General features: G+C 37.4%; 6 protein-coding genes across 9 annotated transcripts; 5 read left to right on the forward strand and 1 right to left on the reverse strand.

Moving 5' to 3' along the window:
• Nucleotides 1-14402: 14402 nt before the first annotated feature.
• Nucleotides 14403-18765, forward strand: LOC104114706 (uncharacterized). 2 transcript variants are annotated; one of them, XM_009625217.4, is made up of 7 exons: nucleotides 14405-14622; nucleotides 15264-15331; nucleotides 15423-15563; nucleotides 16203-16244; nucleotides 17364-17503; nucleotides 18123-18224; nucleotides 18358-18765. In XM_009625217.4, the coding sequence occupies exons 1-7, from the start codon at nucleotides 14546-14548 to the stop codon at nucleotides 18487-18489; spliced, it is 702 nt and encodes a 233-aa protein (XP_009623512.1). In that variant the 5' UTR covers nucleotides 14405-14545; the 3' UTR covers nucleotides 18490-18765. The 2 variants fall into 2 exon arrangements, with proteins under 2 accessions (XP_018632684.1, XP_009623512.1); XM_018777168.3 differs by lacking the exon at nucleotides 16203-16244 and having other exon boundaries at nucleotides 14403-14622.
• Nucleotides 18766-21118: 2353 nt separating this feature from the next.
• On the forward strand, nucleotides 21119-24432 carry LOC104114705 (protein CHUP1, chloroplastic). The gene is made up of 2 exons (XM_009625215.4): nucleotides 21119-22075; nucleotides 23886-24432. Exons 1-2 carry the CDS (start codon nucleotides 21236-21238, stop codon nucleotides 24366-24368), a joined length of 1323 nt encoding a protein of 440 aa, XP_009623510.1. The 5' UTR covers nucleotides 21119-21235; the 3' UTR covers nucleotides 24369-24432.
• A 2819-nt stretch (nucleotides 24433-27251) lies between these two features.
• LOC104114704 (peptidyl-prolyl cis-trans isomerase FKBP16-4, chloroplastic) lies at nucleotides 27252-33599 on the forward strand. The gene is made up of 10 exons (XM_009625214.4): nucleotides 27252-27461; nucleotides 27564-27710; nucleotides 28329-28384; nucleotides 28472-28527; nucleotides 28904-28961; nucleotides 29498-29572; nucleotides 30385-30474; nucleotides 31327-31404; nucleotides 33104-33144; nucleotides 33277-33599. The coding sequence occupies exons 1-10, from the start codon at nucleotides 27389-27391 to the stop codon at nucleotides 33302-33304; spliced, it is 702 nt and encodes a 233-aa protein (XP_009623509.1). The 5' UTR covers nucleotides 27252-27388; the 3' UTR covers nucleotides 33305-33599.
• Nucleotides 33600-34158: 559 nt separating this feature from the next.
• Nucleotides 34159-36709, forward strand: LOC104114703 (wall-associated receptor kinase-like 20). 2 transcript variants are annotated; one of them, XM_018777167.3, is made up of 2 exons: nucleotides 34159-35033; nucleotides 35196-36709. In XM_018777167.3, exons 1-2 carry the CDS (start codon nucleotides 34304-34306, stop codon nucleotides 36173-36175), a joined length of 1710 nt encoding a protein of 569 aa, XP_018632683.1. In that variant the 5' UTR covers nucleotides 34159-34303; the 3' UTR covers nucleotides 36176-36709. The 2 variants fall into 2 exon arrangements, with proteins under 2 accessions (XP_018632683.1, XP_070035831.1); XM_070179730.1 differs by having other exon boundaries at nucleotides 34159-36709.
• A 2729-nt stretch (nucleotides 36710-39438) lies between these two features.
• Nucleotides 39439-44729, forward strand: LOC104114702 (uncharacterized). Of its 2 annotated transcripts, none has more exons than XM_009625211.4 (7): nucleotides 39439-39599; nucleotides 39680-39804; nucleotides 40558-40625; nucleotides 42580-42792; nucleotides 42898-43060; nucleotides 44168-44314; nucleotides 44401-44729. In XM_009625211.4, exons 2-7 carry the CDS (start codon nucleotides 39730-39732, stop codon nucleotides 44425-44427), a joined length of 693 nt encoding a protein of 230 aa, XP_009623506.1. In that variant the 5' UTR covers nucleotides 39439-39599; nucleotides 39680-39729; the 3' UTR covers nucleotides 44428-44729. The 2 variants fall into 2 exon arrangements, with proteins under 2 accessions (XP_009623506.1, XP_009623507.1); XM_009625212.4 differs by having other exon boundaries at nucleotides 39690-39804.
• Nucleotides 44730-45096: 367 nt separating this feature from the next.
• Nucleotides 45097-52006, reverse strand: LOC104114701 (polyadenylate-binding protein 7). The gene is made up of 10 exons (XM_009625209.4): nucleotides 51708-52006; nucleotides 50156-50274; nucleotides 49850-50043; nucleotides 49448-49707; nucleotides 49247-49353; nucleotides 48979-49168; nucleotides 47421-47698; nucleotides 47111-47239; nucleotides 45951-46154; nucleotides 45097-45613 (listed from the first exon to the last, which is right to left on the reverse strand). The coding sequence occupies exons 1-10, from the start codon at nucleotides 51892-51894 to the stop codon at nucleotides 45434-45436; spliced, it is 1848 nt and encodes a 615-aa protein (XP_009623504.1). The 5' UTR covers nucleotides 51895-52006; the 3' UTR covers nucleotides 45097-45433.
• Between the last annotated feature and the right edge of the window lie 19183 nt (nucleotides 52007-71189).

Raw genomic sequence — 71189 nt, forward strand, 5'->3', positions numbered from 1 at the left:
AATTTGGCAAGTATGCACAGAGAATTTCATACAAGAATTTTCAATTAGGCCTAACAGGCATGACTCCCTATTACTGCTATAGTACGACTTTAATTTCACAAGGGAGAACTTAAACACAAGAATTTTGCTCACAAGAATCTCATCCTTATATAACTTCCACCGCAGCTCGTAGCCCGATTTAAACATATCAATTTATATTAAAGTGTGAGGATCTCATCCTCAGTTCCGAATCACAAGTAATATGCACATCGTTCCAATCAAAAAATCCATTTTCTTCTTTAAAAAAATTTTTGGTTACACCAAATCACAACGCATAATGAACCCCATGCCGGTAGGGCACATAATTCACGATTTGTAATTAATTATCCGAAAATTACATCAAAACTTACCGAAATGGGTAACAGAAAGCCACCTTTAGCCTCACAACTCTTATTAGTGACCAACATGGAATGATAGGCATAGTTATCTCCATAGAATCTCCCAACAGGAGTAAACACATACGTAGATTATAAAATCAAGAAGCTCACTCATAAGTGGACCACAATAGGAGGACTCGTTTTGATACTCAGAACCAAATTAAGTTAAGGAAATTATTCCTTTATATTAAATCGAAGTCGTACCTATAACGACACCATCTGATGTAGCGACCTCCGCCATACCATAAAACAAATATAGCAATGGCTGGGTCTCCACCTCTAAGATGCCTTCTACCCGCCTGTTCTCCACCCTTAATTGATCGTGTGGGTGGTGTAGTAACTGCAATGGGGCACGTAGCCTGAGTGCTTTGATGAAATATATCTCTCCCAAGTTTGGGATAATTTTCTCACGATGTGCCTGGTATCGCCGTATTCATAACAACCCCTTTGCGGGTTTGGCTGCTCATTTGAGTTTGAGCCGGATAATTGGAATAACCATTTGTAGGAACTCATGTCGGTGGTGCATTAAAAGAACTTACTGGAGCACCTTGGGTAATCTGGTGTGCGTACTGGCTGGCGGACTGCCGGAGTCCCCCGCCATAATGATTTATACCTACAGAGTATAATCCCCTAAATCCCCCAGAACTTCGAGACGTCTTGGTCTCCTTATCTTGGCAATTTCTACCACTAGCGGAAATGAAGTATTAGCCTGTAGCTCCCGAGTCATACAAAATTGTACGATTATAATTCGGTCCTTCAATGAGTCTGAGGACTCGCTCTCTGGTTGTAGAAAGCAAAGTAGGAATATGACGGGCTAACTTGTTGAACTTGATGGCATATTATGACACTATCATGGTGACCTGACTAAACCGTTCAAACACTATGCGCCACGCATTACGGAGAGTCTGTGAACAAAGTTTTTCAAAAGCATTTTTGAGAACTGAGCCAAGTGGGCGATGTTGCATTGGCTGGTCTGCCCTCTTCATAGGCTTGCCGCGGACACCTGTGGAGAATTATCTCTCTCATGGCCAATTTCTTCTTTTGTTATGCTGACTTAACACTGTTGAGCTGACTCATTTCTTAACATACTCTTCGATTCTTCTCAGAGGTAACCCTTACCCCTATTTATACACAACGATCATAAAAGTAGAGCTCCATACAGACAAATCTTGGCACAAACCACATAGTCCAGAATCTCGTCAACTACTGTACTTCCTCCGAAGCACCCCAAAATCCGCAACCATGGCGTCCACGCTGAGTAGACCTTCTGTAAATTTAAAGTTGTTTCTCTAACTCGTTGGGTACTGAAGTATAGGATTATTAAGTAGGTGGGCATACTGCAAGTCCCAACCTTATCCTCTACAAAATTTCTGGCCTTAAACATATGTATATTTTTGGGGGAACCTTTCAGTACCACATATATACATTTCAGGCCAAAACTAATATAACACAAGACCCCGCGATCCATCCATTGATAGTGGACACCCCCACTCGATGCGAAGTCATAGTTCACCACGCCCGATGATCCATAATATTAACCTTCACAACTCGTATAAATCAACCAGATGCCAAGGTCCGTTGCGCCCCCCCTTCCCCTCCCCCCTCCCCCCCCCCCCCCCCACATGATTCACTGGGTGGTCTCTCAATGCGCCTACATCTTCAGTGGGAAACTCACGTTGAGGCAATGTTTGAGCATCTATGGCTTTCTCGTAGTCCATCTACGGCATTACGAACCGTTGACGCACAACTGATACCGAGTGCGCAATGTCATACACGAGTGGATACAAAGGAATTACGAGATATATGTTTCAAGCTAAATCAATGCCACACGATAAGGAATGAAAGAAGTGATATTGTTCCTAAACTTCATAGCCTATGAGAGATAAGTACAGACGTCTCCGTACCCATCCTTCAGACTCTACTAAGCTTGCTCGTGACTCGTGAGACCTATGTAACCTAGTGCTCTGATACCAACTTGTCACGACCCCCGAATTCCCACCGCCGGGACCGTGATGGCGCCTAACAATTCATTTGCAAGGCAAGCCAACATTAGAGAATCATTTAAACCAATTCTTATTTCATTCAGTAAATAACAGCAATTAGCTAAGATGAATTATAGTGAGTGCAGAATAATATAATGAAACTGCATTAATTACTACCACCTGGATCTGGAGTCACAATTCACGAGCATTCTAGAATTCACTACAAGAAATAGTCTAAATAAAAACAACTGTTTGGATGAAAGAAACAGTAAAGCAAAAAGGATAGACAAGGATTTCAAGGTCTGTGAACGCGGACAGATCTACCTTGAGTCTCCGGATAGCGGGTCCAATAGCTAAAATCCCGATCAACCCAAGCCGGTACCAAAATCTGCATAGAAAGTGCAGAGTGCAGCATCAGTACAACCGACCTCATGTACTGGTAAGTGTCGAGCCTAACCTCGACAAAGTAGTGACGAGGCTAGGACAAGACACCCACATATAACCTGAACAGTATAATCATGCTAATGGAAATAACAGTAAATAAAGAAATAAAATAGAAAATAATGGGAAGGGGGCATACAGTGGGGGATTTCAATATAAGGAGTGAGAATAACGAAAAGACAAAATTAAACAGTAATCCATAAACAAATTAGGCAATTAAAACAGTAAGGAAAACTGCACGGCATCACCCTTCGTGCTTTTACTCTCAACCTCACCAAATAATAAATAAAACTGCACGGCATCACCCTTCGTGCATTAAACCTCTCATATTATGCACGGCATCACCCTTCGTGCTTTATCACTCATAAATCGTGGCACGACATCACCCTTCGTGCATTAACACTCACATATCATGGCACGGCATCACCCTTCGTGCTTTACACTCTTCCTCACAATATAAATAATGCATGCACGGCATCACCCTTCGTGTTTTACACTCCTCCTCACAAATCACAGAATCAATAAGAACGGATAAACAGAAGTTTCACAAAGAAGCCAGTATTTTACCAATGTGTAATATCATAATGTAAACTTCAACCTTGAACCAATATTCAAAAATTACCAAATCTCGATGAAACCAGGCATAAGTCACCCAACATTTTAAATAACAATGCTAAGCATGGATAGTAGGATTAAAGGCTACAAAATTTACAAAGAATAGGATTTCACTCGCATGCTATGACTCGACATAAAAGCATACATGCTCGTCACCTCACCTACACATCGTATTTATCAACCAAACACGTAGCAAATAAACACATATTACTTACTCCCTCAAGCCAAAGTTAGACACGGCACTTACCTTGCTCCGAAAGCCACTTAATTCTCAATCACAGCGTTTCCTCTAGAATTCACCTCCAAACCACTCGTATCTATTCAAAAATGACTCAATAATATCAAATATTGCTAAAGGAATCAATTATATTGCATAAATTAAATTTTGCAAATTTTCCTCTAAAAAGTCAAAAATCGACCCCGGACCTGCTTGGTCAAAATCCGAGGTTCGGACCAAAATCCATTTAGCCATTCACCCCCGAGCCTGAATATGTAAATGGTTTTGGAATCCGACCTCAAATTGAGGTCTAAATCCCCAAATTCCCGAAATTCCTAGTTTCTACCCTAACCCCTAATTCTACCATGAAAACTCTAGATTTTAGGTTGATAATTTCATAAAATGTAATGGGTAATTAAAAGAAAATGGTTTAGAATCACTTACCAACACTTTGGGGAAGAAGATGATTCTTGAAAATCGCCTCTCACCGTTTGGTTTTTGAGAAAAATGAAATTTTGGCTATATCCTGTGTTTGGATTCTGTTAAGTGCTAGGGGACGGTGTTCATCGCGTTCGCGAGAGCACTGTCACATTCGCGAAGAGTATGGGCTGCCAAGCCTTCGTGTTCACGAGACCGTGTTCACGTTCACGTAGGCTACCACCCCCCTGGACTTCGTGTTCACCAGACATTGCTCGCGTTCGTGATGAAGGAACGATCGACTCTTCCCCAGGTGTGCCTAACACTACGCGTTCGCGAGGAGCTGGTCGCGTTCGCAAAAGGTAACGCCTCCATTGCTTTGCGTTCGGGACCAAACCTTCGCGTTCGCGAAGAAGAAAACTCCAGCTGCCCAGTTTACTCTTTGCGTTCGCGAGAGTACCTTCGCGAACGCAAAGAAGGACATGCCATAACACATGCTGCAGCAAAATACCAGATTTTCTAAGTCCAAAACATCCTGTGGCCTATCCGAAACTCACCCGATCCCTCGGGGCTCCAAACCAAACATGAACACAAGTCTAAAAACATCATACGAACTTGCTGAACCGATCAAATCGCCAAAATAACACCTAGAACTATGAACTTAGTACCAAATCAAATAAAATTCTTAAGAACACTTTAAAATTTTTATTTTCTCAACTGGACGTCTGAATCACGTCAAATCAACTCCGTTTCTCACCAAATTTCACAGACAAGTCTTAAATATCATAATGAACTTATACCGAGCTCCGTAACCAAAATACAGACCCGGTAATCACAATGCCAAACATCAATCATTTCTTAGAAATAATTAATTTTCAGACTTTTAACTTTCATCAAAAATTCATAACTTGAGCTAGGGACCTCCGAATTTGATTCCGGACATACGCCCAGGTTTCATAATGCGATACGGACCCACCGAGATCGTTAAAATATAGATTCTGGCCCGTTTACCAAAAACATTGAATGAAATCAACTAAAATCAAGTTTTAAGGCAAAATTTCTTATTTTTATTAGTTTTCAACATAAAAGCTTTTCGGAAATATGCCTGGACTACGCATGCAAATCGAGGAGGGTAAAAATGAGATTGTTAAGGCTTAATAGTGCAGATTCGAGTTCTAAAACATAAGATGACCCTTTGGGTCATCACAGTTTTGAAGTCCCCTTCTACTTTATTTTAGCTGTGTGCTTTCTTTCAGACAGCTTAATTTTATTCAGACCCTTGTTTTCATTATTCTAGTAGCTCGTGCACTTGTGACACCAGTTTCGAGTATGTATTTGGATGGTTCATTTGTTATGGTCTTCCGCACTTTATTTCTGTAATAAACTTCTGTTTAATTTAATTTGTTTTTAAAAAAATAGTAAAAATTATTCTAACATTGGCTTGCCTAGCAAGTGAAATGTTAGGCGCCACCACGGTCCTGAAGGTGGGAATTTTGGGTCGTGACAAGTTGGTATCAGAGCCCTAGGTTACTTAGGTCTCACGAGTCACTAGCAAACTTAGTAGAGTCTGAAGGATCGGTACGGAGACGCCTGTACTTATCTTTCAAATGCTATGAAGTTTAGGAAAAATATCACCTCTTTCTTATTCTGCCATGTGATTTTATTCTATCATTGATGATTGAACCATTCTATCCTAATTCTCTCGCAAATGGCAAAAACGCATAATACATCTACCGACGGACAAGGTCCAGAGCCCCCGGTGGCAACTATGGCCAGGGGTAGAGGTCGAGGCCGAGATCGCATTAGAGGCCGAGGTAGAGGCAGAGGTAGAGCTTAGTATAGAGCTCGAGCAGCAGCACCTGTTGTAGAACCTCAGGTGGATCTTCAGGAGGAGATTCCAATTTAGACTGTACCTATTGGACCAGTTCAGGTTCCGGAAGGATTCATAGCTACTCTAGTGCTTCAGGACGCTCTAGTTCGTTTGGTGAGTTTTATGGAGGGCGTGGCCCAAAATGGTACATTTCCAGTGGCACCAGCTATCTCACAGGCGGGGGAGGAGCACAAACTCCCACTACTCCCGCTACGGAACAGATGGCCCCCCAGTATCAGGCTCCAGCAGCCCCGCCAGTTGGGGTAGTTCTGCCAGTTGTTGCGACGCAGGTCGATGATAGGCCCGCCATGTCTTCTGAGGCTTTATTGAGGTTGGACAAGTTTACTAAGCTCTTTCCAGTTCACTTCAGTGGTACAACTTCTGAGGACCCATAGGATTATTTTGACCGCTGCCATGAGGTATTGTGGAACATGGGTATAATTGAGACCAATGGGGTTGATTTTGCTGTATTTCAGATGACGGATTCTGCCAAGAGGTGATGGAGAGATTATATATTAACCAGACTAGTTGGATCGCCTGCATTGACCTGGGAGCAGTTCTTAGGACTATTTATAGAGAAGTTCCTCCCTATCACATTGAGAGAGGATTACTGCAGGCAATTTGAGCGTCTACAGCAGGGCAGTATGACTGTTACTCAGTATGAGGCCCGTTTTGTGGATTTAGCCCGGCATGCTCTCCTTTTACTACATACTGAGGGAGAGAGAGTGAGGAGGTTTATTGATGGACTCACTCACCCTATCAAGCTTCAGATGGCCAAGGAGACCGGAAGTGAGATTTCCTTTCAGGCGGCTGCTAATGTTGCTAGGAGGATCGAGATAGTTCTTGCACATGAGAGATGGCAGGGGTCCGATAAGAGGCCTCATCAGTTCGGATGGTTCAGTGGTGCCTCGTCTGGAGGCAAGGGTAATTTTGGTAGGGGTCATCCTCCCAGACCATTTCATTCAGCACTTCAGGCATCTCACGGTGCTTCAGAGAGTCACGGTCCTATTATGCCTTACTCTGGCAGCCAGCATTAAGTGCACATTCAGCTCCTATCAGCGCACATTTACTCCAGAGTCACTACAGCAGTTATCCGGCCTGTTCGGGTCAGCTTCAGCAGCCACACCAGCAGGATGGGTGTTATGAGTGCGGGAACATTTGTCACATCAGGAGGTATTGCCCTAGGTTGTCGAGTAACATATCTCGGCAGGATTCTCGTGCCATCATACCGGTACCGGTTGCTTCACCGCCTGCTCAGCCAGCTAGAGGCAGGGGTCAGGCAGCTAGAGGTGAAGGTCGCGCCATTAGAGGTGGAGGTCAGGCAGTTAGAGGTAGAGGCTAGCCAGTTAGAGGCCGTCCCAGAGACGCAGTTCAGAGTGGTGGGGTTCAGCCCCGATTTTATGCTTGTCCAGCTAGGCCTGAGGCCGAGTTATCTGATGCCGTGATCATATGTATTATTCCAGTTTTCCATAGAGATGCTTCAGTTCTATTTGATCCATGATCTACTTATTCCTATGTGTCCTCCTATTTGGCTTCATATTTGGTTGTGCCTCGTGATTCTCTGAGTGCTTCTGTGTATGTGTCCACACCGATGGGAGATTCTATTGTCATAAATCATGTCTATCATTCATCTGTGGTTACTATAGGGAGTCTTGAGACTAGCGTGGATCTTCTACTTCTTGACATGGTAGATTTTGATGTTATCTTGGGTATGGATTGGTTGTCACCTTATCATGCAATATTGGATTGTCACGCCAAAACGGTGATAGTAGCCATACCAGGTTTACCTCACTAGAGTGGAAAGGGACTCTTGGCCATTCTATCAGCAAGGTTATCTCTTATGTGAAAGCTCAGCGTATGATCGATAAGGGTTGTCTAGCTTATTTGGCTTATATTCGCGATCCCATCGCAGAAGTTCCTTCTATGGATTCAGTTCCAGTTGTCCATGAATTTCTAAATGTATTTCCTACAGATCTATCGGGGATGCCACACGACAGAGATATTGACTTCTGTATCGATTTGGCTTCGAGCACCCAGCCCATTTCTATTCCACCATACCTTATGGCCCCGCTAAAGTTGAAGGAATTAAAAGAACAATTACAAGAACTACTTGATAAGGGCTTCATTAGACCTAGTGTCTTGCCCTGGGGTGCGCCCGTGTTGTTCGTGAAGAAGAAAGATGTGTCGATGAGAATGTGTATAGATTATCGGCAGTTAAACAAGGTCACTATCAAGAACTAGTATCCGTTGCCAAGAATTGATGACTTATTCAATCAGCTTCAGGGTGCCAAGGTGTTTTCAAAGATCGATTTGAGGTCTGGTTACCATCAGTTGAAGATTAGGGCATCTGATGTCCCTAAGATAGCTTTTCAGACTCGGTATGGGCATTACGAATTCCTAGTGATATCATTTGGGCTGACAAATGCCCCAGCGACATTTATAGATTTGATGAACCAGGTATTCAAGCCCTATTTGGATTCGTTTGTGGTGGTATTCATTGATAATATCTTGATTTACTCCAGCAGTCGAGATGAACATGAGCATCATCTTTGGATTGTGATTCAGACTTTAAAGAATAACCAGTTATATTCCAAATTTTCAAAATACGAATTTTGGTTGGACTCAGTTGCCTTTTTGGGGCATGTTGTATCGGCAGAAGGCATAAAAGTGGATCCTAAGAAGATTGAGGCAGTTCAGAATTGGCCTAGACCTACTTCAGCTACAGAGCTCCGGAGTTTCCTGGGTCTGGCAGGTTATTATCGTCGGTTTGTGGAGGGATTTTCATCTATAGCATCTCCATTGACCAAATTAACCCAGAAGGGTGCCCCATTCAGATGGTCAGACGAGTGTGAGTTGAGCTTTCAGAAGCTCAAGACTGCTTTGACTACGACGCCAGTATTGGTATTACCCACAGGTTCAAGATCTTATACGGTGTATTGTGATACATCTCGCATTAGGCTTGGTGCAGTATTGATGCAGGATGGCAGGGTGATTGCATATGTGTCGCGGCAGTTGAAAGTTCACGAGAAGAATTATCATGTTCATGACTTAGAATTGGCAGTCATTGTTCACGCACTGAAGATTTTGAGGCATTACCTTTACGGTGTCTCATGTGAGATATTTACTGATCATCATAGCCTTCAGTATCTATTCAAACAAAAAGATCTCAATTTGAGGCAGAGAAGATGGTTGGAGCTGTTGAAAGACTATGATATCACCATTTTGTATCACCCCGGAAAGGCTAATGTGGTGGCCGATACTTTGAGTAGGAAGGTTGTGAGTATGAGTAGCCTTGCGTATATTTCGATTGGTGAGAAACTGTTAGCTGCAGATGTTCAGACTTTGGCTAATCAGTTCGTGAGATTAGATGTTTCAGAACCCAGTCGGGTTCTAGCTTGCATAGTCGCTCGGTCTTCTTTATATAAGTGTATCAGAGAGCGACAATATGATGATCCTAATTTACTTGTCCTTAAGGACACGGTAGGGCACGGTGGTGCCAAACAGGTTGTTGTGGGTAAAGATGGAGTTCTGTGGATGCAGGGTCATATTTGTGTACCTAATGTGGATGGGTTTCGTGAATTAATTCTTGAAGAAACCCACAGTTCCCGGTATTTTATTCATCCAGGTGCCGCCAAAATGTATCAAAATTTGCGGCAACATTATTGGTGGAGGAGAATGAAAAAGGATATAGTGCCATATGTAGATCGGTGTCTAAATTGTCAACAAGTCAAGTATGAGCTTCAGAGACCTGGTGGTTTGCTTCAGAAGTTAGAAATTCTTGAGTGGAAGTGGGAGAGTATCACTATGGATTTTGTTGTTGGGCTCCCACGGACTCAGAGAAAATTCGACACAGTTTGGGTCATTGTGGACAGGTTGACCAAGTCAGCACATTTCATTCCAGTAGCAGTTACCTATTCTTCAGAACGGTTAGCGGAGATTTACCTCCGCGAGATTGTCCGCCTTCACGGTGTGCCCGTGTCTATCATTTCTGATCGAGGTACGCAGTTCACTTCGCAATTCTGGAGGGTTGTACAACGTGAGTTAGGGATGCGAGTTGAGTTGAGTACATCATTTCATCCTTAGACAGACATACAGTCAGAGCGCACTATTCAAATATTGGAAGATATGCTTCGCGCTTATGTTATAGACTTTGGAGGTTCTTGGGATCAGTTCTTGCCACTTGCGGAGTTTGCATATAATAACAGCTATCAGTCTAGCATTTAGATGACTCCATATGAAGCATTATACGGGAGATGGTGTTGTTTGCCCGTTGGCTGGTTTGAACTCGGAGAGGCTCGGTTGTTGGGTACCGATTTGGTACAGGATGCCTTGGATAAGGTCAAAATTATTCAGGATCGACTTCGCACAGCTCGGTCTAGGCAAAAGAGTTATGCCGACCGTAAATTTTGTGATATTGTATTCATGGTTGGAGAAAGAGTATTGCTCCGGGTTTCACCTATGAAAGGTATAATGAGGTTCGGAAAGAAGGGCAAGTTGAGCCCTAGATATATAGGACCCTTCAAAATTTTTGAAAGGGTAGGCGAAATAGCCTACAGGCTTGCATTACCGCCTAGTTTATCAGCGGTTCATCCGGTGTTCCATGTGTCTATGCTCCGAAAATATCATGGTGATCCGTCCCATGTGTTAGATTTCAGCTCAGTCTAATTGGACAAGGAATTGACTTATGAAGAGGAGCCGGTAGCTATTCTAGCCCGGCAGGTCCGGCAGGTCCAACAGTTGAGGACTAAGAGTTATCCTTCAGTTCGGGTGCAATGGAGAGGTCAATCAATTAAGACAACTACCTAGGAGTATGAGTCGGACATGCGGAGTAAATATCCATACCTTTTCACCAGCTCAGGTACTTTTCTAATTCCGTTCGAGGACGAACGTTTGTTTTAGAGGTGGAGAATGTGATGACCCAAAAGGTCATCTTTAAATTTAATAATTATTTCTGTGTTCTGAAACCTCAAATAGAACTATTCATCATTTCTCGACTTACGTGCGCAGTCCGTATAATTTTTCGAAAATTTTTTATGTGAAAAATGGATTAAAATGTGAAATAGAATTTTAAAACTCAAGTGAGTTGACTTTAGTCAACACTTTGAGCAAACGGACCCGGATCAGTATTTTGATAGTGTTGGTAGGTCTGTATCGTGATTTGGGACTTGGGCATATGCCCGAAATTTAAATTTGAGGTCCCTAGCTTGAGTTATCGCCATTTATTGGAAATTTGAAGTTTGAAAAGCTAAAGGTTTCCAAAGTTTGACCACGGATTTGACTTTATTGATATCAGACTCAGATTGAGATTCCAAAAATTGGAATAGCTCCATTATGTCATTTATGACTTGTGTGCCAAATCTGAAGTCATTCCAAATTCGTTTAATATGTTTTGGTACGAGTTTTGCAAATTGAAGAGTTTGAAACTCAAACGTCCGAATCGAGTTGTGAATTGCAATTTTGACGTTGTTTGACGTGATTTGATACCTCGAGTAAGTCCGTATTATGTTACGGGACTTGTTGGTATATTCGGACAGGGTTCTGAGTACCCCGAGTGTGATTCGGATCGAAATTGGATAAAAAATTGGACTTAAGCAAAATCTGGAATTTTGCTGCTTCTGGTGCCTTCGCTTCTGCGAAGCCTTGGCCGCAGAAGCCGCGCCGCAGAAGCATGAAGTCCATCGCAGAAGCAGAGGAGCTGGGCAAGAAGCCGCAGAAGCGGAAAGCTGGACGCCTCTGCGAGTCCGCAGAAGCTGACATTTCATTCGCAGAAGCGGAAAGCAGCGCACATGCGCATCTGTCATTGCAAAAGCGACGCTGCAGAAGAGAAAATTGACAGAAACATAAGGGATCGAAAATCAGTCATTTCGCCATTTTTGTTTGAGTTTTAAAACCTCGGGTTTTTAGCGATTTGAAGGAATTTTTCACGACTTCGGACTGGGTAAGTGTTCCTTATTATATATTGATAATATCTCATAAATCCATGTCTATATTCATCATTTATTTTGGATTTAGATGGAAGAAATTGGATTTTTTGTACAACTATTCAAAAAGAAAATTTAGGATTTGAAGGTCCATTTGACATCGGAATTCGATAATTTTTGTATGGTTGAACTTGTATCGGAACGGGTGTTCGAATTTCTTGAATTTTTTCGGGATTCGATACGTGGGTCCGGAAAATTAGTAAATTCATATGGAATCAATTCCTACGATTTGTATTGAGTATATTGAATTGTATATGACTAGATTTGAAGATTTCGGATACGAATTCGCTAGGCAAAGGTTTATTGAAATCTTGAATTTTGTTGCAAAGCGAGGTAAGTATCGTGGTTAACCTTGACTTGAGAGAATAGAACCCTTAAATTATTTGTTAAGTGAATTTCATGTGTAATGACGTATAGGCGAGGTGACGAGTGTCTATACGTCGTCAAATTAATTGTTTGCATAATTATTAAAAAATCATAAATTATTTTAAGACACGAATTAATTGTTATAATAATTGTTTCTCTCATATTCATTGTCAAATATTAATTCTTGAATTCATGCAATAATTGTTACGTACTTATTTGATTTATTTGTCTTAATTGCTACTTGACATTTAGCATATTAAATATGAAATTGCCTATTTTCTCCTTGATTTTTATAATTAATTGCTACTTGCCATTACTTGTTTCCTAAATAATTTATAAATATTGTGTGCCTTGTTGCCTAATAATTTCTTACTGAATGTGGTATTTATGGGAGTATTTTTATTATATTTAAGAGTTATTAAATTATATTATTGGAGCGGGTTGCACACCGCAACAGAAATAAAAAGGAATATATTGAGGGATCGGGTTGCACACCGCAATATATTATATTTTAAATTTATATTGTTGGAGCGAATTGCATGCCGCAACGAAAATTTATTGAAGAATTATATTTGTTGGAGCGGGTTGCACGCCGCAACGGAAATTGATTGAAATAATAATTGGTTATGACTGCCGAGTTGGCTTCAACTGTTGAAATGAGTTACCTGTTTTATTTCTATTATTATTGTTATTACTATTATTGCGTACAAGTTAATGTAAGTGGCATACCTTAGCCTCGTCAATACTTCGTCGAGGTTAGGCTCGGCACTTACATAGTACATGGGGTCGGTTGTACTCATACTACACTCTGCACTTCTTGTGCAGATTTTGGAGTTGGTCCCAGCGGCGTACCATAGACTTGCTCGGATTTCAGCTACCCAGAGGAGACTTGAGGTATAACTGCACAACGTCCGCAGTTCTAAAGTCCCCTTCTACTTTATTTTAACTGTGTGCTTTCTTTCAGACAGCTTTATTTTATTTAGAGCCTTGTTTGCATTATTCTAGTAGCTCGTGCACTTGTGACACCAGATTCGGGGATGTATTTGGATGGTTCATTTGTTATGGTCTTCCGCACTTTATTTCAGTAATGAACTACTGTTTAATTTAATTTGTTTTAAAAAAATGGTAAAAATTATTCTAACATTGGCTTGCCTAGCAAGTGAAATGTTAGGCACCATCACGATCCTGAAGGTGGGAATTTCGGGTCATGACAATACACCAAAGAAGAGAAAGATATGGAACAAGTGTACCGGGATTTCGGATGCCGCACTAAATTTGATATCACACTTCAGTTGATATTTGATGATATTGAAATATTGAATATTGATACCACACTTTACTTGAATACTTGATATTTGATAATTATAATTTTGTAGTGACTAAAGTAAATATTTGATGAAACTTAAAATAATAAGTAATTGAGAATTTAAGAGCAATAAGCAATATTATCAAGAGAGAATTGAGAGAGAATTAGAGTAGTAAGAGAGCAAATTGTGAGAAAAAATGAAGAAGAAGAGGGGCTATTTATAATTTTTAAAAGGTTAAAATTGTAATTTATCAATTATTAAGGGTGGAGGGCTATTTTCTTAAGGGATAGGCAAAAATGGCCAAATTTGTAAAAAAAATGGTTGTTGCCCAACTGTCATTTTTGTCTTTGACCGTTGGCAACGGTCAAAAAATTTTAAAATAAAAATAAAAAATTTTAACGGCAATCGGGCTGGATCGGGTTGTAGCCCAGTAAAAACCCTGTAGTGGGTAACCGGGCTAACTGGGTTCCGGGGCACTGGTTACCAAAATATGTTCGTTCCCGTCCGGCTCCCCCCAAACCCTCCCCAACCCGTCCCACCCCCTAGTGTACCGGGCTGACCCGAACTGACCGGGCTGTCATTGGGCTGGCTCGGCCCGATTAACATGTACAGTTGAAACATATTAAACCCTTTTGACGTGTCTCCCAATGGGTTGATGTCAGTATCCACCTCGGATAAAATATGCAACGTCATTTTTTTATTTTTTCTGTACTAAAACGTTTATATATATATATATATATATATATATATATATATAATGAACTCCTCGTTCCTCAATTTACCTTCTTGGCCCTCATTAGCAACAATACGAACGCCACCCTATTTGTTCTCTTCTTCACTCATTGATCCTCCCTGTGTAAATTGGATTTTGCTCCTCTATAATTGTTAGGCATCTTGAATTAGAAGAACAAAAGGTTTTTCGTTTCTCCTAGCATGGAAATACAAGACAATGGTTCGTTGGATAAAGCTAAAGAGAAGATCTTCCAAACTTTCTCAGAGTTTATGATTAGGTTTATTCCCAACTCTGCCTACCTTGAAAAACTTATGCTTTCTCATAGTTGTCCTTACATTTCCCTCTTCATTTAAATTTATTTTACAAGCAAACAAGAATTACTGTATTTCATTGTACACCCTTTAAAAAGTAAATATAGTTCGTTAATCAATAGATGGCCAAATAGAAATTTCTGTATAAAAAAATAACTGATATTTCTGGAGAATTTTCTTGAAGTTAAGCCATAGTTTTTTTTTCTTTTCCTTTTTACTGAGATTAAGAAAGTGGTTAAAAAGTTTGTGAAATGTATATTTTTTGTTGCTCCTAAATAATAGCCGACAAAATATATATTTTTTGTATCTATGTATGTTATACATATTTTATATACTTTTTGGCTAGCGGGATGTAATTATTTTTGGCCGACCAGCCAATTTTGTATTTTGTCCAAAAAAATTTCACATTTTTTTAAATAAAATTGCAAACGTTTTTTGCAAAATAAATTTTTTGTAACTTTTTAGGACAAGCACTAGTACTATTATGTTCATCAAAGTTTAGGCATATAGTAAGAATTCACCTAGTGTTGAAACTTTGGTTCCCATTGCTGATTATCGAGCTATTTCTGCTTTGTTGTGCAACTTAGGTTCGTTTTCTCTATTTCAGGATTACAAAAATTGATGAATTAGCGGAAGTGGGAAGTAGATTGCTAGTTGGTTTTCAGCAAGGACTCGGTAAGTGTTGTAGCATCCATTTGTGTGAATCTACTGTAAGAATACATAAATGCTCTTTAGTGAACCTTGCTTGTTTGCCTGCTTTTGTCAGAGTATATGCGACGTCCACCAATTGAAAAGAATTCCGGATTGGTTGAGCGCATTATTAGAGAGAATGAAACCAAGAGGCTTTCCTCCTACGTAGAAGCTGGATGTTTGAATGCTCATGACACTCTACAAAATATGTCCAAGTGTAAGTGTTTTACATATCTGGAATCTATACCTGCAGCCGAAAAAAGAAATAGTTAATGTGAAGGAATTATATGAGGTCGTTCATTTTCTCTCTTGTTTTTACAATGATTGAGTTTTTTTGCATTGATACATATTGTGTATACAGTCAAACCTCTCTATAACAACCATCCTCTATAACATCATTTCACTATCACGGCCAAATTTTCTTTGGAACCAATCTTTCATGTTATGTTATAAAATATGTTATCTATAGTAACACTTACTATGACTGCCAAAAATGTCATTTCTTTGTCGCTGTTATAGAGAGGTTTGACTGTACGTGCTACTTATGTATGATGATATTGTCATTTCTTTGTCGCTGAGGGAGTTTAGGTTGTATAATTCTGTTCCGCTAATAACCTTTCTATATAGTAGGCTATTGAAATATCTTGTTACTAATTTTTGATATATCTATAAATTAAAAAGAGGAGTGACAAATTGATCTTTTTTTGATTTTGATTTTTGTTGTTGTTGCTGCCTTCCCTTAATTTTCTTGTGTACATCTTGACCAGTCGAATATCTCCTTTTTGTTTCCAAATTTTTTACTAGATTTTTTGGTGTTATTTACCTTCATAACATGGATTGTGCTTCTGCACAGAAGTACATACATGCCATCTTGGACTTCAGGATCACGTAAACAAAGGTATTTCATGTGCCCTGAATTAATAATTTTTTGCATATCATCTTTAAGTATGTTAAGTGACACCTTCTTCATTGCCACACACCACACACGTCTATGTTGCACGCACTCTTCATTTTAGCCGCCTCACCCGTGTCGATACGACACTAGTACTGGTAAGGGTGGGGGATTCGTACCTGGTGTGGTCAATTTAGATCGGGTACTTTGACCACAATCCATGGACAAATTTGAGGAAAAATGAAAAATGAAAGATTGAATTTTAGTTGTCACCCGTATCGATACGACACTAGTACTGGTAAGGGTGGGGGATTCGTACCTGGTGTGGTCAATCTAGATCGGGTACTTTGACCACAATCCATGGACAAATTTAAGGAAAAATGAAAAATGAAAGATTGAATTTTAGTTGTTGCTTGTTAGTGCCTAGTGCCTACAACTTAAGAAATTCCCAAAATGAAAGATTGAATTATTGGCTTCACTCCACAACCTATAAATTTTCCACAGAATATTTCTCATAATTTAGGATATTTTTATTGATTTATTTTTAGAATTTTGAATTATTATTAGCTAAATCTCCGCACCCGTATCCGTACCTGGAACTGTATCCCCGAATCTTAAATGAAGGATCCGATCTCTAGATATGCCCCAGGATTTGATATCCCCTCCTAGTTTGAGCAACATAGACACACGTTGGTTCGAGTTAAGATTAACAACACCGTAGGGGTAAAAAGGTACAGTTTGAGCAACATAGACACACGTTGGTTCGAGTTAAGATTAACAATACCGTAGGGGTGAAAAGGTTAATTCAACTTAGAAAATTTAATTAAGTCTCTTGATCTGGAACACATATGGTGCAATGTACGATTTTATATCCAGAACTGTATATAAGAGTGTGAACAGAGTAACACTACTTGAATAACCAAGATGTGCTACATTCAGAATGAGTGTTAATTGAAGTTTTACTTGAGCTTATTCGACGCTACTATTGGTTTTTTCATTTAGCTTTGCCCTGCATAGTTGAATGTCCTACTTTTCGTTACAGCTTTTATGTTAAGTGAAACAGTTATCTGAATTTTTCAATTGGAGTTGGAGTTTAGATTACAAAATGCTCATATTTAATTGCAGCAAAATGTGTAGTTGATGAACTTGCCTGCCTTTTAAAGGACGCGGAAGCTGTAGTGCAAGTGATGAATTGTAGTTTGGCTCAAATGGGGGAAAGAAATGTTGACACTGGTACAGATTCGTTGGAAACCTCTAATTATGAAGTAAGTTCCTTTTTTCTTTAGCCACTTGCATGTTTGAGCTTTTAATATGTATTATTAAAACTAAACCACTAATCATTATTAGCTACCCCTTCACTTAGAACTGAATCACTAATCATTCTGTTGGGAAATACCTAAAAGTAGATATTGTTTCTCTATTCTGTTGTTTTATTTGGTTTACATGATGAATGTTTGAGACTTGATCAAGAGTATTCTATGAAATAGTTGTTAAAAAAAAGGTGGGATTACACATCAATAGTTTTCTTTATTCTGGAATGAACTTAAGAAAATAGAATGCAAGAAGTTGATATTGGAAATCCAGATAAATCCTTTCATTTTTTTTGTTGAAGAAGTTCCAATAAAGAAAAAGAAACTAAAATCAAGTTAACTTAGTCATATTACTGAGTTATGAAGTTCACATTATTACTTCTGCTATTCAGCCTATTCTTAGGATTACCATAACCAAATATCATTTTGCATTAGATTGCTAGAATATCACAGTACATGGCAGTGGTGTTTCTGAATATCTAAGTCAATCATGTTTTTTAGGCTGACGTAGAACCTTATATGTTTCCCTTATGACTGTTTAATTTTATTGATTTTTAATAATATGCCTATGTAGGAGGAAGGGCTGCCTGTTGATGTTTTGAAACATGAAGTCATTGATATCGCAACAATGATGGCAATATTATACGGCATGTTGAAACATGACTACACAATGCAGGTAATAATCCTTTTCCGTTCCAAGATATTCATGTTAATAGAGTTAGTTGCCTGTCTATGGTAGTGGATATATTCATACATGATCAGGACATTAGGTGGTTACTGACTTTAGCCAAGCATTTTGCCTGTAACAGGAAAAGATAGTTTCTTCGCTTAACCTTACTTCATCTTCTGGACAACTGGAAAGCTACTCCAGCATGTGGTCGTTGCGCCCTTACATAGACGATGAAATCATGCATAAAGCTTGGAAACTTGTAGGCCGCTAACTCTTTCTCTCTTCCTGTTTCTTATTTTGGTGAAAGATCCTCAAATATCTTTATCCATGTCGAATAAGCTTTACTATAGCATCGTTCTGGAAATTTGTTTGAAGCAATAGGAGACGCTGTTCGTCTGGTACTAAAGGGAAAATGACAGGAAAAGGAAATAGAACAGTAGGGATGGGGTGAAGAATATGTGAATCTTCTAGTATTGTTGTTTGTTAATTATTGGTTCAATGTTTATGACTGCCATTGCACTGAATCAACATTCAACACATTGACTTCTGTCTTCTTCTTCTTCGTCTTCTTTTTTTTTTTAATTTTTTTTTTATGGGAATCGTCCTGAATTTCTGTTTGATTTCTGTCTTTCGGAAGTCACATAGTGACTGTCTACTTTTCACTTAAAAATGTTGCCTTCTGTTCTTACTTCTTAGTATGTGATTGTGGAACATTCCTTCAAATATCATCAAACAGCTTTATCTGTATCAGACAAGATTTACTATAGCTTACTGCTATTAATCAAGCAATATATTCATCTTTCAATCCTTTTTTTGTCATTTAACATTTGTCATGTTTAAGTAAATGTAACAAAGATCTTCATTCCATTCTTCTCATGAAATCTTACAATTATTATATTCTCCATATTATGAATTTATGATGTGTAATTGCTTTATGGTGAATAAAATCATAAATAAATAAAATCAGGTCTAAATTTTGTTAGTATCGGGTCGTTAAAAGAATTTTGGGCTGTAACCTAAATTGTTGAGTCTGCGAGCTAAACAATTAAAGGGAAATTGGCACGGTATGACAACGTACCCAGATAAACAAGTGAATTTGACTAACAATTATAAAACAATTTTTTGCCGATTTGCAATTAAGAAAAATTTCATTTCATGTAATATTTCAACGCTTATCACTTCTCTAGGTAACCTTTTTTCCAGGAAAGCTGTAATATTTTAAATCTTTTAAAACTCGTATTTGTTATGTAACAAGGGAAAGTATGTTATAACAAGTTTTTCTTTTGATTATATGGTATTCGAAATTCACTAGTTGAATTAAATCAGCATTTCGTACGATTTTTTTTTTTTTTGGGCTGAAAGATGCATATATTATTAAAAGCAGTAAAGGAGTTTAGAGTATACTCTCTCCGTTCACTTTTACTTGGCAAAAGTAAAAGTAAAAGGAGTTTAGTTGGCATATATTATTTTATTTTAGAGTATACTAAAAATAGATTTTTATTTTTACTTGTCATTTTACACATATCAAAAGAATGATAAAAAAAATTTCATGTTATACCCACGGTATTTATTACTCATTTCAAATTATTTTCTCAAATCCAATAGAATATGCATCAATTAATATGGGTATCATGGTAAAATATGCACTTTATTTATTATTTTTTAAGGGGCGTAAAAAATCAAAACGTGTCAAGTAAAAGTGAACAGAGGGAATATATTATTACAAACGAGAATTGATCTTATCGGAACAATTCCGATAAAGTCTTTGTGAAATTTAAACAAAGCATGTAAAGATGAAAAGTCCCAAAGGTTCCAAGCCAAAGATTGTTTTTGATTTCCCATGTTGAGCCAGCACGTCTGCCACTTAATTTGCTTCCCAAAAAACATGTTGATTGGAAAGACAGAATTTATTCATTCCCCAAAATGCTATGACAAGTTAATACTCTCTGGTCTACAATAAGTAATTTTTTTATTTTTTTTTATGGTTCAAAATAAGTGATTTTTTCAGATTTCAAAATGAATTATTTCTTTTTTTCCTACACTGCCCTTGGAATAAATAGTGTTGGAGTATGTGTTAGGAGTGTTTATGTGAATAAATACAACAACAACATCCCAGTATAATCTCACTAGTGGGGTCTGGGAGGGTAGTTTGTACGCAGACCTTACCCCTACCCTGGATAGAGAGGTTGTTTCCGATAGACCCTCGGCTCCCTCCCTCCAAGAACTCCCAACCTTGCTCTTGGGGTGAATCGAACTCACAACCTCTTGGTTGAAAGTGAAGGGTGCTTACCACTAGAGCAATCCATTCTTGTCAAATATGTGAATAAATAGTAAAGGTTAATATGTTCAATTTTATTACTAATTAATATTAAAAGATGAATTTCTTAATCTGTTTGAAAACAACCAAAAAAATCACTGATTGTAGACCGGAGTGAGTATCAAATTTTGCTACTGAAAAAACAAAAGCCACTCATTTTGCCCTACTACTTCCAATACAATCTTAGAAAGTGGAGATAATAAGGAAAAGGTTGCCCCTCCATTTACTTTCATTACAAAAATGTACACGCGTTTACACATTGAACCAAAGTTGGAGAAGAAAAGTAGTCGGGAAAAAAAAAAACCAATTGAAAAAGTACAAACATTTAAAAATATAGCCAAAAAATTTAACACTAAATCAACATGCTATTGCATATATAATCACGTGCTAGAAAATGTTAAATATCATAGCCTTAAAGGAATTAGATTCCCACAAAAGCACAATGAAGGAGAGATGTAAGTGGTTTAAGGGACTATTGAGTGGTCAAAAAGCAAAGAAAATCACTATTTTACTTGACAAAAGATAGCTTAAAGCAAACACATAGGTAAAGAATCTAAACATAGCTTTATATTGTTATAAACACCATTTCTTCACAATGTTACAACCTACCAAAAACTCCACTAATAAAATCTCGATATTCCATTTCAATTCTTGCCTTTGAAAATTTTTTGAATTCATCAATAGAATTCCAATTCAAAACATGGAAAGCAATAGCACAAAGGTGGAAATGATAAAGCCAGTATTTCTCAAAGCTGGAATTCCTATAGCCATAACTTTGACTGGATATATTATTGCCAAAATCACAACAAAAAGAAGCTCAATTTTGACACATTCAACAAATCAAGAAAATTCTCAAGAAATTATAACTGATCAACATGATATCTCAAGAGATGAAGTTGGCCTTAATCAAAATCTTGATTATTCAGAATATGAAGATGATCATTCTTCTACACATACCATTTACAAAGATTCAGCAGAAAGTTTTCATTTTCAAGATAAATGCAAATTTGAAGAAGATTTGCTAAGCTTAAGAAGGCGAACGGATGATATTGAAGAGAGGGAACATCAATTAGAGGCCAGGTTTCAACAATATACTCACTTGAAAGATCAAGAAATTGCACTTATGGATATGCAAAACAAGTTGTTATTAGAGATCAATAAAATTGAGTTCTTTGATAAGGAAATAACACTAATGGAGGGAGAAAACCAAAGATTTCAGAATATGGTAATTGAATATTTGAGAATTATGGAACTTCTTGACTTGTCACAATCAGAAAATAAATTGCTTCACAAAAAGGTTAAGAAGCTTTTGAAGAAGATCAAAGAACATTCAATTGTTTTGAAGGAGCAGAACTTTCAACTTGAAGCTAAAGAAACAGAAATTTCAAGAAATCAACAAGGGCTAGAAATGAAAGATCATATTATCAAGAAAATGGAATTACATATTGAAGAGTTGAAAATGGCTATTGAGCAATTGCAAGAGGAGAAGACTGGACTACATAGAAAGCTAGAAGTGGGAAAGAATTCAAATCCATCCAAGGTAAGCCTTTTTTTGCAATAAGCCTATTCATAGTTTATTGAACCAAACTCATAAAACTAAATTTTGTAACGAAAAAAATAACTTAAGTAATATCTACATGTAAATGAACCAATTTTAATGAATTCGTTGCACCAAATGTACGGAGACTTTGCAAGTATTGAAGTTGAAGTTCCTCGAAAACTTTACATTGTTTAATTCAACTTTGATTTAAATTTATTTTATTTAAATCACTTGTTGTTCTTCTTGGTCCGCTATTTTTGAAATAATATTGGCATTTACCTGCTTTTTGGATTAAACAAAAAATATTAAATAATACAAACGAATAAACAAAGTATAGTAAATTAAAAATTTTAAATTAGGTAGTTTTTCTAAATTCTAAAAGTATTTACAACATCCCAATTTTAATTAATTCGTTGCACCAAATGTACGGAGACTTTGCAAGTATTAGTGATTGAAGTTGAAGTTACTCGGAGACTTTACATTGTTTAATTAAACTTTGCTTTAATTAAATGCCTATACATTTTGCACTCTTAAATTAGTCGATCGAACTCTATACTAACCAGATAATGATAAAATATATTTGAATATATATGTACATACATGATGATCATCTGCATATAATATACAATAAATATACTCACTAAATTCTACGATGTGTATATGATTGAAAAATAAATAAATTTTAAACCAATTTTATTTATTATTTATTACAAAAAGAGAAATGAGTGCATTGGTAATAAAAAAAATTATAAATAATTTGTATAGTCTAGTAACTTTAGCATTCACATCAATAGTAATTTTTTTAATTAAAATAGTGGACCAAGAAGAACAACAAGTAATTTAAATAAAAGGAATTTGGGAGATTTTGGATTACTTAACAAATCAATTGGTATTTTTAAAAGTTTGCTTATTGTAGGGATAAATTTGGCCCGATAGTATAACAGTAGGGATAAATTCGGCCCGATAACATAACAAAGATTAAATACAGACAATATATGAAAGTAAAATGCTATATTTGGCTTTTTTCCCCATAAAAATATGTCTGAAAAATACTGAATTTGGTCTCGAAAAATGCAAGTAGACTGCCACATATATATTATTGTCGTGTAAGTGTAGTCATGTGAGCAACTTACTTTACATAATATCCACTTGGCATCTCTTAGAAAAATAACTCAACTTACATATTATCTACTCACTTGGCATTTTTTCCGCCATTTCTTGTTTTATGTGACATATCGACATAGTTAAGTTATGTTTTCATTACAAAAATTAGTTTTATAACCTAGTGCAATAAATCTATAGTTGCATAACCATCCGTGAAATTAACCGGCCTATATATTATATACATGAGATTAGTCAAAATAGCATTGGCTAGCCAATTTTTAGACGGGTAATAGCCAGAATTTGTAAAGTCCTTGAAAAATAATCACTATTTTATGCAGAGATAAAATCTGGACGAAAATATCATAGTTGAAATACGGAAAATTCCAGCATAATATGTTGGATTATGGAGCACATACGTATAAACTTCCAGCATATTATGTTGGAACTCCAGCACATTCTGAAATTCCAACACATTATGCTAAAATCTCGTATGTAAAAAATTCAAACTCCAGTATATTATGCTGGAATTTTTTCGGATTTTTAAGGGTGTTTTGTAGATTTTATTTTTACATGAAAAAAGTGACTAAATTTTTATTTTTAAAAAAAAATTATGACTAATTTTTAATTAACAATTATAAATCAAGCTATTTCTGATTTTTTCGCATGAGATTATGAATACATTATTGAAAAGTTCCTTGTTTTGCAGAATGATGTGGAAGTGGTAACAGTAGAAGATTACAAAGAATTGGCAAATGAACTTGAGCAACTGCAGAAGGATAAAGCTACTGAAGACAAAGAACTAATATACTTAAGGTGGTGCAATGCATGTTTAAGGCATGAATTAATGAGGAGGAATCAAGAACAAATGGAACAAGAGAAAAACCATGATCAAGAATTGAATTTGGGAGAAGAAAATACAGAAATTGTAACAGAATTTGTACCAAAACATGAATTAATTATGAGGAGGAGTTCATCAATGGGACACAATGAATCTTGCTTAAGTTCCCCTATTAATGAAGGCCATTCAAATGATCATTCCAAAAGGAGAAAATTAATACAGAAGTTCAAGAAATGGGTAGAGGGAAGTGATAAAATGAAACATGAAACCAATTGCTTTAAAAGGCAGACTGTTTCTGATTGTACTGAGGAATTAATGATTCCTGCTAGAAAATCATGTTCTAGTGCCTAATTATGTGTATTTGTCATTCATTCATGATTTGTCTACTTGCAATATTGGAGGTTAGATTTATGTAGCTCCTAACTAATGAAAATGAGCCAAAACTTTATAAATGCATTGTGAGATCTTAGGGGCGGAGGTAGTATATAAGCTACGGATTCGATCGAACTAATTCGATCGAACTAGTAGCTTTTGGCTAAGACTATATATATATATATATATATATATATACTAAATCTCGAACCCAGTAATTCAAATAGTCAATGTTATTCAGTGACATTTGGAACCCATTCGATCGAACTAGTAGCTTTTTTCTTCTAATTGCTCCAATCATCCTTTACACATCCTGTTGACAATTGCTTCGATCATCCTCTTCACTTCGTAATTCGACATAAATGGAGTTTGGAGAGATTGATGTATTGTGAAAAATTTTAACCCAAGTATTGGCGAAAGGAGCTTTGGGTCACAACCGATGCTACTCCTCAACCATTGGATTTTTCTTTCTTGTTTAATTTTCTTCTTCTTGTCTCTTCTCGGAATATTGAGGGTACCTAAATATTGATGGTCCTAAATATTGATGGTCTATTGCTTCTTCTCTTTTACTCAACATATACTAATTGGTATTTTCAAATCGAAAAAGGGTCAAAAATACCCTTACCCTACTAATAAAAAATATCATCCTTCCACCTATTTGGCCATAAATGCCTTCAGCCTTAGTTTTTGGCTTAAAAATGCCCTTAAGACTAACAATTGACTTGTTTTTCCGTATTCAGATGCTTCAAGTGGAAAATTGTGTAAAGTTTTAGCTGCAATTACCAAAAATACTCTTCCCTTCACCGAAGATCTAAACAAATTCTCCGTCTTCTGCCTCATTTCTTTTTTTCCTATTCTTTTTCTTGTAATTAGGATTGTTCACTTCCCCCAATCTTAATAGCATATTCTGATTTCATAGATGGATAGGTCTTAAACGTTTTTCTTTACTGTAATTTCAAAAAAATTCAGTTTCAACTTATATTGTGATATCAATATCTTCTAGGCCTTTTTTTTTTTGGTACTACTGCAGAAAGATCGATTGTCTTAAATTTACCCATATGTGCCTCCTTTGATCAACTTAGTTCTCATCCACTTTGCCACTTGCTTCTTTATTGGATTTTCGCACTTACTCGGAGAATAGAATTTGAAAATACCAATTAGTATCTGTTGAGTAAAAAAGAAGAAGCAGTAGACCATTAATATTTAGATACCCTCAATATTCAGAGCAGATACAACAAGAAGAAAATTAAACAAGAAAGAAAAATCCAACGGATGAGGAGCAGGCATCGGTTGTGACCCAAGTCTCCTTTCGCCCAATACTTGGGTTAAAATCTTTCACAATTCATCAATCTCTCCAAACTCTACTTATGTCGAATTACGAGGTGAAGAGGATGACCGGGAGCAATTGTAAAATGGTTAAAAGAATAGAGTTATACACCCAAATTATCCATTAAAAAATAAGTTAGAATAATGAAAATTTTAAAAACGGGTCGAATATGGATAATAACCATATTATCCACTTAGAAAATAGTTAACTAAATGGATAACTAATGCGTTTAACCTTTACATTTGTAAAACCTCAAATTGGGAGTTCCTCAAGTTTGGGAGACTAGTAATTCTCCCAATATTGATCATATTTAAGAAGCCATGGATAATATGGATAGTCATATTATACGCCGGATAATCCGTTTTTTATCCGTCTCAAATACGGGTCGGGTCGGATAATTTATCCGTTTTTTAAATTACTCATTTTTGACTCGCTCATATCCAACCCGACCCGCCCGTTTGACACCCCTTGCTAACGACATGTTAAATTGAAATAAAATTAACCTTTGATGTGGACCACTAGAGAAGTGACACATATATTTTTATAAAAACCCACCTAGCCAACAAGTCAAACGTTAGTATTAGGGGACATTTCCAAAAAATAAGGTTGAGGGCATTTATGGTCCGATAGGTGGAAGGGTTATTTTTTAGCCAAATTCAACAGGTTAAAGGACATTTTGACCCTTCACTGTTTTCAAATTCTATTCTCCTAGTAAGTGCGGAAATCCAATAAAGAAACATCGGTAAAGTGGATGAGAACTAAGTTGATCAATCGATCTTTCTGCAGTTGTACCAAAAAATGAGGTCTAGAAGATATTGATATCACAATATAAGTTGAAATTGAGTTTTTTTGAAATTACAGTAAAAAAAAAACGTTTAAAATCTATCCATCTATGAAATCAGAATATGCTAATAAGCAGTGGCGGATCCAGAATTTTATGCAAGCGGGTTCAATATTAAAAGTACATAACTTTAGTCGTAAAATAGTAGTACTCAAGTGATTTCATTTGAACCCGCTTGCCACCATGTGCGTCCGCCACTGGCTAATAAGATTGGGGGAAATGAACAATCCTAATTACAAGAAACAAGAATATGAAAAATGAGGCAGAAGACGGAAAATTTGTTTAGATCTTCGGAGAAGGGAAGAGTATTTTTGGTAATGGCAGCTAAAACTTTACACAATTTTCCACTTGAAGCATCTGAATACGGAAAAACAAGTCAATTGTTAGTCTTAAGGGTATTTTTAAGCCAAAAAATAAAGTTGAAGGCATTTATGATTCAATAGGTGAAAGAAGAGTATTTTTGAACCAAATTCAATAAGTTAAAAGGCCATTTTTGACCCTTTTCCATACAATCAAATAAATTTGTCTATCAAGATTTGATCGGATACGAATAGCTACAGTTGAAATTCTAAGTTTAGGGACCTTTAATGTATTTCTTAGGGAAAAGAATAGAGCAAAATGTACAATTGGAAGTTCATATTGAGGAAAGACGGGAATATATTGTCATGGGGTTGTCCCAAGTGATCTGTGTACAAATTGTGGTTCATATTAAGGATGTTATCTCTATTTTCCCTCTCTAAAAAAACATGACAAGGAAAAAAAAAAACTCAATATGAACCATAACTAATTTTGTTCCTACTTCCTCAACTGTCAACACTCTTTTGCTCTTCAATGGATCTTCTCCTCTACCATCCTCTCAAATCCACCCCTTTTCTCCACTCTCTCCCTTCCACTTCCCTCTCAAGTAACTCTCTCACACACACACACACACACTCACACTCAAAGAAAGAGAAGATGATAATGTTATTAATTAACTGAAGCTAAATTTTGATTCTTGAATTGACAGGAAACAGACCCTTTTCCACCAACTGGAGTAGAACAGCTTTACCTTGTGTCTGCTCTTCAACATCATCACCATTGGAAGCTTCACCCAAAATTCCTTCTTTGCAGAATGAAGGAAGAAGGGCCTTAATGGGTTCTTTTCTTATAGCTGGTTTGCTCCCTTCATTTCTATTTCTAGCTACGGGTTCGGACGAACCCAATAGATTTTGCTTAGACCCTATATTTGTATTAAGAAAATTCATTAAATATGTATAAATAATTAATTGCAAACCCAATAACTAAGACGAGCTATGAGTTCGGTTACAAAATAAGAATCCATGAACTTCAAATCATAGCTCCGCCTCGACTATAACTAAGGTTAAATGTCTTCAAATTTATGCACATTGACTTGTAAAATCAATATTTCTTGAAATTTGTTGCTAATCGTCATTTTAATACATTGCATTCTAGATTTTGTATAATGTGTTATAATTGGTATTTATTGAATGAAATTAGTATTCAGAGTATTGGTAGTTGCTTCAAGTTTCTTTTCAAGATACTACCTGTTGCATTTGATTGGGCACGGATATTAAGAAATAAATAAATACTTTTGAAATTTGTGATCTAAAACAAGTTATAGATATTTCTGTGGATACAAACTGTCTCGTTAAGATTAAAATGAGAAGTTAAAAAGAATTGTTTCTGAATATAAAAAAGGTCATATTTTTTGCGATTGGCTAAACTTTTTTTAATGAATTGTGTTACTTATTTGGGCTCTTTCACTATTCAGCTGCTGCCTTTTGTCTTAGTGATGTGGCTGAAGCTGCTAGCACAAGCAGAAGAGCTGTAAGAATAACTTACCACCTTATATCTCACTGTTGGAAATCTCCTTTTCTGTATTTATGGATTTTTTTTATATTTTTCTTTCTGCAGCTTAGGGGAGCAAAAATACCAGAGAGTGAATACACAACCCTTCCTAATGGTCTAAAGTTAGTATACAATTTTGAAGCATTGAATCACTGTTTTCCCTGCATTTGGATTTCCTATACTTGGTTGTTAGTTGTTAACAGAATATAAAAGCCTTGGACTTGCAACAATATAAGTGTAGCTAACTCGAGTCCAGGAATGCAATATCTTAGTTCAACATATAATGTACACATTTGCTCATGCCAAGACATTGTGACTTTCCTGTTTTCTATCTATGTGCATTAATTGCCCCCCCCCCCCCCCCCAAAAAAAAAGAAAAAGAAAAAAGAAATACATATCTTTATCCAGTCTAGTTTCGAGGCTAGAAGTAGCCCGATTTTTTCCACTACTGTCTTATGTGTTGATTATTCACTTCATTCTTTGATGTAAATATCTCAGGTATTATGACTTGAAGGTCGGCAATGGAGCTGAAGCCGTGAAGGGATCTAGAGTTGCAGTACGGTTGTGGCAAAGTTGAATTGAGTTATCTAAGTACAATGTTTTATTTATCTCTAAAAACATGTGTCTATAGGATAAATATGCAACATCACATTATTAATAATCCACCATCAAGCGCACTGTATATGTAAAATGTAACTTCTTATTTTGAGCTTTCAGATAGAAGTTCCAGAACTTCCAAACCTTTACCAAGAGGTCAAATGAAGCTAAAAACAACATCTCAGGGATTGCTTCATCAATATAAATTATTTAGTTCATAGCTTACCAGAACTGCGTTGGACCTTCAATGAATTATTTACTATGTTGGTAATCGCTTTGTTTATCGTAATAGTTAGACATGTCACATGGTGATGTTGCCCCCAAAACCTTAGAATTTGAGTCTTTAATTATATGATATATTTGGAAATGTAGTGTATGTAGTCTCGATGTGCTTTACAGTCTCTTCATTCATACTTAAGCATAATATATTTGTCAGAAATCTTGATTTACAGACTGCTTTCTTAAAATCTGAATTGTATTATGTAATAATTGTAGGTCCACTATGTTGCTAAATGGAGGAACATCACGTTCATGACAAGTAGACAAGGAATGGGAGTTGGTGGGGGAACAGTAAGACTGATCCGCTTTATTTTTTCAGTTTGTATTCAGAATTTGTATGGCAATATCAGATACAAGTTTCAATGTGTGGAAACCTGGGACGTGTAAAACAATGAATACTATTGCATGATTAGTCAAGTTACACTTTGGAAAAGTAGCAATTAGTACAATAGAAACTCATGCACCTTCGCTTGAAATAATTTGTTTAAAACTTCCTTTACCGATAATTGTGTTATGACATTCCTGTTAGCTCAGTTAATAGATCCATGTCATTTCCGTACCACCAGACAATGCCAATGTATTGGAATCCTTCCACTTCATGTTTATTTTCTGGTCCTTGATTTGGAAATTTTGTCAATTCTCATAATCCCGTTCTATATGATGTCTACTCCAGGAGCAACCATTTCTTAGAAAACTATGAATTTCTGAATACATTGAGTAAAGCAAGGGCCCAAAAGTATATTGCCCTTTTTGCGATGCCAATTTTTGGAGTCTTTTATTCATCCCGTTGAAAGTGTTAGCGGGAACATCCATTATCTAAGAGGGATCAAGAGCTGTAGAAGCTTTTCTTACTTTACTCTCTACAGTTACTTTGCCTGCTTTGATTTACGATATCGTTAATTCGAACTGCTTGTGTTTGCCAACATTATGGTTATGGTGTTGTGTACTTGATTTGATTATAATCCCAAAATCTGGGGGGATTAGTTTGTTTTTGTCATGGATTGGTTTTCTGAGCATCTATTGTATATGAAGCTATATGACTTACTTTCTCTGTTTCTGGGATATCAGCATGTTTATTATACAATATCCTTCACTTCCTGTAGCCATATGGATTTGACGTTGGTCAATCAGAGAGGGGAACAGTACTTAAAGGATTAGATCTCGGTGTTCAAGGGATGCGAGTAGGAGGACAGGTGGGGCATTTAGCTTATTGTACTTTCATCACATGCAGGGTATTTTTTTATTTCGTAGAGGACGGCACAACCTTCTCTTATGCTGTTCCCTGAGGAGAGGAACATGCTAAAACTTGAATTTGTTTTCTATTTTATTTTAGTTGATAATAAGGCTTAGTTGTTATTGTTACACTCTCATTAAGTTTGGTTTTTGTGCGAGTTTTTCTGATCTTAATGGAGACTTATGTGTCAATATAAGAATAAATGTGAGAGTTAGAGAATCTCTAGTTTTAGAGAAACTCTATTTGCCTTATAAGAATGCATTATTCAATATTGAAATGAAATGTGGCCGAATAGAGCAAAATGGATATAGAGGATCCATACAGCCAACCCTAAGTAGTTAGTTTGGAACTGAGGCATAATTTATTGAAAGTATAACTGTGGTCAAATTAATGTGATCATCGCGCACTTTATTATCAGAAGGTCCTTAAGGTTCATGTTTTTCCCCTGAGCTGAGAGTCCTGGACCACAACTACTTGGTCATAACTCAGTGTATCATGCCTTATGACGATGAAATTTAACTTACCATAGTTTCATTGATAAAAAAGGCGCCCGATGCACTAAGCCCCCGCTATGCGCAGGGTCCGGGAAAGGGCCGGACCACAAGTCCACAAGGGTCTATTGTACGCAGCCTTACCCTGCATTTCTGCAAGAGGCTGTTTCCAATGCTCGAACCCGTAACCTCCTGGTCACATGGCATCAATTTAACCAGTTACGCCAAGGCTCCCCTTCCATAGTTTCGTTGATAATAATGGATTATTTACTTTAATGGCTACCATAAACATTTGAACTCAAAATATTCTGTTTTTGCAGCGCCTGCTCATAGTTCCTCCAGAACTAGCTTATGGGAAAAAGGGGGTGCAAGAAATTCCTCCAAATGCAACAATTGAGGTATTTTCTTGCATTCATGTGTTACAAATAGTTTCTGAATGCCGTTTGAATTCAACTGTTTTTTGCATCTATTATGGTCTTTTTTACCTTTTAGTTGGTTTGCGGAATGCAGCTGACTGCTGTCATAATTTTTGGCTACAAAAGAATAAAGATCATTACCGTCATTACTTTAGTAGTAATACTTATCAGAATCAAATATGTGGCTAGCGGAAAACCTTTCTAGTGGGAGTCTCTTCACCATAAACTAGAGGTTGTGCTGATAGAAACTCTTATTGGCATCTAACAGATGCAGAACATTCTTATCAACAGAAAAGCGTATTCGACATGTACAGCATTCTAACTTTATGGGAAAAACAATGTGGGTGTGCAAAAGTTTCTTTTTACATCAGCCTCATAAAATGGCTTTGTGGGATCAAAGTGTAAACCTCCAAAAACAAAGATAGCCTAATCTTTAAGATGTTCTTTGTTATATGGACAGTTGGGACACTGGGTAGCTTTGTTCTTTGTGAAAAAGAATGTTCCAGAAGAAATGTCATATGAACATCCTTTAAGTCCTTCTCCAAACTGACTGTTTTTCTTCAGATTTAATTGATGTACTAGTGCGCTTCTTCAGACTTGTGAAATATAACAAGTGCATGCTTAGTCGAGTTTCTCTTGAGCCGAGGGTCTTTCGGAAATAGCCTCCCTACCTCCCCAGGGTAGGGGTAAGGTCTGCGTACATACTACCATCCCCAGACCCCACTTGTGAGATTTCACTGGGTTTGTTGTTGTTGTTGTTGCACGCTTAGTCAAGTATAGTGGTACAAGGATCCATCTCATGATTTAAGAACATAAACCATGGCCTATATTGTTTCATCAGTTTATTTTGTAAACGTTTTTCTTTAGATTGAGCGAGAGTGGTCATTTGCAGATTGAAGACTTTAGTCAATACCGGGCTTCTCCAGATGAGAAGAGATCTGTCAGAAAACGGAACCACAATAAGTTTCAATAGAAAGTAGGATATCATACCGCTAGGATAGTCCATTTTGAAAAAAAGAATCATTTTACTAAAAGTGGCCACCAATTTGTTTAGGCCAGGTATCGTAAAAAGGTTTGGGACCACATAGGTGAAAACAAAACTATAAAGTGTTAAGTGCACTGACGGTGAGAATATATGCACAAGATGGACAATGTCAGGACGCTTTCATTTCAAGGTTCTCAACTGGAAGCAAAATGTTATTTATGCAATAATTTTCAATTTTTCGCACCAAATGATCAATTTCTGGAACTCTTAACCTTTTAGAGAGATGGAAAACATAACATCCTTCTTTTGACAAAGAAATAATGTTGCTCTCTCTTACACAGCGTCTCCCCCTTATGATAATGTGTGTCTTTGTGTTTTTTATCATATGGCTACGAAGTGGTTATATTGCAGTAACTTGATAAAACTAGCAACTTTGTAGCTTGAATGAAAACCTCAAGCTACGAACGAATGTAGAGAAAACTTCGATTTAAATTTGTGCTGAGACTGTAATGTCGTATATAAGCCCCCAAATACCATTACACCAAATGGACGTCTCAAAATTTATCATATACCTTTTTGCAAGTTTTATCTGTCATTATTTTCTTATTCTCTAAATGAACGTTTTTATCTGTTTAACATTATTATACGGCTCTTGTATCTTTATTACTTCTCACCTACTGATTTTTTAATCTACAGATGGATATTGAACTGCTATCTATTAAACAAAGCCCATTCGGGTGAGTAGTCAGCTTTTAGAACATTCAAAAATTAATTGACTTATTTCTTTGATTGAACTCAATAGTTAGCTTCATTATCCTCAGCATTTGATGTATTTACTGTACATTCTTCTTCTTCTTCTTTTGGTGCAGAACTGCTGTAAAAGTCGTTGAAGGATAACCACTATACTCATGTTATAATTGATTTGTCGCCTGCAGAAGTGCACAGCCATTGTATAAATTTTGAGAATACTTAGAGATCTGCTCCTGATTTGGTATTTTACCAGGAAAATGTCCCTAAATATGTTACTCCTATATTGTATAGTTCAAACTCATTATTTATTATTGGCACAGTTGTTGACATACTTCTCGCAGGCTGCAATTATACAATGATAAAGTAATTGTGAACTGCACATGTATATTTGTTGATAACTTACGAATTCTTTATGAAGAACTGAAATCATCCTTAGAATTCATTTCTCTGTCACTCTCCTTTTTTAGACAAAGTTCTTTCTTTAATAAGCAAAGATTAGAGACCTCATTCCGCGCAAGTGGTAATTGAATTGCAGATATACTATCAATATTCTGCCCTTTGTCATCTTCAGATAAGAATCCCTTAGCCCAATGATTGCCAAAATCTTTTTGTCTAACTGGATTCTTTCTACTACCTTTTCTGGAAAAAAATCATTCACCCACTTTATTCTCTTTTGTCCTGCGCCGACCTATAGATACACCGGTACGTAGGTATGAAACTTTTATTGGGGAAGGCGTTAAAAGGGAATACCTACTTTTATGGAAGAGAAAAATCCATATAGGTGATACCTACTTGTTTGGAATAGGTTTTAGATTTGGCAGAGAACTTCTATTATTATTATTATTATTATTATTATTATTATTATTATTATTATTATTATTATTATATATATATATATATATATATATATATATATATATCTTTTTTACTTGCACTTTTTTTTATTTTGGTAATGATGATGATATGAGTTGAGCTAAATGAAAGGAATGATAGATTCGTATTACTGACCCCAAATTGTTTGGGACCGAGGCATATTCAATTATTCATTGTTGTTGTACCCACTTTATTCTCTTTTCTTTGCCTATATTTACCTACCTTTGACATCCTTTCTACCACAATCTTTTCACCTTGTTCATTGCTCTCAATATGACCATGACTATACTTCACATGAGGAAAACTCACTTGTATGTCTCACTGTTACTCCACTTCTTTCATTACTCTTATTCCCAGAAGACATGTCCAAACTGTGGTTCTCTAGAAGTTCCATATCCTTTGAGCACAAATCCTGACTGTGGCAACCGTGACTATTCTATTCGTTGTAATCCTCACTCTCAAAAACTCTATCTTGATACACTTAACGGAAGCTCTTATGTCATCCTCAGATTTATGGCCTCATTCCGGCGTATGGTGGTGCAACCATCACCCTGGCTACCTGGTACATGTGTTACACAAGACATGCCAATTAGTGAAGGACTATGGTTGAACCAGACTCTTCCTTTTAACGTTACTTCTTCTAACACTATCTTCTTATTTAATTGTTCTCCTCGGCTTCTGATATCTCCTTTAAATTGCACACCTTCTAGTTTGTGCCACAAATATCTGCATAGCTCTGGACATGTAGATGCTAAAAGGGAACTTCAATGTGCAAGTGGTCTTGATCCATGCTGCACTTTTGTCGCTGGAGGTATGCCCTCGGCGTACAAGATACGCCTTCATAGCTCAGGGTGCAGAGCATTTAGAAGCATTCTACACTTGGATGCTGAGAAGCCGGCTAATGAATGGGAGGAAGGATTGGAAATTCAATGGTCTCCACCACCTGAACCACACTGTAGATCACAATCTGATTGCTCTGGTGCTTCTACATGTTCACCTTCTGGTAAAAATGGTGTCTTTTGCTGCTTTTGCAATCGTGACTATTATTGGAACCAAACCTTAGGAACTTGCATGAAGAAGAAGAAGAAGAAACATTCTGGAATTGTATTAAAGATGTCTATAGGGATTGTTTTGTTTTTGGCTTTCACTATTGTGATGATTGCAGTGACCTTGAAAAGATCAGGTAGATTTTCAACCAGGGCTAGACTTGCCAAGACAAGAGAAGACATACTAAAATCAAACAACGGCGGAAAACCAGCCAAGATGTTTTGTCTCAAGGAGATAAAGAAAGCTACAAATGGATTCTCAAAAGACAGAATCTTGGGTCATGGTGGTTTTGGAGAAGTTTATAAGGGAGAGCTTCGCGATGGAACTATTGTAGCAGTAAAGTCAGCCAAAGTAGGAAATGTGAAGAGCACTGAACAAGTACTCAATGAAGTAGAGATACTTTCTCAAGTCAATCACAGGAACTTGGTCAAGATTTTAGGTTGCTGTGTCGAAGCTGAACAGCCTTTGATGATTTACGAATACATTTCCAATGGTACCCTACATGATCATTTACATGGAAAGTATTCGACCTTTCTTGACTGGAAAACAAGGTTAAAAATTGCTTCACAAACTGCAGAAGCATTGGCTTATCTTCACTCAGCTGCTTACCCTCCTATCTACCACAGAGATGTCAAATCTACAAACATACTCCTGGATAAAGAATTCGATGTCAAAGTTTCAGATTTTGGGCTATCAAGATTGGCTTGTCCGGGGTTGAGTCACGTCTCCACTTGTGCTCAGGGGACGTTAGGGTACTTGGATCCTGAATATTTTCGTAGCTACCAGCTAACTGATAAAAGTGATGTTTACAGTTTCGGGGTTGTGTTACTAGAACTTCTTACTTCTCAGAAGGCAGTTGACTTCTCACGAGACGAAGATAGTGTCAACTTGGTTGTTTATGTTATTCAGCGAGCAAACAATGGTTCCGTTGCAGAAGTGGTGGACAGACGCTTGCTTGGCGAGGAGGAGCCTTTGACTCGGGTAATGACTGGTATGAATACATTCTTGGAGCTTGCACTTGCATGTTTAAGAGAAAAAAAGGCAGAGAGACCGTGCATGAAAGATGTCGTTCAGCATCTTAATTCGCTGCTTAAGTGAAATAGTTGATCAAGAAGAGCCTTCCAATTGAGGTTAGTTAGTGTAAAGTTGAATTTGTAGAAGGCATTGATCTTTTGATTGTACTGAAAATGATGCCTGGAAAAGACTATAGTGTTTTGTTACACTTGAGAAGTTGAGAAGATATAAAGGAGGTTTGAGGTTGGGATGAGATCCTTACTTTGACCAGAAAGCATGAATAATAATGAAGTCATGGATTTCCAATTATGTGAAAGTTGTTCAGCCCCATGCACAAGGCATCCCGCGTTCACGCAGGGTCCGGGAGAGTTCGAGCTGCTTTCACTGCTCGAACCCGTGATCTATAGGTAACACGTAGACAACTTTATTGTTGCTCCAAGACTCCCGTTCTCCGGGCAAATTGGCAACCATAACTTTAAGTGGCTATTGGCTAATCATTGCCATTTTAGTGTATACTGAAACTTTGATTTGAAACCTTTGGTTCTTTCTTCTCTCCTTACTTGACATGGTGTACCAATTTCTACCTTTTATCATATAACAGTACCTAATATTGAGATAGAGTAAGACTGTGTACAATAGATACTTATAGTCGGGCTCTTCTCCGAATCCCGCCATAGCGGGAGCTTAGTGCACCGAGCTGCTCAGTATCTATTATTGAGAAAATTACAATCCTGCAGATTAATTTCAGATCTAAAACAAATTATCAAAGTATAAACAAAAGGGGAGATCATACAATATCTCAAATAGCAAAATTATCTTAATTCAAAATAGAATGCTAATCTAGAAAAACTCATTGACTTTTGCTAAAAATATGTGATCACCTCATCTAAGAATTGAAGTTGTTAGAAATAATACATTTTTATTATGTTATTATATCTTCAACACCCTCCCAGCGCTTATTCTATTTGATTCTATATCAAACATTCTTTTATTTTAGAATATTTTTAGCAAGATTGTTCTTCTTTTAGATTTTGATAGGCTATTGGGTGGACCGGTGGAGTCCCAATTAAAGAGGACCACAGGCCACAAACTGCCACTTGTTGAAATTCTCCATTGGCAATTTGACACGTAGTCACTCTTTCCCTCAATAAAGAAGATTGGAATTTGGAAAGGGTATAGATAAAATATTCATCATAACAATTTGACAAAAATTTAAAGGCATTCATCACGAGTGACATAAAAAAGGGCAAAGAGCCAAATATACTTCTCTATTTTCGAAAATGGTTTAAGAATACCCCTCATTATACTATTGGGTTATTTATACCCCTGCAATCATACTTTGGGTTCAAATATACTCCTCATTTAAACAGAGGGACACGTGTTATCATCCTGTTGGTCAATTCTAAATATCTCTTAATTAATTAAAAAGACCCATTACCCATACCCGAAAAATAATTATTTTTTATAAAAACTGGAAAAAACTAAATTATTTTTTTACTAAAAACTGATAACAACAAAAATATTTTTTTTTTTCCAGTTTTTACAAAAAAACTGCTTTAAAAAAATTGAAAAATATTTTCTAAAACAATATTTTTGTAAAAACTAGAAAAAAAAACTGAAAAGCAATTTTCTAAAGCAATTAAAAACTGAAAAAAACTGAAATATTTTTAACTAAAAACTGAAAAAACATTGCTTTAGAAAATTACTTTTTAGTTTTTTTTTTCAGTTTTTACAAAAATATTATTTTAGAAAATATTTTTCAGCTTTTTTTAAAGCAGTTTTTGTGTAAAAACTGGAAAAAAATATTTTTATTTTTTTTCAGTTTTTAGTAAAAAAATATTTCAGTTTTTTTCCAGTTTTTACAAAAAATATTGCTTTAAAAAATTTATTTTCAGCCTTTTGTTTTTCAGTTTTTACAAAAACATTGTTTTAGAAAATATTTTCAGTTTTTTCTAAAGCAGTTTTTTTGTAAAAACTGAAAATTTTTTTTTTGTTTTTTTCAGTTTTTAGTAAAAATAATTTCAGTTTTTTTTCAGTTTATACAAAAAAATTTACTTTAAAAATTATTTTTCGGGTATGAGTAATGGTTCTTTTTAATTAATTAGGAGATATTTAGAATTGATCAACAGGATGATGACATGTGTCCCTCCGTTTAAATGAGGGGTATATTTGAACTCAAAGTATGACTGCAGGAGTATAGATAACCCAATAATATAACGGGGGTATTCTTAGACCATTTTCGAAAGTAGAGAAGTATATTTGGCTCTTTGTCGTAGAAAAAAGGCATAAGCTTTTTGAGAATGGACATAATCAAAAAGCAAATAAATTAACTAAGTGGCATAATCATGATTTGGTTTTGCTTAATGTAATAACCATTACTCATTCCATTCCCATTTATATGAACCTGTTTGACTGGACACGAAGTTTAAGAAAAAATGAAAATTTTTGGAATTTGTGGTCCTAAACAATTAAAAAGGGGCCCCAGAGTATTTGTGTGGTTATAAAAGCTTATCATTAAGGGTAGAATTGTAAGTTTAAGCAAAATTGTTTCTAAATGTAAAAAAAGGTCATTCTTTTTGGAACGCACTAAAAAGGAAATATGTTCAAATAAACTGGAACGAAGTTAGTACAACTTTTAGAAAGTTTTTGAAAACTGAATTTGTTTTTGAAAAATATCTATTCTATTATGGAAATAAAACTTTTAACAACAATTCTAAAGATAGATTTTCAGAAATACAAATTTTATCGAAAAAATAGCTTCTCGAACACAATATTTTTCCAAAATTATCTTCAAGAGAAAACTAATTTTCTCCAAAATTCCCTAACTGCAACAAAAACAAACGCTACAAGGAGCACAATTCTTATTATTTTTTTTGAAAATATCAATCTCCTAATCTAAAACACCTCAAATCAAGTTTAAAAAGGCTTTAGAACGTTAACCACATATTCTATGATAATGTTTTTTTATAGTCTGACTCATAAGAGAAACCGGAAAGGAAAATTACATATTTGGCCGGTCAACCAAAATTAGTTATATGCACTAGCCAATATACAAAAAATATATACTGATTATGTATAAAATATGTATATTTTTGTATGGCATATATTGATATAAAAAATTATGCGTTTTGAGGGCTATTATTATTTAGAGTGGGCTATACTGTGTAGTTTTTCCTAATTATTACTACTATACTTAACATTTTCATCTTTTAAAATATGCTTGGAATCATCTATTTACTAAATCTAAGGACCCAAATGAATATTTCTCTAAAGTAAGTGCGTCTTATTGCCTCTTTCTTAAACTTATGAGGTCCAGGTAAAATATCACCCACCTCTTTGTACGTTCCCGATATTTTAAATTTATACCAATTTTAAACTTCCAATTTGGCGGCTGATTTTGAAGAAACTCCCTCCAAAACCACTCAAATCCAATTTGGCGAAGCAGAAAGTCAATTTACGCTTCAACTTCTTGTGTGGGAACTACCCTATTTCCAATCTAAGCAAATAGGTGCGTAGTTACGATTTCATTTTTACATTTTAAGCAGCTCTTGGATTTATGCGCTCTACATGTTTGATGAAATGCTTCAGGTGACTGCAGGAAATTTTGATCAGTGCTTGACCCGTTTGAATTGTAAGAAATGTACGGGAAGAAAGGGAGCGAATTAGTTCAAGAATTTGCAGAGAGTGAACCTGGGCAGCTTGCGGCTTTTAATGTGTGCAACTTATTCTTTATTTGTTACAACATTTAATTTATTTTCTGTGTCTGTCCTTTTTTATGTGATAAATTATATTGCTTATACTTTAATCATTATGCACTATTCAAAATATCAAATTACATAGAAGATCCACTGAGGTAGATTTTTTTTTTGGGCACAACTGCACAAGTACATAATTTTTGAAGCTGACGACATTAGGATAAATTTTACTAGCTTTGTTCCTGCGTAGGTTGTGAAAATTTGATGGATGATAGGTGTTGAGTCTCTGAGATTTAACATTATCCTGTTGCACCAATTATTTTGAATACTAATATAAACATGAAAACATCTTGCATTTAGAATTCATGGGGTCACTGTGAAATCTACTGGGAAAATTTGGGGGGGGGGGGGGGGGAGAGATAAGATAGCTGGGTAGATATGTGTCATAATCATGCATGTTATACTGCAGTATTGGGTTTTCATATATTCAAAATGCAGTTCCAGTTATTATGATAATTACATACTTTGTTCAAATTGCAATTTGTAAAAGAAATATTCTTAGACGATGACTGATCGTTGGTGCTTCCTACATTAAGACTTAAGAGAAGATGTTCTACGGGGTCATTTCTTAGCTGCTACTTGAATCTTATATACATTTTTGATTCATTATCTATTTTGGTGGCCAGGTTTTGCTTCTTATTTTAGGCTGATGTGGTTAATCATTTACTTAGAGTTTTATATGCTTACAGAGTAATCTCTTTTTCAATGCAGACTGACCTATTTACACAAGTAGTTGAAGAATGTAACAGCCATTTTCTTCACCTGAACTCTTTGGTGAGGTATATTTAATAGTTTTCTTGTGTTTTTCCAAGTTTTCTTTGTTTGTTATTCTGATTTTTCTGCGATCCTTATTGCTGAATAACCCATAACATGCTATTTGTTACAGTTAGGGGAGCTTCTTAGTGATTCTTGTATGTCTTTTTGTTGTAAATATTTTACAGAACAAGTACACCTGGTGTATTTGGTTAACTGGATATCCTGAACTCTGTACTATACTCCAAAATTACCTATTTTCTTATCCAGCTTGCCACTGCTCTAGGCCTTGAATGTAGTACTTCATCACTGCTCTATCGTATACTTTTCTTCTCCATAAAACTCTTGCTTTAATATCAAGATGGTCTCGTTGGAAGTTATCTCTTGCTTTGGCGCAGCAATTACATTTGTTTAGTTAACTCTCTTTAAACTCTTATAATGGTCTTTGTCTGTGTTTTTTTTCCCTTTAAGAATTCTCTACCCAATTTCCATCCCTCAAAACCATGCTGGGAATTCGATGGTAAGCACCTAAAAAATTTCAATTATACAATACAATAAAAATTCCTCGATAGGGTGCCATCTTTTTTGTAGTTTTTGTTTCTTTATTTCACATGAAAAATGTACAGAGAGCAATTAATAATCTCCCTTATTATCTCAACGAATGCAGGAAAAGAAATAAAAGGTTCTTTAACTTGTTGATGTTTCAAGTCCAAACTATCTAAGAACTAGAACTAAGAAGACCAACTAATGTGGAAGGAGAAAACACAGGGATTGGGTCTAAAGAATTAAAGAGGGAAAGTGGTAGGAAGAAAGTACTCTCTGTATCCCAGGTAAAATTTGCATCCTTTCCTTTATCGGTCTGTCCCAAGAAATTTAACCTCTTCCTTGAAGATCAAATGAAGATGGGTCGCTCTTCGAGAGAAATTTAAATGACAAACAAGAATTTAATTTATCCATCTTAACAATCCAGTTGATGGCCAAGCAATAAGAAGCATAAGATTAAGAGTTTGAATAAACAACTCAATTACCATCAACAATAAACAAAAAGAAGTAACTAAGAATCCAAACTGCACATCAAGATCCATTACAATCCTAGGAAAGAGGAATTAGTTCTAGCTAAAACAAAGAACATCCTAACAAAATCTTAAAGATGAAAAGATAAAAGAAAAAAAAAAAGATGAAAGTAGAAGAGAAAATCAAGTTGAAATAGATCTAGCCCTCCTTTTGTCCTCCTGCAGCAACCATGTTCAGCCCTGAAAGGGTCTAATTATAGTTTTCATGTAAGAGCATGATTAAGAACCGGCATTTGTGTAATAGCAACTTGGGGCTGAGCTCCTATTTTTCTGATAGCACCTATGCTCTGTGGTCCAGCACCTAACCACCGAAGCCTTGAGGTTTGGTCCTGCTGGTGCCTAGGCACAAAGCTCTTTGAAGGTTTTTGTCTTATAGTGCCTAGGTGCTATGTTAGTTCTTTCTGAAGCTTTCTACTTTGCTTCCTCTGGGCTAACTAAGTATTGAGCATTAGGTGCTTGTCCTCCTAGCTTCTTGTACATTCCATTAAATTGGCTACATCTTGCTGTAGGGGTATCCAAATGACGAACTGCTCGACTTGTTGTACACTAACTTCAAGGCTATAATTCAACCAAATATCACACCCTAACTTATTACCTCCTCCGTCCCATTTTATGTGGCGGTGTTGGACTCGGTTACTGAAACTGAATCAAAATCCAGCATGTTGACTGTGTATTTCAAGACAAAAGTTATTCTTTTCTCGTCTGCAGATATGTCAAAGTAATTAGAAGAGACAATTGAAATACCTGAAAAAAAGAGTAAATCTCAAGTACTTAATTTTATCTGCATGAAGTCTACTTATCACTATTAGAGGTTTCATGATATTATGCATATGTGTATTCTTCTCCAAGTGCTAAATGGAGTACAGTTTTGTTGTCCCTGATCTTATCCATCTTGAGTTTGGCACAGGAAAATGAACTCAAAAACTCCCGCTGAAAGTTCAAATGCAAACCGACCAACTCAAAATGATGGAATTTCAAACAACGAATCACCTGATGAAAATGAGCCACCTGAGGCTGATACAAGTGCAAATGCTGAGCTACCCAAAGATGATAATTACCATGGGCTGCTTATCCATCATCAGTCTCTCATTCGCAACAAACGCTGTCTGATGGCTTATGTGTGAGGAACAATTAGATACGGGGTTGTCCTTGAAAAAAGGTCATATATTCCTGATTTTTCCTGCATCTCTTATGTTGTTTGTCAACTTTCCTTCCTGTTCCTCAGATATAATCGAGCAGAAGTCATTCGAAGATTGGGGTGGACCCTTGAGCGAGTCCTCCCAGAAGAAATTGAAGAGAAGCTAAGTACCTCAGAGAAAGAATATTTTAAGAATCATGCTGCAACTATCCAATCGTACATGTCAGCACTTGATCTTGATCTAGGGGTGGTAAAGTGTTCTTTTCTCACAAACTCCTTATTCCTATACTAATAGATTGCTCAAATTGCTATGGTGAAAAGACATCCACACACCAAAGAAGTCATACTAATATGCCTGAAATTGGAGAAAGTAGACTTGTACTCTTGGGATTCTTAAAATGGTGTTATCTCCTAGAAGAACATTTTGCACTGCCCTCCTTGAGAATGTTAATTGTTGTAACCTGTAATATCTGGGGGCAGCTGGAAAGAGAACAATTCTATAGGTCATGATTTATTCTTACTTGAACCCAAACAGAGCAGAAAAAAGGGTAACTATCCATTGAGCTGTGTGATTCACTTCTAAATAGTGTATTGTTCTTTTTTCTTTCCTTGTGTTGATACAAAACTTTATTTAGTGCCTATTTTGTTTAGCTCATTGATCTCTGGTTTGTATGAAGTGTCAGAAAGTCTGAAACTTGATATATCCATCAGAAGCTAAAGTTATTGCTTGAAGTACTGTAACATTGAGGGGTCCTGGCACAACGAGGCCCTCCAATAAATATTTTAGCTCTAGGCTGGGTGCAAAAGGACACTCACCCTCCGTAAATATCCACACAGCTTCCCCATTGTTGTGCTCTCATCCATGTTGTTGTGCCATCGAGGCAAGGGAAGTCAGCTCAGATTGGTGTGAGTGGTAATCTGTAAGGAGGGTGGCGAATATTTCCTTTTCTGTTGCTCTTGTGAGTAGGAAGTACCAAATTCCTGCTCATTGGCATGACTTTAAGCTTTGGATAATTATATCAGTCATTGGATTAGAACAATCTTGGAAAAGATTATCAGATGTTCAATGTGCTCAGATGAAAAACTAAATTGACTAGCACAAATGGTATCGTTCTTTTGCGTTTTTGCTCTTTTTTTCCCTAGGGTTTGGGGGGCTTTTGAGGTAGGCAAACTGATCCCCAAAGGTTCATGGAAACTTTAATTCCATTTAACATTTATTGCCAAAAGTTCTCGAATATCTGATGTATCTGCAAGGGACTGATTTCCTTGTATATTTTTTTATCTCTGGGAGACCAGCTAGGTTCAATTTTTTTCCTACTTTCTTTTAGTGTAGTTTCCTTATGTTCGGATTTCACAGGATATGGTGCCTCCAAAAGATCCCTATATCAAAGTGAGGGTCCTCGATGACATTGGTAATGTTGTCCTGAGCGACCAATTAGCGAACCTTGCTCGTCATGCAATTCTTTTCATTAGACGAACTGATGCAGAGCAGTACATTTCTCAGGTGATTTTCCTTTACAACACAGGATTGTGTTGGAAATTAATGCATTCACCTTTTTCTCATACTTCACCTGTTGGCTTGAATGACAGGGTTTAATGGAAGAACTCACAAGTTGATTCCAAGTATTATGTTACAAGCTGATTCTGATTATGCATTGCTTCTAACAAAACCAGCAGCGGTAGGGCGACTGCTATCTGGAGGTTGAAGGTGAATGTTAGCTAATTCAAAGACGAGCAATCGAGTTTGAGAAGGCATTGGAGAATTGAAGGGAATTGTTGATTCATAATCATCCATGCGTCTGATATAAAAGAGGGTTTTTGATTTTAAGTGGCATCTAAACCAGAATATTGTAATTTAGACTTCAACATAGTTGATAAATTCACAAATATGTGGGAAAATACTCTGTTCTCAGAACCAATCATGTGTCTCAATTATCATCTGAATACACCTATAACATGTAAACAAGTTAGAATCTTAACATCCATTCATGGTTGCAGTGTTTATGACAAACAGGAATAGCATCCAGATTCCGCATATCCTCACCAACCAAGGAAAACTAGATACACTATTTCTACACTACCTAAGCAGTGGTTTCCTAGACTTCTGTTTTCAAATTGAAGTCAGATTTCGAGTATATCAAAATGGTCCAAGAACATTGCCAACCAACTGCTATATCAAAAGCACAGTTTCCCTTTTAGTGAAGGACAGAAAGCTGTATTATAACTCACAAAGATTTTTGTTTCTTCATGCTGTATAGGATAGAATGTCAAGAAAAGTATTAACAGCCACAACACTAAGATACAAGTAGCTACCATGTTAACCTGGCTCAGGATAAAATTTCCACAGAACTTTTTATGCTGAACATCCAGACTAACTAGCTGGACGGGCAATTTTTCAAGTAAACAAATGCAAAAGGCACAATCTGATTGTACAGTGTACCATAAGTTTGTATTAGGATGAAACGTGAGATCATGTTAAAACTGAAAAGAGTTCCTCTATCGAAGGTAAAGGACAGTCGCCTGATACTTTGACAAAACTTTCTGTTAGCTCTATTTCCTAGTGATACAGCCTTGGCGGAAACCTCTTATCTTTACTGAAGACAAAATTATCGGAGAAACCTTGCTAAATTGAGTGCAACTTCTGAATTGAATCTTGATTTGACACTTCAGTCTTAGAGAGCTCGACCACCTTAACAGCTTCTTCCACCATAGCTGCCAGAGATGCTGGTGACTTCAACAATGATAAAAGCTCTGAGTTGTCCATTTCTAAGAGCATTCCCGTGACCTTTGCCGCAAGATTGGGCTACAAAAAGCACATAGGTTTCATTAACAAATTAGTTTTGTTAATTCTCAGGGTGACTGGAATCAGAGCATGACCGCTGTCTATTAACAGAAGCCAGAACAGTTCTATACAACCCAGGATAAAGAAGAACACAACGAAATGGCTTCGAAGAGCTCCTTGACAGATCATAACACCAACATCTATAAAGTTGTCAGAGATGGAGCAGGTCCTCTTTCAAGTGTTTATATACCCCCTTGGTTTCTCTATGAAGAACCAAAACAAATGCAACAGCAAATTTATTTTGCACTTGTACACAAAGGTAGGTATTATTTGAAGAGAAAGCAAGAAATAAGTTCACCTTGTGTTGACTAACTAGAGGATAAAGGTGCTCTCCAAGTATCTGTTTCTGCTTCGTAGGAGGAGCAGCTGCAAGCGTGTTACTCAGGTTTTCTGATCCCCAAGAGCAAGATCCTACTTTACTAGTGCCAGAAGAGGATACAACAAATCCTTTTTTCATATCACGCAAACGACCATTTGGTGTATATTTGACCTGCCAAGCTTGCTGCAAAGCATACATAAATTATGGGATTACTAAGCTGTGGATGCTACTATGATCCATCATTCAAAAGAACAATTTGCATTTTCTCAGAATGATTCTCACCTAGGTTAAGGCATGCACCAAAATAGGAACTTGAAGCTCATCAATGTACACAAATTAGTAAATGAACAAAGAAGCACTTAGTTATAGTTGACAACAATTTGAAATATAAGTTCAATTTCTTTTCCATGACAGGATCTTAATCATAAAATTGAGTGAAACAAAGGAATATCTGTTGTATGTTCTCAGCCATCTTTACTCATCCAGATGAATACAGAAGGAGAAATGAGAAATTGCACTAACTACCATGCAGATTCATTAAGCAACCTCAGGTTAATCAATGCACAGTGCTAAGTAATTTAAAGGTGAGATTAGCAATTTTATGTCATACAAGTTAAGAAAACCAAAATATTGCTTGAGTTAAAGATAAAGCAAATATGGGATTAATGACTTATGATACTCCAATACTTGTGGTTACACTTGCAAGAACAATTCAAATCAATGAAACAATTTCCAGCTATAAATCATGGACTTAACACTAGTTAAGGGAAGGCCTAGTTTTTCAAATACATGAACAATGACTTAATAAGATTCAGATAAAAAGATTATATGAAGAACACTAGAAAAGAAAACATAAGTAAGTTCACAAAATTGGTAGTCAAATAAAAGGAAATCTTTATCCTCATCCTAGCAAAAGGATTAATCGTTACAAAAATAGGCATTTGAAGAAATTATCTTTTTCCATTGAGGTAAAGGCAAGTCACACATTTCAAGAGAGGAGTCTTGGAAAACCTTCTTCAACTTGAGCATTCTAAATTGGAATTTTTGAACAACTCTGTTGTGCAGATCAATCAACAAATAGAAACTCAATCAATCAAGATTCCAATTTATGGAAAAGGATAACAAGGAAATTTAACCACCTGGGCATTGCTAGATTGTTTTAATGAAGCCACTGATTGAGTCGATTGCTGCAAATGAGGCACATATGGAACTGGCATATGTCCATTCTTTGTTTCCCTACTCTGCCTATATTGTGAAGTATTTGGAATCTGAAAAACGAGAAGCAACTTCATCATAGGTTTAAACCTGAAATATGCCAATGCATTTAGTACCTCCCTACTACTGCTGAACAGTTCAAGATTCTGTTTATCTAGTTTAGCACTGTATCAATGACTTTTGAACAAAATGATAGGGTTGCCTGAGTATTATGACAATTTGCAGTTTACTAACCAAGGAAATTTGACAAGCAGGTCTAATAGAGTTTGTGAATCCATTAACCATCCAACCGCGCCTCATACTCAGAGGCTGATACAGTAGCCTGGGTCGTGCAGGTACTTGTAGATCATGAAGGGTTTGGTAGTAAAGAGGGGGATATCCACCAGGAAGAAAAGCTGAAGATCCGGTGAGTCCTGCAATGCCTTGTGCATGCTTAAGCTGCAATTGAGCTTGCCTTTCCTCTTTCCTTTGAGCAACAGCCACATACAATGGCTTTTGGCCAAACATAAATCCTGTGAAATGTCTAACAACATCAATATACTTAACAGGACCTTAAGAGAGAATCTTCTAACTTTCAGTACAGAGAATTTTGAGGCAAGACTTCAACAAAACTATCATCTCATCTTGTACAGACTCAACAGGAGCAAGTAGATGCACTAAAAAAGATGAAGCCACCAACTTAATTATATGATAATTAAATTTTAACATTACAAGAATATAAGCCGTCAAACTGATGAGCAGATGAATAATATGAGAGAAAACTAAAGGGAAAACGAAATGGAAAGACACCTGTTAGTTTTCATTCAAGAAATACCTTAATGTTGAGTCCCATAAAATGGCACGCTATAGCAGTAAGGAATTTTGCAGCAGTTCATGAGAGACAATGTTGCTGATGCAAGCATGGCAGGACATAAAGACATCTTGCTGATCACTATGTAATTGACCAAATAATCTAGGCAAGCATGGCAGTGATTTGTCATTAAATTTTACGTTTATTGTTTGCAATTTTCTGGAATAGTTCTAGTTTTCTCCAGGATTTCAGTTTAATAATTAAAAGAACAGAGAATGGAGACTGCCATGATGACCTGTGAGTCTCTGACAGTACCATCCACGAGCTTAGTCAAAGGTTAAACCTTTAGTGCAGAGGCATTAAAAAGAAAGCAAATACCAAAAATCCAGTGTGCATGAAGAGGAAAGAGGGAAAAAGGAACCATAAAAGAAAAAAGAAAAACTAGACTAGAAATTTAACATGATTCAGAAGCCTTGTCTATTGACACGTGCAGCAAACACCATAACTCACCGTATGTGGGGCGGTGAGCCTCAGTTCAACTAGAATAAGCAACCAATAGAGAATCATTAGAATTTAGATTTCTTGCCTGACATGATACCCATATAGTCATTATGAAATCTAAGGCTAAGTCTTGAGGCATTCGACAGAAACTTGCATTTCTGCATTGTACAATATATTTCTGCATTGAAATTCCACAGAGTTCTAATCCTTCAACCTTGAATTTTATGAGTATATCCATATTGGAAAAGTCATTCAGCGACTTGTTCACACTGCAATGCTTCTTCGTTATTTACCCTTTTTTATAAAGTTAGAAAACAGCATAAATTGTTTACAGATTTATTTAAGCTGGGATATCTGTGCTCAAAAGCGTCATAAGAGAGAAGTGAAAGGTGGTTATATAGCACCAAAATTTATTCTATGTGCTAGCTCATGTGAAACAACGTTCAGTCCCTTGGTATTCATCGCGATCTTGACCGTGTAAAAAGATATACTCCGACTTACCATGAAAACTATTCACCGCTTTGTTGGCCTCCTCTGGTGTAGAAAAACATACAAATCCAAAGCCTTTGCTGACTCCTTTCTCATCTAGCATAAGTTTTGCAGAAGTGATGTTGCCACATTGACTAAACAATTCACGCAACTCATTATCCGTGACATCGCCATCAATATTTTTGACGTACACATTTGAACCCTATGACAACATCAATTGTGATAAAAAAAGTGGATAATAAAATACAGTAACATATATCTTTTGAATAAGGAAATATACCTGGTACTTAATAATTCGTGCCTTCCTTCTCTCCTCAAACAAATGCCTCAATATCTGTTCGCGTTGTGTTTTCTTTTGTGCTCTGGCTACATACAAGATCTTGCAGCCTGCCAAATGCACGCAGGTCATATACAAACTTTTGAACATTGCAGCTGTTAGTTACATTTGAGAATACGATGGCATGACAAAGTCATAACTTACCAAGTTTTGATCCATTCATAGCTTCCATCGCTCTCCTAGCATCATCTGGATTCTCAAAGTTCACATGACCAAAACCTTTTGAAACTCCATTCTCATCTTTTGCAATGGCCAAGCTACTAACTTTCCCAAACTCAGAGCACTTTTCTCTAAGATGCTCTTCTGAGATGTCAAGATCCAAGTTCTTGATAAACAAATTTGTATACTTTTCATCAGGGTTGGGCAGAATCCGGTCACTCTTTTTGGCGAACTTACCTACATACCTATCCATAGATACATGTAAAACATTTGTGTATTTGGACAAAATAAGATAAAAAGCATGCAAGAAAAACAATTGTTTCTATATAATCCATCGAAGTTCATCATGATTGTAATATATTAGAACAGAGAGATAATTGCACATACATCTGCTTTCCTCCAACCACAGATCCATTGAGCTTCTCAATAGCAGCGTTTGCACTTTCCTCAGTCTCAAACTGGACAAAGCCATATCCTTTACTCCTTCCATCCTCAGAAACGACAACTTTACAGGAAGAGATATTTCCAAACTTCTGGAACATTTCTTGGAGCTTTGCACTATCAATTGTATCATTTAGATTCTGCAGCAAAATCCCAAAAGCATTTTCACATGCGGATCAAAGCGATAAGGAAAAAAAGAGAAACTGTTAAGATCTCAAAACAAGTGACTCCTATCCAGTCCTTAAAATGTACCTTGATGAACACATTTCCGGTTCCACTAATTCTCACATCAGAATCACGACGAGCCCAACTAACCCTTATAACTTTTCCATTGAGAGTGGAATGATTTTTCATCTCAATAGCACGCACAGCTGCTTACGTTTTATGAAATGTTAGAAGCTTTCCAAGTGAAAAGTCAACTCACACAGAATTCCCAGGAAAAATAATCAGAAATACACGATAACAACTCATAAGCAACAAAAGAATTAGACAAAGTTATCGACCAACTCTGCATTTGCAATCATTGTCCCTTGAATCGTGGTCCAAAACATGAAACTTAATAAATCCTAACAGCATAAAATCTTAATGAGCTGTTCTCTTCTACTCACAGAACAGAAACAACCACAGCCTTCTCAAGCAATAAAAAAACCGATAATACAAATTGTACAATTTTAAAAAAGGTTAGTGCATTCTTGCGCTATCAAATCATAGATCAGATGATATGGACAATGTTTCATGAATGGACACAACATTAAATGGCAAAATGAAAAAAACAACAGTTAATGAATAGACAAAATGAGTAATCTGTTGGTCCTCAATATTCCATAAAACAGCAATTAGACGACAAATCAATCAAACTAGGATAAATAAACCAAGACAAATCATTCAGATAACCTCCATCAGTGAATCACCAGTAGCCCATAAAACAACGGGCTTACTGCCATAACGGTCCATCAAAAGACCAAACTAGTCACTGATGGACTTCTCTAAAAGAACTAGCCAGACGACTCACACCACAAAAACAAACAAATTGATCAATTTTAACAAAAATCTCAAATTACAATTAATTTTCCCTTAACACATCACCAACTAATTCATAGTAACAACTAACAACTAATTTCATCGAGCGCCCACTGAGACGAGTCACAAACAGAGAAAAACAATTCATTACTTATAATCAACATCATAAAATCCTCCTGACTTTCAATTACTAAATATCTTAATTCCCTCGAACGCAAGATAGAACTATCATATAGTAGTAGATGCATATCTTGAAGAAATAGCATGCATGAGCTGATCTGTTCCACTCACAGCGCAAAAAAACTACAGCCTTCTCAAGCAATAAAAAAACGATAATACAACTTGTACAATTTAAAAAAAGGTTAGCTCATACTTTAGCTATCAAAGGACAAAGATATCTTAACTTTCTTTCATATGACTAGAAATCCAATCCCCTTATTGTCCTTCATATTTCATACATCAAGAAAATTCATTTACACACATACAGGATACATATTGGCCGAGATAGAAACACGAAAAAAAAAACGAAGAATTAGCTGACCTATAAAATATATTTTTTTGTGCTTATAAAATATACTCCGTAGTACATTATCAGTCATATACGAATTCAAAATGAAATTCTAATCAGAACTCGCGAAGCAAATAAAAATCAACTGATCAATTTGGCATCAAAATTCAAATGAATAAAACCGAACGGAAAGAAGTAACACTACAATAAAATACATGCATGTTAAGCGAAAATGAAAAAAGAAAAAGAAATAGGAAGAAATAGTATAAACTGTACCATCGTGAGGAGAAATGAAGTTAACGTAGCCGTAACAGAGGGAACGGCCGGTCGTTAAGTCATGACAGACGCGAACGGAAACCAAGCTTTCGAACTCCGAGAATGCGTCGAAGAGTTGGCCATCGGTGACGTCGTGGTGAAGGTCGCCGACGTACAGCGACGCCGTCGGAGGAGGAGGAATCGCCATTGTCACGGCAGCGTTAATAAGTTGGAAAATTCAGTTACGTTTACAACAGAGTGCAGCAGAAGCAACTGAATAACTACTGTAGAGAGAGAAAAAGCGTCTGTAGAGAGAGAAAGAGAGAGTGAGTGGAGTGGAAATTCGTACTTTATATATTAGAGATTTTTAAATGAATAAGGGGAAAGGGAAGGGAAAGGCAAATTTATTATTTTTGGTTGATTGACTGTTTGGTGATATATAATTTTATTTTAAATTATAATTCTCATGATTAAGTTGTTTGGTTCGGTTAAACACTAAATGAATAAAAAATTTGTGTCTTTGGCTGGTTAAAATTTTTACTTTTCAGTTTTCACCTACTTTAAAGTTAGCTTATCAATGAATAAATACGTTTATATTTCTTGTAATTACTAGTATCATATAAAAGCCTCTAATAATGTCCTTGAAATTTAGTGTTAATTCTTCAAAGTTTGGAGTGCCGACAAATAAATAATAAATCACTAGTAATACTAACCCCAAAAACAAAATAAGCATAAATTAAATAGTGTTTTTCCAAAAACAAAAACCAAATTAAGTTCTTCTCGAGCCAAAGCAAAAGATAAAATGCTTTGATGTTAGTAGAGGTGGGGTGTCGATGGATATTCGAAAATCGACTAAACCGACCGAATTGTACCGCACCAAATCAATTTTTAGGTTTCTTTTAAAGAAACTGTAGATTTTTATATAAATCTATAACCGCACCTATAATTAGGATAGATTTTTTATTTTATGAAAATAAACCGAAAAAATACCGAACCGTACCGAATAAATTTTACATGTGAAAAATATATTTATATAGTAAGTTTAAAAATAATAATGCATTAAACTTTTCTTTGAGCCTTGGAATTATGAAAATTGTTACAAGCCAACAAGTAATTAAACTCAAAATACTAATTCCTAAAACCTATTATGCTACTTCTACTTAAACTAAGTTATTTCAAGTATCTTTATTAGCAAGACACAAAGCATTCTAGCGATTATGAGTAGCAAACTACAATGTATTGAATATATTTCCTTTCATATAATTTAGATTTATCTTTTTGAATATTTAATCTTTTATAGACTTTATTCTTGAGTCCCAACTTGGTTAATATTTTTTCACTCGTGTGATTTATATTTTTTTCGCCTTTGCTTGGTTTCTTTTACGTTATTGTAGAATAGTTGATGGATCTATACTCTAGCCATTTTTTATTTTTTTTAATTCATCACCCTTTAAACAGTAAAAATATCTAGAGAGATTTGCTAAGTCCTACAAAAGAACATAATGTTATTGCATCCTACTTCTACTGGTCAATTTTACATGTTATTTAAAAAAATATCGAAAATTAACCGAACCGTACCGATACCGAAGAGAAACCGGCATGATTGGGACGGTTTCGAAAAGTCTAATTGTCACGACCTGAAAATTCTCACCGTCGGGACCGTGATGGCTCCTAACATTCCACTTGCTAGGCAAGCCGATATTAGAGAATTATTAAACCAATCTTTATTCAATTCAGTAAATAACAATAAATAAGCTAAAATGGAATACAACGAGTGTGGAATAATATAAAAACTTAATTAATTACTACCACCGGGATCTGGAGTCACAACTCACGAGCTACTATGATTTACTACAAACAGAGTCTGAACAGGAAAAATACATTGTTTGGGAGTAAGGAAACAGTAAATGATAAACCTAGGAAGAGACTCCAGGTTCTGCGGATGCCAGTAGATCTACCTTGGGTCTCCTGACAACAAATCCAAGCTACTAAGCCTCACGATCAGCTAGGACCGATACCAAAATCTACACAAGAAGTGCAGAGTGCGGTATCAGTACAACCGACCCCATGTACTGGTAAGTGTCGAGAATAATCTCGACGAAGTAGTGACGAGGCTATGATAAGACACCCACATAATAAACCTGTACAGATAACAGTATATGTACAAGAAAATAATAGTAACAACTAAACATGTAATATTGGGAGGGGAAATATACTGAGGAAAATACGAGATAGAGAACTGCAGCAGAATGGCAACTTGAACAGTTAATGTACTATGAATCAATAAGAACCAGTAAACATAGTAACGGAAAAATGCACGGCATTACCCTTCGTGCTTTTACTCTCAACCTCACCATAAAATCAATAGAAACGGCACGACATCACCCTTCATGCATTAACTCTCATAACATGGCACGACATCACCCTTCGTGCATTAACACTCACAATATGGCACGACATCACCCTTCGTGCATTAACACTCACAATATGGCACGCATCACCATTCGTGCATTAACACTCTCCCTTACCGCAATGCAATGAACAAATAACAACAAGGAGATAGAATAACAAGTACAAGCCTTACTTCAACATTTGGTTCCACAATAGCAACCTCAACTTCGGAATCAATACTCAATTATCACTAGAAGGTCCATAAACATGGTAAGAACGATCAATTTAACAATACTAGTCTAAACATGGATAACATGAACAAGGAAAGCTATAATTGCAAGAAACTAAGCCCCGTCCGCATGCTTTAACCCAACTACAACACATAAGTACTCGTCACCTCACATATATGTTGTTCCCCAACATTTAAACATGTAGAAAATATACAAACAAGTCCTATTTCCTCAAGTCAAGGTTAGACACAACACTTACCTCGCTCCAAAGGCCACTCAATGCTCAATTACCGCTTTTCCTCTAGAATCCACATCCAAACCACTCGTATTTATCCATAAATGATCCAATAATATCAAATATTGCTAAAGAAATCAATTAAAATACATAAATTTAGATTCCCCAAACTTTCTCCCAAAAGTCAAAAATCGACCCCGGGTCCGCTTGGTCAAACTCCGAGGTTCGGACTAAAATCCATTCACCCATTCACCCCCGATCCCGATTGTATAATTTTTTTCGAAATCCGACCTCAATTTGCGGTCTAAATTCTAATTATACCCAAATCCCTAATTTTACCCAAACCCCCAATTTTCACCATGAAAATCCTAGATTTTAGGTTAAAAACTCATAAAATATAATGGGTAATTGAAAGAAAGTAGGTTAGAATTACTTACCAACAAATTGGGGAAGAACATCTTTTAGGAAAATCGCCTTTAGGTCTTCTAGTTTTGAAATTTTTGAAAGAATGGCAAAATCCCATTTTAGGTTCTGTTTTGAATAACTAGGTGACAGTGTTCATCGCATTCGTGTGAACACTATCGCGTTCGCGAAGAGTTGCGCCTTAATGACTTATGTGATCGCGGGAGACTCAACGCGTTCGCGAAGGTATAGCCCGCCGCACCTTCGCGTTCGCGAGACAGGGCTCGCATTCGCATATAGTCACCCCTGATTTCCCTTCCTAGCCTGCCTATTGCTACGCGTTCGCGTGTGACTATTCGCGTTCGCGTAGAGAAATCCTCCCAATGCTCCGCGTTCGCGATAATAGTCTCATGTTCATGTAGGAGAAAAACCCACCAAGCCCAGTTCACACATTGTGTTCGCGAGAGTGTCTTCGCGAATGCGAAGAAGGAAACCAGAAGTCACCGGAAACTGCAGAAAAACCAAACTTTCTAAGTTCAAATCATCCCATAGCCTATCCGAAACTCACCCGAGCCCTCGGGGCTCCAAATCAAACATGCACACAAGTCCTAGAACATCATACGAACTTGCTCGCGCGATCAAATCGCCAAAATAACACCTAGAACTATGAATCGGATACCAAATCAAATGGAATTTTCAAGAAAACGTTAAAACTTATATTTTCACAACCGAACGTCCGAATCACGTCAAATCAACTCCGTTTCTCACCAAATTCGACATACAAGTCATAAATATTATAGTTGACCTGTACCGGGCTCCGGAACTAAAATACGGACCTGGTATCAACAAGACCAAACATCAGTCAATTCTTAAAATCAATAAACTTTCAAACTTTTAATTTTTCATCAAAATTCCATATCTCAAGCTAGGGACCTCAGAATTCGATTCTGGGCATACGCACAAGTCCCAAATTACGATACGGACCTACCGGGACTATCAAAATACGGATCCGGGTCATTTAGTCAAAATGCCGACCAAAGTCAACTCAAATGGTTTTCAAAGCAAAATTTTAAATTTTTCACAGTTTTAACATAAACGCTTTCCTGGAAGACGCCCAGACTGCGCACGCAAATCAAGGAGGGTAAAAAAGAGATCTTTAAGGCTTCAGATCACAGACTTAGGTTTAAAAACATAAGATGACCTATCGGGTCATCACATTCTCCACCTCTAAAACAACCGTTCGTTCTCGAACGGACATAGAAAAGTACCTGGGTTGGTGAAAAGGTGGGGATACCTACTCCGGATGTCCGACTCAGACTCCCAAGTAGCTGCCTCAACGGGCTGACCTCTCCACTACACTCAAATTGAAGGATAACTCTTCGATCTCAACTGACGAACCTGCCGGGCTAGAATAGCCACCGACTCCTCCTCGTAAGTCAAATCCTTGTCCAACTGGACAAAGCTGAAATCTAACATGTGGGACGGATTACCGCGATACTTCCGGAGCATGGACACATGGAATACCGGATGAACAACTTCTAAACTAGGTGGCAATGCGAGCATGTAAGCCACTTCTCCCACTCTCTCCAGAATCTCAAAAGGTCCGATATACCTAGGGCTCAACTTGACCTTCTTTCCGAATCTCATTACACCCTTCAAGGGTGATACCCGAAGCAACACTTTCTCTCCGACCATAAATGCAACATCACGAATTCTACGATCGGCATAACTCTTTTTCCTAGACTGAGCTGTGCGAAGTCGATCCTAAATAATCTTGACCTTATCCAAGGCATCTTGTACTAGATCTGTACCCAATAACCAAGCCTCCCCCGGCTCGAACCACCCAACTGGCGACTGACACTGCCTACTGTATAATGCCTCACATGGAGCCATGTGAATGCTCGACTGGTACATGTTGTTGTAGGCAAACTCTGTAAGGGGCAAGAATTGATCCCACGATCCTCCGAAGTCTATAACACATGCGCATAGCATATCCTCCAAGATCTGAACAATGCGCTCGGACTGCCCGTCTGTTTGAGGATGAAACGTTGTGCTCAACTCAAACCGCGTGCCCAACTCGCGATGTACTGCTCTCCAAAAGTGTGAGATGAACTGCGTACCTCGATCAGAAATGATAGACACGGGCACACCGTGGAGACGGACGATCTCACGGATGTATATCTCTGTCAACCGCTCCGAAGAATAGGTAACTGCCACATGAATGAAATGCGCTGACTTAGTCAGCCTGTCCACAATGACCCAAACTGCGTCGAACTTCCTCTGAGTTTGTGGGAGTCCACCAACGAAATCCATAGTGATACGCTCCCACTTCCACTCAGGAATCTCTATCTGCTGAAGCAAACTACCAGGTCTCTGATGCTCATACTTTACTTATTGATAATTTAGACACCGAGCTACATAAGAAACTATATCCTTCTTCATCCTCCTCCACCAATAATGATGCCGTAAGTCCTGATACATTTTGGCGGCGGCCGGATGTATAGGATACCAGAAACTATGGGCCTCCTCAAGAATCAACTCACGAAGTCCATCCATATTAGGCACACAAACACGACACTTCATCCTCAAAACTCCGTCATCTCAAAAAGTAACCTGCTTGGCACCACCGTGTTGCACTGTGTCCCTAAGGACTAACAAATGAGGGTCGTCATACTGTCGATCTCTGATACGCTCAACAAAGAAGACCGAGCGACAATACAAGCTAGAACACGACCGAGCTCTGAAATATCCAACCTCACAAACTGGTTGGCCAAAGTCTGAACATATGATGCAAGAAGCCTCTTATCGACTGGAATGAACGCAAGGCTTCCCATACTCGCTGCCTTTCTACTCAAGGCGTCGGCCACCACATTGGCCTTTCCGGGATGATACAAGATGGTGATATCATAGTATTTCAATAGCTCCAACCACCTCATCTGTCTCAAATTGAGATCCTTTTGTTTGAACAAATACTGAAGGCTCTGATGATCCGTGAAAACCTCACACGACACACCATAAAGATAGTGCCTCCAAATCTTCAGCGCATGAACAATGGCTGCCAACTCTAAGTTATGGACAGGGTAATTCTTCTCATGAACCTTCAACTGCCATGATGCATATGCAATTACCCTGCCTTCCTGCATCAATACCATACTGAGCCCAATAAGGGATGCATCACAATATACCGTATAAGAACCTGTGGGCAACACCAACACCTACGCTGTAGTCAAAGCAGTCTTGAGCTTCTGAAAGCTCGCCTTACACTCGTCTGACCATCTGAACGGGGCACCCTTCTGGGTCAACCTGGTCAATGGGGCTGCTATGGATGAAAACTCCTTCACAAATCGACGGTAATAGCCCGCCAAACCCAAGAAACTCATGATCTCCGTAGCTGAAGTGGGTTTAGGCCAGTTCTGAACTGCCTCAATCTTCTTAGGATCTACCTAAATGACCTTTGGTGATACAATGTGCCCCAAAAAAGCTACTGAATCCAACCAAAACTCGCACTTTGAAAATTTTGGCATACAACTGGCTGGCTCTCAGAGTCTGAAGTACAATCCTGAGATGCTGATCATACTCCTCTCGACTGCGGAAGTAGATCAAGATATCATCAATAAACATAATCACAAAGGAGTTCAAATAAGGCTTGAACACTTGGTTCATCAAATCCATGAATGTTGCTGGGGCATTTGTCAACCCAAAGGACATCACCAGAAACTCATAATGCCCGTAACGAGTCTGAAAAGCTGTCTTAGGGACATCAAATACCCTAATTCTTAACTGAGGGTAGCCATATCTCAAATCAATCTTCGAAAACACCTTGGCACCCTGAAGCTGATCAAATAAATCGTCAATCCTCGGCAATGGATACTTGTTCTTGATGGTGACTTTGTTCAACTGCCGATAATCTATACATGTCCTCATCGATCCATCTTTCTTCTTCATGAACAACACGGGTTCACCCCAGGGCGAGACACTAGGTCTAATAAAGCCCTTATCAAGCAAATCTTGCAAATGTTCCTTCAATTCTTTCTACTCTAGCGGGGCCATACGGTATGGCGGAATGGAAATGGGCTGAGTGCCCGGAGCCAAGTCAATATAGAAATCAATATCCCTGTCGGGTGGCATCCCCGACAGGTCTGCAGGAAACACCTTTAGGAACTCACGAACAACTGGCACCGAATCCATGGAAGGAACTTCCGCACTAAAATCGTAGACATAAGCTAAATAAGCTAGATACCCCTTCTCGACCATACGCCGAACCTTCATATAAGAGATAACCCTGCTGGTAGAATGGCCAGGAGTCTTTCTCCACTCTAATCGAGGCAACCCCGGCAAGGCTAAGGTCACCATCTTGACGTGACAATCCAATATGACATGATAAGGTGACAACCAATCCATACCCAAGATAACATCAAAATCGACCATATCGAGAAGTAGAAGATCTACACTAGTCTTAAGACTCCCAATGGTGACCACACACGAACGATAAACACGATCTACAACAATAGCATCTCCCACGGGTGTGGACACATACACAAGAGCACTCAAAGAATCATGAGGCACAACCAAATATAAAGCAAAATAGGATGACACGTAGGAATAAGTAGATTCCGGATCAAATAGAACTGAAGCATATCTACTGCAAACAGAAACAATACTTGTGATAACAATGTCAGATGACTCAGCCTTAGGCCTGGTTGGAAAAGCATAACACCGGGGTTGAGCCCCATCACCCTGAACTACGTCCTTGGGATGGCCTCTAGTTGGCTGGCCTCCACCTCTAACGGCCTTACCTCAACCTCTAACAGTCTGGCCTCTACCTCTGGCTGCCTGACCCCTGCCTCTAGTTGGCTGAGCAGGTGGTGTAGCAACTGGTGCCGGAACCATGGCACGACCGATGCCCGAGGATAAAATCTAGCAATGTGCCTCGAATTACCACAAGTATAACATGACCTCGGCTACTGTGACTGCTGACCTTGAAACTGACCATGTCGACCCGAGTAACCACCCTAAAAACTCTGGAGTGGAGGTGAACTAATAGGAGCTGGTGGTGCACTGTAGGCTAGCTGGTCAGAATAAGGCATATGAAGGCCACAACCACCTGAGGCATCGTAAGATGCCTGGAGTGCTGAATGAAACGGCCTGGGAGGATAGCCTCTACCAAAAGTACCCCTGCCTCCAGATAAGGTACCGCTAAACCCCCCAGAATTATGTGGTCTCTTGTCAGACCCCTGACCTCCCTGAGCAAGAACCATCTCAACTCGCCTGGCGACATTGGCGCATGAAAAGAAATCTCACTCCCAGTCTCCTTAGCCATCTGCAATCTGATAGGCTGAGCAAGTCCGTCAATAAACCTCATCACCCTCTCTCTCTCTCTCTCTCTCTCTCTCGGTAGGAAGCAGAAGAAGAGCATAACGGGCCAAATCCACAAAATGGATCTCATATTGAGTAACTGTCATACTGCCCTGCTGGAGACGCTTGAACTGACGACGGTGCTCCTCTCTCAGTGTGATAGAGAGAAACTTCTCTAGAAAGAGCTGAGAGAAATGGTCCCAAGTAAGAGCAAGTGAACCCGCTGGTCTAGTCAACAAATAATCTCTCCACCATTTCTTGGCGGAACCAGTCATCTGAAATGCAGCAAAATCGACCCCATTGGTTTGCACTATACCCATGTTCCGTAGCACCTTATGGCAACTGTCAAGATACTCCTGGGGATCCTCTGAAGGAGCACCACTGAAGTGAACTGGGAAGAGCTTGGTAAACCTGTCAAATCTCCACAAAGCCTCAGAAGACATAACTGACCCATCACCGGTCTGTGCCGCAACAACTGACTGAACTACTCCGACTGGATGAGCAGCTGGAGTCTGATACTAGGGATCATCTGCTCCGGAGTGTGAGTAGCAGGAGTTTGGGCTCCTCCTCCAGCCTAAGAGACGGCTGGTGCCATGGGAAATGCGTCAGTCTAGGCCACACTCTCCATAAGGCCCATCAAACGGACCAAAGCATCCTGAGGTGGCAATGAACCCCTCCAGAACCTGAACTGGTCCGACAGTCACAACCCGAGCTGGAACCTCCTCATCAAACTTTACTTGAGGCTCCACTACTGGAGTTGTTGCTCGGGCTCTAGGCTGAGCCCTGCCCTTGCCTCGGCCTCGACCTCTGCCCCTCATAGGAGCTTCCACTGGAGGCTCTGGCTGCTGCTCGGCTGAAGAAGCGGTACGTGCTCTCGCCATCTGTGAGAGAATAAGAGTAGAAGAGTTCAATTAGCATTATGAGAACAAAATCGCACGACAGAGAAGAATAGAATTGAAATTTATTCTTAAACTTCATAGCCTATGGGAGATAAGTACAGACGTCTCCGTACCGATCTCCCAGACTCTACTAAGCTCGCTCGTGAATTGTGAGACTTAGGCAACCTAGTGCTCTGATACCAACATGTCACGACCTGAAATTTATACCGTCGGGACCGTGATGATGCCTAACATTCCACTTGCTAGACAAGCCGACATTAGAGAATTATTAAACTAATCCTTATTCAATTCAGTAAATAACAACAAATAAGCTAAAATAGAATATAACGAGTGCGAAATAATATAAAAACTTCATTAATTACTACCACCCGGATATGGAGTCACAACTTACGAGCTACTATGATTTACTACAAACAGAGTTTGAAAAGGAAAAATACATTGTTTTGGAGTAAGGAAACAGTAAATGATAAAACTAGGAAGAGATTCCAGGGTCTGCGGACGCCAACAGATCTACCTTGGGTCTCCTGACAACAAATCTAAGTTGCTAAGCCTCACGATCTGCTAGGACCGGTACCAAAATCTACACAAGAAGTGCAGAATGCAGTATCAGTACAACCGACCCCATGTATTGGTAAGTGTCAAGCCTAACCTCGACGAAATAGTGCCGAGGCTATGACAAGACACCCACATAATAAACATGTGCAGATAACAGTATATGTACAAGGAAAACAACAGTAACAGCTAAACATGTACTATTGGGAGGGGAAACATGCTGAGGAAAATACGAGATAGAGAAATGCAGCAGAATGGTAACTTGAACAGTCAATGTACTATGAATCAATAAGAACCAGTAAACACAGTAAAGGAAAAATGCACGACATCACCTTTCGTGCTTTTACTCTTAACCTCACCATAAAATCAATAGAAATGGCACGGCATCACCCTTCGTGCATTAACTCTCATAACATGGCACGACATCACCCTTCGTGCATTAACACTCATAATATGGTACGTCATGTCCCTTCGTGCATTAACACTCATAATATGGCATAGCATCACCCTTCGTGCATTAACACTCACAATATGGGTCGGCATCACCCTTCGTGCATTAACACTCTCCCTTACTATAATGCAATAAACAAATAACAACAGGGAGATAGAATAACAATTACAAGCCTTACTTCAACATTTGGTTCCACAATATCAACCTCAACTTCGGAATCAATTCTCAATTATCACCAGAAGGTCCATAAACATGATAAGAACGATCAATTTAACAATACTAGTCTAAACATGGATGACATGAACAAGGGAAGCTATAATTGCAAGAAACCAAGCCCCACCCACATGGTTTAACCCGACTACAACGCATAAGTACTCGTCACCTCACATATATGTTGTTTCCCAACATTTAAACATATAGCAAATAGACAAACAAGTCGTATTCCCTCAAGTCAAGGTTAGACACAACACTTACCTCGCTCCAAAGGCCACTTAATGCTCAATTACCGCTTTTCCTCTAGAATCCACCTCCAAACCACTAGTATCTATCTACAAACAACTCAATAATATCAAATATTACTAAAGAAATCAATTAAAATCCATAAATTTAGATTTCCCAAACTTTTTCCCAAAAGTCAAAAATTGACCTCGGGCCCGCTTGGTCAAAACCCGAGGTTCGGACCAAAATTCATTCACCCCTTCACTCCCGAGCCCGATTATATAATTTATTTTAAAATTCGACCTCAATTCGAGGTCTAAATTCCAATTATACAAAAATCCCTAATTCTACCCAAAACCCCAATTTCCACCATGAAAATCCTAGATTTTAGGTTGAAAACTCATGAAATGTAACGGGTAATTAAAAGAAAGTAGGTTAGAATCACTTACCAATAAATTGGGGAAGAAAATCTTTAAGGAAAATCGCCTCTAGGTCTTCTAGTTTTGAAATTTTTGAAATAATGGCAAAATCCCGTTTTAGGTTCTGTTTTGAATAAATGGGTGACAGTGTTCATCGCGTTCGCGTGAACACTGTCGCTTTCGCAAAGAGCTGCGCCTTAATGACCTACGCGATCGCAGAAGACTCAACGCGTTCGCGAAGGTATAGCCCACTGCACCTTCGCGTCCGCGAGACAAGGCTCACGTTCGCATAGAGTCACCCCTGATTTCCCTTCCCAGCCTGCCAATTGCTACGCGTTCGCGTGTGACTATTCGCGTTCACGTAGAGCAATCCCCCCAATGCTCCACGTTCGCGACAGTAGTCTCGCGTTCGCGTAGGAGAAAAACCCACCTAACCCAGTTCACACATCGCGTTCGCGAGAGTGTCTTCGCGAACACGAAGAAGGAAACTAGAAGGCACCTAAAACTGTAGAAAAACCAGAATTTCTAAGTTCAAATCATCCCATAGCCTATCTGAAACTCACCCGAGCCCTCGGGGCTCCAAACCAAACTTGTACATAAGTCCTAGAACATCATACGAACTTACTCGCGCGATCAAATCGCCAAAATAACACCTAGAACTACGAATCTGACACCAAATCAAATAGAATTTTCAAGAAAACTTTAAAACATCTATTTTCACAACCGAACGTCTGAATCACGTCAAATCAACTCTGTTTCTCACCAAATTCGACAGACAATTCATAAATATTATAGTAGACCTGCACCGAACTTCGGAACCAAAATACGGACCTGGTATCAACAAGACCAAACATCAGTCAATTCTTAAAACCATTAAACTTTCAAACTTTTAATTTTTCATCAAATTTCCATATCTCGAGTTAGGGACCTCGGAATTCAATTTCGGGCATACGCCCAGGTCCCAAATTACGATACGGACCTACCGGGATCGTCAAAATACGGATTCGGGTCCATTTACTCAAAACGTTGACCAAAGTCAACTCAAATAGTTTTCGAAGCAAAATTTTATATTTTTCACAATTTTAACATAAAAGCTTTTCGGGAAGACGCCCGGACTATACACGCAAATCGATGAGGGTAAAAATGAGATTTTTAAGGTTTCGGATCACAAAATTAGGTTTTAAAACATAAGATGACCTATCGGGTCATCACACTAATTTTGATTATACATAATAGAATAACCGAAAAAATGATATGGTACAAATTTTATAAAATAACCGGCCAAACCGAACCATCGACACCCCTAAGTAGAGGCACTTTCATCTCAATTTATGTGCCTGCTTTCGATTGGGGATGAAATTTTAAAAAATTATTTTTAAGGCTTATAGTTTAAAATAAGTCATAGACAAATGTGGATTAAAAATTATCCCATTAAGAGTAACTTAAAAATTAAAAATATTAAATATTTCAAAATAGAGCAGTATAACAATATTTTTTGGGTCAGACTAAAAAGAAAAGTATAACACATAAAATAAAATAGGACAAAGAGGTATTACGGAATTTAGTCAAAATACTTTCTTCCTAACAAGCTCATGAAAAACGTTTTCCGGAAAAAAAAAATTGACAAAAAAATTGTGCAAAATTCTAAACGTGTTTTTATAATTCTAGCTTCGTTAAATTTATGAGTGGAAGAATCACTTCTATTTGAAAAACTATCTCATAACTTTTTTTTGTTTCTGAGAAAAAAATTGAAGAATTTCGTAAAAGAATTAAATTTTTTAAATAAACAACATTATAAAGGTTATTCATGAAAAGATCTTCTAAACAAACTTAACAGGCTAGCCCACATCATGTAAAATATTCTAACTGTTTAGCCTTTAGGTGAAACCATTTGACTAGATACAAATTCAATAATTGGAATAACTTATACAAAAATGTAACTTGTTGTAAAATTAAAAAGCTTAATTTGAGAGACAAAATGCCACATCATAACTTCAATTTGATTAATTAATTGATTTGAATTAAACTTGTGAAAAGTTGATGATTAGATTGAATGACGTTAAGTATTTTTTAGACTCATTTTAAAATAAAAGAACGTTACATACATCGAGAGAGCTTATTTTGAGCCGAAATATGAAGGAATTCTCAAAATAATATAAAAGTTATTTTATTAATATTATTTGAAACTCTACGGATTAGAGTAAATTTTGACCTCATAGTAGGACAATTGAAAGATATCTGGACAGAAATAATTTTCTGAGAATCTCATCTGGATTAGGTCTCATAAATATATCTTTCTAACATCTTTGAACAAAAACTTAATACTATATTACTTTTATTTGGAAAACATAATCTATTAAATTTAAATTTTCCGAAAAGGAGGTTCTCAAATTCTCCTATAATAATATCTCAAAAATGTAAATGGTAGTCCTTGATTAGATTCATGCCTTACCCAAATAACACTATTTATATAGTATTCTGTTCTTGTTGTAAATACTAGGAGTTAAAACGGGAGACGTGAAAATAGGAGCATCAACTTAATCCATTAGGCGCTTTTCAGAGGTGAAATCTTGTAGTTCTTCCTATTCAGTCCGATATTAATTAATCTAGCAATGAGTAGAATGGAGAAAGCTAACAGGCCTTGGAGGACTGAATCCACGTATGTAGGCAAATTAGACATCGCCTCCTTTTCAATAGGAAAGAATAGTCAAACCAACCCAGCTGGATGATCAATCTCAAAAATCTTATTAGCGGGCAAAACTCGGTCCCTAAATTTTCATTATAAATATCTCCTATTAAGTGAATCTAAACAGACAATGAATGTGTGTTTTTTGGTTGGTTAAATGCCTTCGGCTGCTATATTTTCTCGCGACAGAATTAACCATGAAATGGTCATTGTCTTGGTTATATTCATGTGATATACGTCCTTAAATTTGGTCAAGTTTCTACTATCATATAAGTATTTTTTTTTTCTTTCTTTTGGATTTTTTTACCTTGTGTTCAATACTCGGGGTTACTTATTAAAATATTTAACACCAAATAATTCGTTGTCTAAAAGAAAGATGCGCAAAATAAATGAAATAAAAAAGCAAAGCAAGGAGTTGCTCTCTTATTCGATACCAATACAACATTGCTAACTAATGAAAAATACCAAAATCCCGTACTAATACCACATTGCTAACTAATGAAAAATACCAAAATCCCGTACTAATACCACATTGCTAACTAATGAAAAATACCAAAACAAAGGGTAAGTCATTCTTTACCTCAATCATATTAGGAGGGATCAATCCAGATGCAGGGTATTGGTTTGGTCAAGTTGTAACAATTTGGACTTGAGAAAGCTGCATTGAAAGAGTAATATTTGCGAGTGGCCAAACAATAGAAAACGCCCTTGTTATTGTCATGAAACATTTGAAAAAATATTTTATTTCCTAACCCTGGCGCAACACAAGGTTTCAAGAATGAAGCTTCTTTGTTCACAAATAGTGTTCTATTATCCAAACTTGTTATTTGTTTCCTCTCCAAGTTTTCATCGATCACGTTGTATCTCCAAACCTAGACTTTTCCTTCTTTATGAGTTATAAATACGGCCAATATTCCACCATTATCAATATCTTCTGCCGTAAAAACATGTTCAATTGAGCTTCTTATTCGACGTGGCAAGGAATCCCAATAAAATTTCCAGGTAGGTGTCTCTTCAGCTGAGTTTTCCTCGATACTTAGTATTCCAAGATTCCCTTTATCGCCTAATAGGTAAACACTATTGTTTTTGAAAAATACTGGGTTATTGCACGCAAATAATCCTTGGTGCTAACATATTAGGCTATGACATGCGAACTATCTTCCCGTACATTTGGTTTGAATGGTGATGCCTGAGTAAAATAAATAGCCTATTATGTGACGCATGTTCTCAGTTGTTTGACTTGTATGCCACATAATGCAATAGTGCTTAAAATTTCTCAATTATATGTGTTTGCTTGACTTGAGAGTTGAACAGAACCGTCTTGATTGAGTCATGTGCAATGTGTGTGTGAGGAATCGTGATCTTGTGTGCTATCCTGTGTAGTCTAGAACTTGTCCCGTGTGTTAATCGAAGCAAAATCATTAAGTTGTGCTAGTCTAGGAGATGACATAGGCATTTCTTGCTTGATCATAGATGGGTATGGGTTATAAGGTGGGTTATAATGTTAGTATAGATGGGTAAATGAGTCGGATTAATGGGTATGGGTATTAATCTAATAAATAAAAACAAAACAAAAAAAAGCGAAAAAAATAATTAAAACTTACCTGCCCCCAGCCCAGCACCCCACGCTAGGCATGGCGCTAGGGTCTTGTACATACTGGAAAGTGCGCCCCAGGCAGCGTGGGGCGCTGGCCTGGGCGTTGTTTTGACGATTTTTCTATTTTTTTTTTTAAATAACATCCCGATCCCCCGAGCACTTTATATATCCAATTTACATGCCCCACACCATTCTACCTATAATTTCTATATCTACAAAGAAAATAAAAACTCTAATCTACTCTAACTAATTTTTTTTTAAAAAAACTAAGTTATGAAAGCAATAAATATTGGGTTGCCTCCCAACAAGCGCATGATTTAACGTCTCGGCACGACACAGGACCTTGCTTACTCATCAGCAGTACTACTTTGGTCTTCTCACGATCAATGATTCCTCCTTAATAGTGCTTGACTTTGTGCCCATTCACTAAAAATTTCCTTTTACCATGTAAAGCGCGCAACTCAATTGCACCATAAGAAGTGACTCTCACCACCTCAAATGGACCTGACCATCTCGATTTTAACTTCCTAGAAAACAGTTTAAGCCTTGAATTGAACAATAATACCTGTTGGCCTAGTTTGAAGTGACATGGCTTGATACGCTTGTCATGCCATCCTTTTGTTTTCTCTTTGTAAAACTTAGCATTTTCATAAGAATGCAGCCTGAACTCATCTAACTCATTCAACTGCAAGAGTCTCTTCTCGCCCGCGACTTCAAGGTCCATATTCAACTTTTTAATGGCCCAGTACGCCTTGTGTTCAAGTTCAACAGGCAAGTGATATGCCTTCCCATAAACAAACTTATAGGGCGATACCCTAATTGGTGTTTTATATGCAGTTCTATATGCCCACAAGGCATCATCTAACTTGCAGCTCAATCCTTCCTATTCACACTCACCGCCTTCTCTAATATTTGCTTTATTTCTCTGTTAGATACCTCAGCTTGTCCACTTGTTTGCAGATGATATGTCATGGCAACTCTATGGGAGACTCCATATTTAGTTAGAAGGTTATTCAACAACCGATTGCAAAAATATGTCCCTTCATCACTAATCAAGGCACGTGGAGTCCCAAACCTCGAGAATATATTCTTCTTCACAAACGCAGCCACCATCATGGCATCATTTGTTGGCAATGCGATCGCCTCTACCCATTTTGACACGTAGTCAACTGCTAGCAAGATGCATTTATTTTCTCTGGACAATGGGAATGGTCCTATAAAATTTATCCCCCATATATAAAAAATCTCTACCTCCAGGATGTTATTCAAAGGCATCTCATGCCTCTTTGTAATTGTTCCTGTTCTTTGACACTGGTCATACTTCTTAACAAATGCATGGGCATCCTTGAATAATGTTGGCCAAAAAGAACCCAGATTGTATTACTTTTGTAGTTGTCCTATTGCCTCCATGATGGTCCCCATAAGGTGATGCATGACAATCATACAACACTAATCCTGCCTCCTTCTTTGGAATGCATCTCCTCATCAACTGATCAGCACACTGCTTGTATAAGAATGGCTCATCCCAGTAGTAGAAGTTCACATCATGTAGAAACCTCTTTCTAGCTTTAGATTCGATTTCAGGAGGAAGTACCCCACTCACAAGATAATTCACATAGTCCGCGTACCATGGGGAGAGTCTTCGGTGATAGCAAAAAGTTGTTCATCAGGGAATGCCTCCTTAATTTGTCCACCCTCCTCCACATGGTCATGATTTTCCAGCCTTGTTAGATGGTCAGCTACTTGGTTCTATGTGCCCTTTCGATCTCGTATTTCTACATCAAATTCCTGCAACAACAAAACCCAGTGCATCAATCTAACCTTGGATTCCTTTTTGTAAATAGATACTTGATTGTTGCATGATCGATATGGTCTATGACTTTTGTTCCCACCAAGTATGCCCGGAGTTTCTCAAAGGCCCACAAAACGGCCAACATCTCCTTTTCAGTGGTGGTGTAATTCAGCAGTGCATCATCAAGAGTCTTACTCGCATAGTAGATGGAATAAAACATCTTGTCCTTCCTCTGGCCTCGCACTGCCCCAATAGCATGGCCACTTGCATCGCACATAAGTTCAAATGGTAAGGATCAATCCGGTGCCGCAATAATAGGGGCAGCCACCAACTTCTTTTTGAGCTCTTCGAATGCATTCAGGCAGGCTTCATCAAAATTGAAAATTACATCCTTTTCAAGCAACCTGCACAAATGAGTAGCAATTTTTGAAAAATCCTTAATAAAGTTGTTTGACCAAAAAATGTAAGACTTTTGATTAAACTAATTAATATTTTATGACGAAGGGCTAAACCTAGTTAATGATAATAACTTTAGATATATAATCAATTAACACCAATCACGCAAGAGCAGTGTTGAGAGAAGATTAAATGTGATGTACATTCAATGTTTCAAGATCATTAATGATGGGGGAATATCAAGCATTAAATAACGATAAATGACATTAAAGTAAATAAGGAGAATGATTCACCCAATATTGAATGAGGTGGATGATTCTTCTTTTTGACAATGGTGAATGATAGACAAATACTAGAATATTAGGACCCTTCTCAGATCTAATGGAAAAAGTGTGGAATAGTAGACAATCGAATCTCTTTAGAAAGGTAGTGATTGTCTTTTATCTCGAAAGAAAGTCTATTTTTTCAAGAATGTCTTATCAGAGAATATTACACATCTCCCTCCCCTATCTCTTTTTCTATTTTATATGGGACATTCCCCAGTCAACCCTAAAAGTAAAGACACCAATAATATTTAATAGAATATTATCCTGAATATTTTATTACAAAAACTAGCCGTTAGCCCTCGACCTCGGCCTTTATTGACTATTCGACTACGAGCCCCATTATCTACTAATCGACCTCGACCATATCACTTTCTACGATACCGTTTCGTGTCAAATCTTAATGAAAATAGATTTTGACCCATACAGTTAGTCCCTCCGCTTATTGATGTCGGCCCTGGGCGACCTCAATGAGCGGACTCTGTATGTCAGGCTTGAGAAGTTTTATGCGAGCAGGTTGAGTAGTAGAGCTTCAGACGGAATGGGAGCGTGGCCTTTTGTGATCCACAACCTAGGGTCACGTTGTCCTATCTTGACGTCATGTCATCATGCATCATCTTAGGTTCACTCTTTACTTTCTAAAAATTGAATTTTCATACCCTCTTCTTCCTCAACCAGAATCTCTGCTTCCTTGACCTTACTTCATACTCCTGCCTTCACCTATTTCGGTGGTTCTTACTACTCGACTCTTCTGCGTTTGACCGGACCCACTCTATTCATAAACAAAAATACTTAATGTGTCTTCCAGTTCTGGGGAGATGCCTAATCCTGCTCCTTTGGCAGTGTACGTGGCTCCCCATGACGGTGGGGCTGCCATCGCTGTAGAAGATGAAAGCTTTCCTACGATGGAGGAAATAGAGCTGACTTCTCAAAGCTACCCAAGGATGACCCTGAGGCCGTAGAGTCTAAGATGGACGCGACTGCCCTTGCTAATTTCAGGGCGAAGTTCAAAATTCCAGTCCACATCGATCTGGTCCCGGCTGGACGCGATGTGGTATAGATTCATCGCCCTAGATATTGAGTGTTCTATGCATATCCATTATACGTGGGCTATTCTTTTCCCATTCTCCCATTGGTAGAGGAGTTCTGCCGCTACTATGGCATTTGCCTGGCTCAGCTTTCTCCTTATATCTATAAGCTCATCCTCATATTATCAAAGTACGCGGAATTGGCTGACCGCAGGGTCTTCGTCACCTAATGCACTTTTTCACGCTAAGTTTTTATTGAGGGACGATATTGTACCTTCGTCACCGTGGATGCAAAAGTTTGGTAGTAAA

The sequence above is a fragment of the Nicotiana tomentosiformis genome, chromosome 7 (genome assembly GCF_000390325.3).
Source record: "Nicotiana tomentosiformis chromosome 7, ASM39032v3, whole genome shotgun sequence".
Classification (NCBI taxonomy): Eukaryota; Viridiplantae; Streptophyta; class Magnoliopsida; order Solanales; family Solanaceae; genus Nicotiana; species Nicotiana tomentosiformis.

Bases quoted from the DNA above. Each gene is read 5' to 3' on its own strand.
- LOC104114705 (XM_009625215.4), top strand. From the start codon at position 21,236: ATGGAAAGCAATAGCACAAAGGTGGAAATGATAAAGCCAGTATTTCTC. The intron at 22,076-23,885 runs GTAAGCCTTTTT...CTTGTTTTGCAG, and splicing joins AGAATTCAAATCCATCCAAG to AATGATGTGGAAGTGGTAAC.
- LOC104114706 (XM_009625217.4), top strand. From the start codon at position 14,546: ATGGAAATACAAGACAATGGTTCGTTGGATAAAGCTAAAGAGAAGATC. The intron at 14,623-15,263 runs GTTTATTCCCAA...TCTCTATTTCAG, and splicing joins TTCTCAGAGTTTATGATTAG to GATTACAAAAATTGATGAAT. The intron at 17,504-18,122 runs GTAAGTTCCTTT...ATGCCTATGTAG, and splicing joins TGGAAACCTCTAATTATGAA to GAGGAAGGGCTGCCTGTTGA.
- LOC104114701 (XM_009625209.4), bottom strand. From the start codon at position 51,894: ATGGCGATTCCTCCTCCTCCGACGGCGTCGCTGTACGTCGGCGACCTT. The intron at 49,354-49,447 runs GTAAGTTATGAC...TGCATTTGGCAG, and splicing joins TATGAATGGATCAAAACTTG to GCTGCAAGATCTTGTATGTA. The intron at 46,155-47,110 runs GTGGTTAAATTT...TATGCTTTGCAG, and splicing joins AACAATCTAGCAATGCCCAG to CAAGCTTGGCAGGTCAAATA.
- LOC104114703 (XM_070179730.1), top strand. From the start codon at position 34,304: ATGACCATGACTATACTTCACATGAGGAAAACTCACTTGTATGTCTCA.
- LOC104114704 (XM_009625214.4), top strand. From the start codon at position 27,389: ATGGATCTTCTCCTCTACCATCCTCTCAAATCCACCCCTTTTCTCCAC. The intron at 27,462-27,563 runs GTAACTCTCTCA...TTGAATTGACAG, and splicing joins CCCTTCCACTTCCCTCTCAA to GAAACAGACCCTTTTCCACC. The intron at 28,528-28,903 runs GTTAGTATACAA...TAAATATCTCAG, and splicing joins ACCCTTCCTAATGGTCTAAA to GTATTATGACTTGAAGGTCG.
- LOC104114702 (XM_009625211.4), top strand. From the start codon at position 39,730: ATGTACGGGAAGAAAGGGAGCGAATTAGTTCAAGAATTTGCAGAGAGT. The intron at 39,805-40,557 runs GTGTGCAACTTA...TTTTCAATGCAG, and splicing joins GGCAGCTTGCGGCTTTTAAT to ACTGACCTATTTACACAAGT. The intron at 42,793-42,897 runs GTGAGGAACAAT...CCTGTTCCTCAG, and splicing joins CGCTGTCTGATGGCTTATGT to ATATAATCGAGCAGAAGTCA.